General features: G+C 45.0%; 1 protein-coding gene and 1 long non-coding RNA gene across 5 annotated transcripts; both read left to right on the plus strand.

Annotated features, from left to right (window-relative positions):
- Window positions 1-7,662: 7,662 nt before the first annotated feature.
- Window positions 7,663-42,441, plus strand: ets1 (v-ets avian erythroblastosis virus E26 oncogene homolog 1). 4 transcript variants are annotated; one of them, XM_060076200.1, is made up of 10 exons: window positions 7,663-7,800; window positions 9,200-9,292; window positions 11,498-11,648; window positions 32,079-32,198; window positions 33,057-33,257; window positions 33,612-33,689; window positions 33,881-34,126; window positions 35,773-36,033; window positions 39,474-39,592; window positions 40,035-42,441. In XM_060076200.1, exons 1-10 carry the CDS (start codon window positions 7,678-7,680, stop codon window positions 40,248-40,250), a joined length of 1,608 nt encoding a protein of 535 aa, XP_059932183.1. In that variant the 5' UTR covers window positions 7,663-7,677; the 3' UTR covers window positions 40,251-42,441. The 4 variants fall into 4 exon arrangements, with proteins under 4 accessions (XP_059932183.1, XP_059932185.1, XP_059932184.1 ...); XM_060076202.1 differs by having other exon boundaries at window positions 33,920-34,126; XM_060076201.1 differs by having other exon boundaries at window positions 11,501-11,648.
- On the plus strand, window positions 29,808-31,927 carry LOC132475195 (uncharacterized). The gene is made up of 2 exons (XR_009529829.1): window positions 29,808-30,553; window positions 30,613-31,927. It is a non-coding gene; the product is annotated as an uncharacterized LOC132475195 (long non-coding RNA).
- Window positions 42,442-65,000: the final 22,559 nt, after the last annotated feature.

A 65,000-nucleotide genomic window follows, 5' to 3' on the forward strand; every position in this document is an offset into this window, starting at 1 on the left:
CAATGTGAGGTTTCGGGAGGCGTTGTTGAGGAAGAAAGTGTTGCTCACTGAGCTTCATGTCCTGGTGATTCTGTCAGCGGCTTCTTATTGTGATCATTAAAGGAAATCTCACTTACGGTGATCAGCAATCCAATTCAAACAAAGCCTGACTATACGCAGGGAAATAACCATCCGGATGAAGCAAGGCACTTATTGCTGTAATCTATGGAGTATTTCATCCATCCAATCAATGAGAGTACCTCATGCACTATAGTTGCAGTACAGATATCCGCTGATAGAGGGCACGGTTGAGCTTTGAAATTGAATTGTCAACCCATGTATGAGCCAACAAATACAGTAGGGCAGTGCCAATAATAGCTTCATAGTGTGAAGTTCTCGCTGCTTCTATTGTTTCAATGGAAAATATGGACATGAATCCATGTTGAAATGCAATATTACGATTTTTTGTACGACAAACGTATAATGACGTGTCACGTGTCAGTACAGTGCAGTGGGTAAACAACCTGGCTGTGGATGTTTCAACATTCTAAGAGTCTGTTAACATCATGACACATTCTAACTCTTGAATTGCAGCAGTCAGATTTAGTAGTTAATATTGAAAATACAAAACTTTGTATTTTCAAGGGACAGAAGTGAACAAAGGGGTTGACAAAGAATGCATTTACGTAAAATGTTATTCTATGTGGTCTGTATCATAAGCAAAACATAATGTTGCATGTGTACACAATTGTGTCATACAGTTGATGGCCGGTGTGTTCACAGACTGTCCAGAGGAGAGCAAGGTGGCGAGGAGGATGTTGGTCTGCACCAGGAGAAATGTTACCAACAACCAGTTAACTAATAATTGAGGAGCGGACATAAGAAGAGGAAAGCAACTTTAGGCAAGTGATGGATGCAAGGAAAACACAGTATAGTCATAGAGGTAACTTGAAATAACAATACAAAAATTCAATACTCATGTTTTGGTGTGCGAGTGTGCATTTTTGTGTGAGTGTGTTGTAAGGAGGGGGTGGGGTCTGATGTGTTTCACAAAGGGTAAGTAAAGGGGTAAAAGAGATCGCATCTGTGTGGATTTTAAACTGAAACAATGGCCAAGGAAATGAAACTGTGTGTGTGTGTTTGTGTGTGTGTGTGTCTGTGTGTGTGTGTGTGTGTGTGTGTGTGTGTGTGTGTGTGTGTATGTGTGTGTGTGGTGTGTGTGTGTGTGTGTGTGTGTGTGTGTGTGTGTGTGTGTGTGTGTCTGTGAGTTGAGGTATGCCGGGATGAAAAGTCAGGGGTAAAGATCTGATCGGCAGATCAACTCTGTTTCCTAAAGAAAGTCATCTGACATTATGGAGCTAATCTCCTTACAACATCAAATAAGTGCTAAAAATATCCTACAGCCTCTGGACAATGAGAGGGTGGGAGAGATGGGGGGGGGGGGGTTAATGTTTGAGGGAGGTGGGGGGGTGGCCGGATTGAAGAGGGAAGAGCCGTGGGCGAGAAGAAAAGCCTGTTGGACGTCTTGTTGACCAGGATCTTTCTAGTTGTGTGCTTTCAGAAACATAACAGCTACAGTAAAGTAGCAATAGAAGTAGTAGTAGTTTGAGGCTGTATGAGGATCAAAGTCCAATCCCAGTAACCATACCAACATATATCAGCGCAAACAGGACTACTGCAACAGGGGTCCTATAATGTTACATACAGTTGGATCATACCTTGAGCCGCTCACCAGTCTAACGTGGTTTTAAAGTACTGACGGACTTCACAGCTGTTTCTCTGATACATTACGGGGAGAGAGAGAGAAAGAGGAGAGCAAGAGAGAGAGAGAGAGAGAGAGAGAGAGATCGAGAAGAGAGCAAGAGAGAGAGAGAGAGAGAGAGAGAGAGAGAGAGAGAGAGAGAGCAAGAGAGAGAGAGAGAGAGAGAGAGAGAGAGAGAGAGAGAGAGAAAGAGAGACACACACAGAGTGAAAGAGAGGGAGAGAGAGGGCGAGAGAGAGAGAGAGAGAGAGAGAGAGGAGAGAGAGAGAGAGAGAGAGAGAGAGAGAGAGAGAGAGAGAGAGAGACAGAAAGAGAGAGAGGGAAAAAAATCACAAGAAAGCATGAAGGAACAGGACATTTTTACGCAATTCAAGATCGATATTTTATTCCTTGTGTTCTACAACTATTACCGCTACAACTGGCCAACGGCACTAATAAAAAAATACGAATAATACAAACATTACGCTTCCGCCACGGTGTGATGCTACAGCTCTCCGGGGTTCGGGGGGGCTGGGAGGGGGGTGGCGTCGAGCAGACGCAACACAGGCCATGTGCTCAGCCGCCCCGTCGTCCACACTGACAAGGGGCCCCCTCTTCCCTCTCATCGCCAGATACAAGCCTCCACCTCCGCCTCAGCTCTCCTCCGCTCACATCACAGGCAGAAGCACACACACTAGCAGCAGCAGACACTACAGACACCAGCGGCAGCCGTGCTGTTATCGGCGTGAACACGATGGAGGCCGAGGCGAGCCCGAGAGGCGTGAAGGCTGCGTGGGCATCGTCAAACGGGACAGGGAAAGAGGTCCCCACCTGGGATACGAGGGTTTTGGTGTACGAATCCTCTTGGCTACATGTGCGTCTTCACTTGGCATTGATTACTTCACACGCTTCGTTTTAGGGCACTACTCCAAGCTACTTAGATGCTAGTCCAAAACGATTTAGCACCGCGCCGTCCGTCATTCTGTCCGCCTCTGCGGGTGTCCTCCTCTGACTTCAAACGGATGAGTTTGGATCTTTCGTTCTTTCTTCATTTCTTTCTTTCTTACTTTAACTTACTTCCCTCTGCTTTACATTGATGAATTAAGGTCTGGTTTGTGACTATGCATGTTTGTGTGTCTTTGTGTGTGTGTGTGTGTGTGTGTGTGTGTGTGTGTGTGTGTGTGTGTGTGTGTGTGTGTGTGTGTGTGTGTGTTTGTGTGGGGGGGTTAGCATGTCTGTGTGTGTGTATGTGTATGTGTGTATATGTTTGTGTGTAAGAATCTGTGTGTGTGTGTGTGTGTGTGTTTTCTGTGTGTGTGTGTGTGTGTGTGTGTTTGTATTTATTTTGGTGTTGGGCCAGTGCTGTATCAACCAGGTCATGTTGGACTTCCTCCTTCTGCCCACTGATATCGTTCGCCTCCCTATACTCCCATCAGTGAGAGAAGTAGGGTATTTTGCACAAACCTTTAGCTTGATGGAAGAAACTATGCCATAATTACATGTAATCCCCATGTAAGTATGGTGTTGGAATTGAATGATAAGGTTAATGGCCATTCTTAAGTTGCAACTCTTAAACCTCCCTTTTGTACTGCTTTCTTTAAAGTGTCTTTGAAGTTTATCTTTACAATGAAGGTCTTTACAATGAAGGTCGCTGTCAGCTTCCTTTAATAAAAAAAAACTTTATTAAGGAGACAAACAGGTACTCAAGCACACCCACACATTCCCACACATACACACACACACACCACACACACACACACGCACAAACACACTCACAAACACACACACACACACACACACACACACACACACACACACACACACACACACAACCACACACACACACACACACACACACACACACACACACACACACACACACACACACACACACACACACACACACACACACACACACATCACACACAATCAACAATGAGACACAGGGGGGGATTCAGATTGAAAGACCTACGCAGTAACCGAATGGCTGCCTGTGATTGGGATGAGTGTTCATCTGTGAGATCCACACTTGAACAGAAAGGGACTGTCCTGTACCATCCCCGGTGAAAACAGGCTTGAGAAACACAAACCATCTGGAGGCTCAAGAGTGCACTCCCAACCCATCGAGAATGTTTGTCTGGCTTAACTTGGCCTTTTTTATGACTGTTTTGACAACTTGGTCGAAGGGATTGGCTTTTTAATTAAAGATAATACCAAAAGTTGATTGCCCACAGGTCGCCCCACCCATCCCTCCACCAAACGCAACTGTGCCACAGTTAACAGTTGTCTCTTGCCACCAGGTGAGCGTCTGCGGAGCTTCTAAATGGCCTCAGTCATGGCTCAATCAATACAAAAAGACCTCTCCGTGACTTTCCCTTGGCCCCGCGGTTACTACCCCGATTCATGGGCCGTCTTTAGAACCGTGCCAATAGCCTCGCAGGCACCGCTCAGCACCCAAGCCCACCGTGGTGACGGCGTGTTGATACTGTCATAAAATATTACATCCTCGCTTTATTCTGTTGGAGACGTCTTGCAGGCTTTAATCTAAAAATACAAATGGGCAGGGAATGAAACGGGATTTTTGTGACAGAACGATTGGAGCCGTACCTCTCCTCTCTGCTGCGCGCCACAGAACTCGGAAACATTGAGGGCCCAAAATAGATGTTCGTCTCATAAAGGGCTCCTTTCTTTGTAGTCGGCACACAGCAATAACATCTGCAGGGCAGTTTCTTTTGGGGGAACAGATTCGGGCAGACTATCAAAGAGAGAGGCGAACTCCTGTGAGAAAGGGTGGGCGGTGGATTTCCATATTCTTTCACTCTTTCCTTTCTTTTTTCCTCCCCTGTCTTCTTTGCTCTCTCTTGCTCTTCCAAAAAATCTGCAGCAATCAGGACAACGCTAATAAAAGTCCATTAATAATCACCTGTCAGAGCTATCTTTGGAGAGTCCAAAATGAGAAACCGGCCTGTTCCCGGGGTATTGAGATGTTCTAATGAAGCGGAGAGGGGGTGGGGATTGGATGGTTATCCAAAGGACTCCACAGACCATATAAGCTTTAGTCCAATGTCTATGGTCTATAGTCCATAGTCCAAAGTCCAGAGACCAGAGGTCACTGACCCTAGTACATTGGTCATAGTCCATAGGTCATAGTACAGAGGTCCCTGTCAATATTAAATTGCTCATAGTATATAATCCATTGGTCAGAGTCCATTGGGCATATTTCATAGGTCGTAGTTCATAGGTCATTAGCCCATGGTTGATAGGCAATGGTCTATAGCCCATATTCATACTTTATAGTCAATGGATTATAGTCCATAGGTTGAGACTGCACAATACCTTTTGAAACAGCCCATTTAAATCTATTGGAAATTACTGTATCTATGAAGTACACTAGACTCTAACACATTCTCATTTTTACAAGGCATTTTACAATTAATCAAGTTTGAAATCCCAGGGAAAGCATTTATTTGGTTTAATGTAAGATTGACACCAACAAGTAACAAATACATGAAAATAAGATCATTCAGAGAAAGATTAGTCACATTCCAATTGCCTTTAAGATGGATTACCTGCACAATGTAATGCAGTTTACTGCACACAGACCTTCAAATACATTAAGCATCGTCATAATTATTATTAAATGGTCCAACAAGCTTCTTTGCGAATAAATATAAAATATAAGCGACAATGGAGCTTATGGAAAATGCAGTTTATTTGTCATGAATTGTCATTGAACTTTAAAAAATATGAAGCTGACTAACCTAGGATGACTTAGCCTAATAGATATAAATAAATAATTAAATCAAATGGATTTGGTACTGTCCCCACTTTGACAATATCTATCTTATTTATGATCCCTTGTGTATAACATTCTCAAACAAAATACATATTAAACATTCAAAGTCCAGATTTGGATTCCCCAGCTTCTGGTGCTACAGACTACAGAGCTACTGTGGAGGAGTACACAGAGAAGTTGATGACGGAAACCATGAAACTCCAGCAGGGGCCTTGACATATGGATGGGCTCGCCTGTTGCTGATGGCACGATCTTCCCCGGCAGCTTAATGCGAAACATGAGCGCAACCAAGCCGTAGAAAGAGCCCCTGAGCAGAAAAAGGTGGTACTATGGCAGGGGAGGGGGGGTAAGAGGCGCGGGACAATGTGATGATAGTGGCTTCATGCGGAGCGGCGGTGGATCTGCCTTTGAACTGGCGGGCCGGCTAATTGAAACAGCATTGTTGGGGCACCGGCCCGTGATCTGGATCGCATTCATCCGCACTTTATTCAATTTTGACCGGCAGGGGCACGTCCAGGGCCTTTTATGGTCGGCACGGCCATAAGTCATACCCTCCCCTTTGCCCTTTGACGTGTTGCCTGGCTGTGTCCCTCGGGGCCCCATAGGTAGCACCAGAGAACCCCTCTGTGAGGCTTCAGACGGTGTGTTGAGAAGACGCAGGCGGCCTGACCCTGTCTGTCTGAGCTTCTCAAGGTACTTCTTCACGCCTTCAACTTGGACTTGTATGTCTCCCCCCCCCCCCCCCCCCCCCCCCCCCATCCCACACCCACACACACCCCTCTCAGGCACTTGACACACCTGCATACACCCACACACACACCCCCACACACGCACACCACACACACACCCCCACCCACCACACACCACACACACACACACACACACACACACACACACACAAACACACACACACACACACACACACACACACACACACACACACACACACACACACACACACACACACACACACACACACACACACACACACACACACACACACACACGTGGGCTGGCACGCACAAGATTTACGCTAAGATCCACGGCTGACAGAGAGTTTGAACCGTGCACTTTCTAATTCTAAACAAACGCAGCGGCAAGGTCACAGAATTATCATGGAGCCACAAGGTGTTTCAGACGGCTCGCAAGTGTTGAGATTTCCACTACAGCACGAGAGAGGAGGGCCCAGAGAGAAAGAAAAGAAAAGTGAGGAGGGAGAATACTCAAAGAGAGAGAGGGAGAGAGAGAGAGAAAACCGAGAGGATAGAGACGAAGATCAAACAAATAAGAAGAATAAAGCGTTACGAAAATAGAACGACAAATATATGAGGAATAGGAGATTGAGATGGAGGGGATTGCTGTTGCGTAAAACTTTTTTTATCGTGTTGCGAATGAAAATCAATGAATAAGTAAATGACCAAATAGTTCGCATATCTGAACTGCATATCACTCCCTCCAATGGCACACGTCTATCTGCTAGGTGTAAATCTGTTGACTCACTGGTGAAACCTCTTTCTCATTTCACACATGAGTCACAGACCTTCGCCCAGACCCAAATCAGTTAACCCCCTGACATGGGGGAGGCGAGGCTACAGGTGCATGGGGTATCTGGGGGGAAACTGATTTGAAATAAACATCTCTACAGGCTGTAGCCACAAAACACTGGGTCTGGGTTGAAATAAAGTTTGCTTTGCTACAGTGGTCTAACTGTTTGGTAGAACAGTTAGTGGAGCTTGCAACAATAGAAGGTTATTGTACATGTTCAGCATGGGGAATTTCATAAAAGTCCCCAGACACAAACCAGAAACACATGTAGCCATGCAGTGCACAAACACTACTTTTATTTCTAAATGCAATCAAAGGAAGTTCATTCATTTTTGGGGTTGTACATATGGGAATCCCTAAAGGAGCAGGATCATAAGACGTATTATTGAAGCACATTAACTGATAGTATGTTCCGAAGGTGCAGGCTACCAAAAATAATAGACCAATGATTAACCTAACTCACTCGTTGTAAAGCCTATTCATTATTTCACACCTGCAGGGAGAAAAGGGGATTTAACCTACAGAGGTCCATAGACAATCCGTAGGCACGGATTTAAAAACCACCTCGAAATTCAAATGGATCGCCGTAATAACGAGGGAGGGACTAAAAGTGTGCATGCGATTCCTTCCTCTTTGGACTCGCTGCAAGCCAGGTACACAGCATCATTACCGACCACCGTTCAGCTGTCACACGCATCAAGAGAGCGCGTTCAGTTTGCAGGAAAACTTCTCAGAGTTGGTAAGTTCAAAGTTTTTTGTGTCCACTTAGGAATCGTACGTTAATACTGTATGACAAGAAGATCAGGTGTTGTCGTAACTTATGGTCCTGCGGCGTCTCTCATCAAACATTTGGGGCTTTGAAGTTTTGACTGAGGTTTCACTGGCTTCCCGACAGGAATTCTCTCAAGGCTTGACGCACATTCCGCTACCTGTTTAAAATGTGTTTTATGTTGTAGGCTATAGCAATGTCAAATCAAAAAAAGTATGTATTTAACGTAACTTTTTCTCATTTGGTGTATATTATTGAACATGTTAGCAATAAACAAATAAAAATGTAATGTGAAATATGTTGTAACAGGCAACATGTTAACGTTTTTATTTCGATTTTTGAGTGTCATTCATATTTTGATATTAATCAATGACAGGATTGACTATGGTAAGCCAATCGACTCACCATACTATAGTGAGACGTCAATTTATTTTTTAAGTCATTCAATCTTTTCTTTGGTTGCCATTGATGCACATCACATTTTTGCAGTTCAAAGAATAGGAATCCTTAATGTGTTAAGATGATGAACATCTGCAGGCATTGAACGCCACTATATCTTCTATCCTCTGAATTACCAGCTGCTGCGCACCACGGCTGCGCTAAATTGCTTAGCATATGAATATGAATAAGAGACAAATAATATGCAACTTGTCACTGCCCACACATGCCACTGCTTCGTTCTCTCAATAATCTCCCAGATCCGTTCTCCCGTCTCTTGAAGCTGTTGCGAGTAAACAATGCTAAGAGATACGCAAAGTGAGTGGGAGGGGAGGAAGAGGAGGAGGAGGAAGGAAGGCAGATGAGAGCTAAGAAGAAACAATATGGCATGAGGAAGAGGGAGGGAGAATGGGCGGGAAAGGAGAACAGGGGAAGCCTGCCCGGTCTATATGGCTGGTTTAGTTTAGTTAAAAATACAGATCTCGACAGCACTATTTAAAGAACGCCAAAATGTAATAAAAGCAGGACTGTGCAACCCACGCACACAAGTACGCACACAACACACACACACACACACACACACACACACACACACACACACACACACACACACACACACACACACACACACACACACACACACACACACACACACACACGCTTACACACACACTCATGTATACACACAAAACCACACACACACACGCACACAGCTGTTACACACATGTCCACACACACACACACACACACACACACACACACACACACACACACACACACACACACACACACACACACACACACACACACACACACACACACACACACACCGCACACACCCACCTATCGGGGCACAGCAAGTGTAAACAGTGTGTGATAGATTGGGTGCCCGTCGCTGCCATGTCTGTTTATGTGTTGATCCCTTTGACAGGCCCTGCTCCTCAAGTCCCCCCGCGATGAGTTACTACATGGATTCAGTTTCTGCCTACCCGCATCTTCACCCTGTGACCGTCTGGGTGCAATGGTAAGACCTCTCTCATAAATTACCACAATGTTACAGGCTGTCCTAGCTACCTAACAGGAGGAGGGTGTTGTGTGTGTGTGTGTGTGTGTGTGTGTGTGTGTGTCTGTGTGTGTCTGTGTGTGCGTGTGTGTGTCTTGTCTTTGTCTGGGTGTGAGTGAGTGTGTGCATGTGTGGAAGGAGGGGAGAGGGGTGGGCGGGTGATTCCTCGTCTCTGGATTTCATCCTCTCTCACAGGAACACATTATCAGAACATTTGGCTTGTTAATTTCACACTGTGGAAACTTTTGTACCACTTTTTTCTTGTGTTCTTTTTCACAATTTCGGTCCAAAGTTGGGAAATGGAGCTGTGCAAAAAAAAAAAAGGGACATTCATATCTTAGTGAAATAATGCTAGAGTCTTTCACAACCACACTGTGTGAAAGACTTGTTAAAGTTCCCTTTAAAATAATACATTGGTTATTTCATGACCTCACACAAACCAGCCGAGTCCATTTAGAGTAACGGCGAACAGCATGTCTAACACCCGGCTAGCTGTTGTTTTCTCTCTATGTTCCCTCACCCAAGTCCTCTAACTCGGTCCAAATTGAGAGAGCCCTATGAATATACAGCCGGGGATGGGGTAGTAGCCTGGAACATTGGAATCCTGTCAGGTGAGCGCTTGTGAGATGAAGACGGAGAAGAGACGCCCGCAGAAATGCCTCCATTTGTATGCAGAGCGCAGTGCATTAGGGAGAGAGACTGAGGTTACATGCAAATGGCAACCCCGTGGTTTTCATGGGGAAACACGGAGCAGGCCAGCAGCCCTGCCCCTAATTGGCTCAGGTGGTGGGCATTGCCTTTGAAATTGAGATTAGTGTATACCAGGGCAGACCTGGTCAAAAGGTGAGCCTGGGCCAATCCACTAGCTTCTTCAAATGTACATGCATTAGTGAAGAGGAGGAGGGGTGTGGGTTTGAGGGGGGGGGGGGGGGGGGGGGGGGGGGGGGGGGGCGCAGAGATCTGAGTTCTATTTCTCCTTCTCCTTTTTCATGTTTAGGATTGTTGAATCTTTGTGCAACGTCGACTGAGGCTGTAAAATAAATACATGGATCCCCGGAGTAAAGTGTTAACAATTTCAATATTTAAAAAGGAACTAGACAATCTGCAGAATACGATCCTTTAACAATGACAATGCAAGGATGTCCTCTCTCTGGGGGTTGTTTAAATACCATATATGACTACGAATTCCAAGGTGTTTTGATTAACAACATAGGCGTATTACAGTAAACCTTCTACTCAGTTCGGTTTATCTACTGTCTTTCACTTCACGGATTACACCTGTTGCTTTGCACTTAAGGACCCACTCCTGTACACGTTTTTAGAGTATTCTCCATTTTAACATAAATCCATCAACGGCATACGACATGTCTGCCTAGCTATCAACACAGTCTGCGATAACCCATAAATACTCCATGTGCTTCCCTCCATAACTATCTCACGTCTCCCCCTTGCCGACTGGACTGATAGCGGATGGCGACGGCCAAGGCAAACCCCCGAAAACCCCATAAATAGGGCTGCCCCCCCCCCCCCCCCCCCCCTCCCAGCCCCCACAAACCGCTGGTCATGTCAGCAATCCATAAAGTTGTCTGGCTACTGATAAAAGTGGCAAGGCATTAACACAGGCCCTCGTATCAGTTTAGCAGTCCGTCTGTTAAGAGAGTCCGTTAATCAGTCAGCCCAGCCGCTAGCCAGTCAGTCTGTCTGTCTCTTTTGCTTTCTTTTTCACTCTGGGGTATTTAATGGTCAAGCACTCCTTTCTGTATGCTCCCAATGCAAGAGCATTGTTAACTAGTTATATATACCATGTAAACCGATGGTTATGTGAAATTAAGTACAATTCACTTTTCTCTCATTCAACATCCTCGAGAGGTTAAACATGAATGTCTGGCTTTCTGCATGCCCGGTATGGATGAAGTCTATAAATAGCATTTCATGTCTCCCTGGATCATTCACCCAACCGACTTTACTCCAACTCTTTTTTGCTCCCACTTTCATAAATTAAAAACATACACCTTAGAGTAACAGAACGAGTCAAATTAAGCTCTGGTGTCATTCCGTGAAAGAAAAAGGGACACTGTCTTTGCATGCACATAAGTGAGTCATGATAATAACACAGGATGTCAATTATTATATTGATACATTTCTCCCTTACTGTATGTCTCCCAGCAGAGGCAGAGTGGAGGTGTGGCCGCGGGCCTGCAGACCCACTTCCCAGGGGCGGTTCACCCCCAGAAGCCTGGGTGCCCCTCCCAGCCGACCTACCCACAAGATGTCTCCTGCCAGGAGGTGCCCAACGGACACGAGCTCTGCCTCACAGGTACGCCACAGACAGGTGAAGGTGAAGTCTCCTGACTCAGATAATCTTGTGGCTATGGTGTGTCACCCAAACATTAAAGCAGCATTCTCATAATTACCAGATGAGTCACCGCGAAAAAGCCCACTGAGCCTTCTCTGGGATGGGAAACACCTTTTGGGGCACCATGTGGAAAGCATTGTGTTTTTATTTTTTCTTTAGCGGACAAAACATATTTTCCATTCAATGACTGTGAGTAAACAAATGGAATCCCACCCACGTACATCCAGTGTTTCGCTCTGGCCAAAAAAAGGAAAAGAAAATAATGCCTAACACAAATGGGAACAGGCACACATTTTCACCCCTCATTACAGTCTTTACAGCCCACACTGTGCCTTCGTGGCCTGGGTGTTAAGGGTCTGCTGCTCCGGGGATGGCCCGGTAAGGTTGACCCTCAGGGCAATGCCTTTACCAGATGCCTCGCTATCCCTCTCGCTCTCCTTTGCCCCGTGCTCATCCTCCCTACCTCCTCCCCCGTGCTTTGGGGACACACAACCAAATACCCTGCATTCTTCCTGTTTTAGGTTCCCTGTTTTTCTTATTTTTCGGCCTTCTATAATGTATTTCCCTTGGTTTATTTTAAGCGGGAACATTCCTCCCAGTGCGTTTGCCTGTGTTTGACTACTGCCTCCCCCCGTCCTCAAGAGTGATGGATGCTCGCAGGCTGGGACGCACGCCACAGGGGGGGGCTGGGTGGGGGGGAGGTGGCTGCTTTAGAGGGGAGGAGGGGAAGGGTCCAGCTTTCTTCCGTCACCTCCCCAGGCTGGATGTAGGGGGGCAAGGCCGGGCTCCAAGGGGCGGTCGTCTCTTTCCCAGGCCTGCGGTCGGGTCTCCGGGGAGATGAGGGAGTGCGTGAGGGCGCAGAGCTGTGGGTGATCGTGTGTTTGTGTGTGTTTGTGCGTGTCTCTGTGTATATTGAGTATCCATGTGTGTGTGTGTGTGTGAGAGAGAGAGAGAGAGAGCCTGGATTTGATGGGATTTGCTGATGTTTGTTGCCAGAGGCACACTCCTAGGGAGCCTCCACTTCATTGGTCCCAGTGCTAAACCATTGACATAAACACTGACGGGTGGAAAAAAATGGCCGAGGGTTGAACTCCAACCACACACACACACACACAAGCACACACACACACACACGCACGCATGCATGTACGCACACACACGCACGCACACATGCAAACACACACACACACACACACACACACACACACACACACACACACACACACACACACACACACACACACACACACACACACACACACACCACACACACACACACACACACACACACACACACACACCGTCCAAAGAGGCATATTAGGCAAACCAAAAGTCATAGGGCAACCTGTAAACATCAGGTTTGGCAGCATTGTCATATGGTTGCTAGGTTGATGGGTGATGCCACCAAGACTGGTGTGAATCCAGTTAGCAGAGCTGTGAGTATTCTCTAGCACCGCCCAGCCTAACTCTAACACCTCATTAGAGCTTCCTTGACACATTCTCATTTATGGGGACTCATCATGTAGCAATGTGGTCCATGTAGAATCAAATTTTCATGTGCGAAAGTTATATCTGTACTTGAGACACGCAGGGTATGGAAATGTAGTATACTTGCTTTTCATACTGGCAATGTCACCGCCACAACGCAACACTAGATTGGAGCTGCAACACTGTTGTAACAATAAGCATATTCAGAAACTCGTACAAGTAGTCTGGTTATAGAGTAGCCACAAGTCGTCATTTTAACTTTACACTTGCTGGGGGTTGAGAGAAAATGTGGGTGGTGATGATCCACCCTTTCAAACAGTAATGTATTCTAAAAGTGATCATTCAGGTCTGTTTGCCTGCTACTACTAAAGATGTTTCTGGGAACTAAGTATTGAGGTGATCCCCTTTCAAAGTTTCGGCAAACCCCCACCCCTCGAAAAAAAGGCTATACAAGTTTTTCTTACTCTTGTTAACTGAGGTGCACGTGAAATGAATGTATGTGTGTGTGTGTCTGAGACGGAGAGCAGAGCAGATGGGAGGCGAGGATGTTGTATGTAGAAGGACCATGCTTGGCCCACTGTCACACACACCGCTTCCTGACAACATCCATTGCCACGCTGATGTTTACACAAACCTCGCCCCCCCCTCCGCCTCATCCCCACGCCCCACACCACAGCCTGCCATGGCCTATGTCAACCCTGTGTGTGTGTGGTGTGTGTGTGTGTGTGTGTGTGTGTGTGTGTGTGTGTGTGTGTGTGTGTGTGTGTGTGTGTGTGTGTGCGCGCATGGTTAATAAATATAAAAAGAAAACAAACATCTCCACACACCATCATATATATGTATATATACACACAGACCACCATTCCCCATTCAGAGTCCCACCATCTTGCATTGATGCACACTCCACATGTTCATTCACTAAATCCAAATGGTGGGCTTCGCCATGTATTGTATTACAGCATCCTCCCATTCATTACAAAGGTGGGTGCACGTGGACACACACACACACACACACACACACACACACACACACACACATAGTCTCTCTCTCCCCTGCTTGCTCGCTCTGTCAGGCACCCGTGGGTTCACTGTACACTTAAACATGCACTCCCGTTTAGCACAGGCCAACACAGCTGTGATCTGGCACCCAGGGACCGTTGGCCTGCGCTTTATTTGATTTGACAGCTGGACAGTTGCAGAAAGAGAGAGAGAGAGGAGAGAGAGAGAGAGAGAGAGAGAGAGAGAGAGGAGAGAGAGAGAAGAGAGAGAGAGAGAGAGAGAGAGAGAGAGAGAGAGAGAGAGAGAGAGAGAGAGAGAGAGAGAGAGAGAGAGAGAGAGAGAGAGAGAGAGAGAGCGAAGGAAGGAGGAATGGTCTCAGGCCTGGGGACGCTGGCTGGTGGGAGGGAGAGAAAAGTGGGAGGGAGTTGATGATATGGAGCTGGTTTAGGAGGAGGAGGAGGGGGGGGTGTTTGCCTGTGATAAAGGGCACGTCCTCTCGGGCGCAGGCAATTTTTTTCCCTCTATTTCTAAAGTAAACAGGGCCGCTGCGGGGGGTCTGGGGGTTATGGGAAAGGAGGAAACAGTGATGCTAATCAGGACGCTCCACACTTCCCCCTCCAACAATAAAACAAAACAAGTAGGGAGAGACGGAAAAGCTACAGACAATTCTGGAGGCAGGGGCTACGCCACGGTGCCCCCCCCCCCCCACCCCACCACTCGTTAATGCCCCCAAACTGGGACCACTCGTTCGGACGTCCCAGCAGTGTATGGAGTTCAGCCTATTCGTCAATTGTCAGGAGTAGAACAAACAGTAATAATATCTTGAGTGTTTTCATGACCTTATGATGTTCTTTTGGTTTAAATGTTGTAATCATTCTTTCGTCATGGTGGGAGTGGTTTTGAGTCACTTCTGAATGTCACCCCACGATTGGCACAGCCATGGGATCCGAGTCTGATTAACCAACTAAATATGACCATCACATTTCAACAAGTATGACATTACCTAAAAACACTGGCATTTATTATTAATAATACACCATGGGGTATTAACCATATATTCCTCTGTGATTCCCTAGGCAAGGGAGTGTTTTTTTTTGTTGTTTTTTTTACTTGAAAAAAAGAATGCAATCATCTTGTCTATAGGGGGCATCATCGCCACGATGATGCCCCACTATTGTAATTCAAGGAAGTGATAAGACGGAAGCTCCACTTGTACTTGATGACAAATTGCGCAGCACTTTGGTTACAGGACATGCTGTCCCTAATCGCACGCTGTCCGTAAGCGTTGATGAGGCAAGCCATGCCAGTTCATTGGGGAAGGTGGAGCTTTAACCGTTCCACGCTACCTGCTATTGTTTTAATGTTTACACTCGTTGAGTAATATCTCCTCACTTTTGACAGTGAGTCAGCCAGTTTACTCTAAATAATTAACAATGCATCCAAGTCATGTAATATAACCACAAGACAATGTTTTTAGTTGGCATGGAGAAAAATAAATGTATGCATTAATGGATATAATCTATAGATACTGTTGAACAGAGCACTGCCATTAAAATAATGGGAACTGTTTTCCCCTCCCCAAGGTTTGTTTTACTGGATTTTACTACAGTAAACTGTAACTCATACCTCAAACATGTATTCTGAGGAACAAATGAAAACATAAGGCTGGCTATTTTATGACGGCAAGGTTTTTTTTCTTTCCTTTTAAGCTTTTTGGGTAGTGCCTCTTCATCTGTGAGCTCTTTAGCCTCTGAGAGAGGGAGAGGGAGAGAGGGAGGGGGGAGGGAGAGAGGAAGGGATGGAGGGAGAGAGGGAGGGAGGGAGGGAGGCAGGGCAAGGAGACAGGAGGGAGGTCTGGGAGGTAGAGTAACTCAGAGGGGGTGGGGATAATTTAATTATCTGCACAATGGAGTGATGGGGGGGCACGTGGTGCCACTAATGGAAGAAGAGATGTCCTTTTTGCGAAGCTAATTGTTCAGAAAAGAGCTGTGCCTTTGTTCAGGGAGGCCTTACTGCTAACCCAGGGCACTTAACCGTATGCACACACTCAGACACACTGTCGGCCGCGCGCACATACGGTAAAGCGCGCACGCACATACATTGAGGGAAAAACGGGCGTGAACGTGCACACAGAAACCCAGAAATTCATATACCCACAGACACAGACACACACACACACACACACACACACACACACACACACACACACACACACACACACAAACATAGACAGACAGACAGATAGACACACACACACACACACACACACACAGACACAGACACAGACACAGACACAGACACAGACACAGACACACACACTCACACACACACTGCAAGAGTCCCAGCTAAGCCTGTGATCTCAGCAGGAGTGTATATGTAGCCTGTGGCATGGTTTGACACAGCAGCCTCTACAGAGCTATGACTGAGCTGTTAGACAGAGGCCACAAGGACCCCACTGTTTTACTGTCTCAATGTCTACTATGTGGTTGTGTGTTTCTGTGAGAAAGTTCTGTAGGTGTATTGGATCGATTAACACGTTTGTTTTGCTGTTGATAAGTCTAAATTGCAATCCTTTTGTACACTTTTTTCTTTAAACAGTCTAGCTGTCTAGCGGGGCTATTATAAAACACGCTTAAACCCATTCTTTTTTTCTATTCAAACTGTCAAAAAACCCTTTTGTCACAGATTGTTTTGAGGGAAGCACTGTTAACACCAACAGATAACACCATCGAACAGCTGTAGGGATGTCTTTATGGAAAATAAATTGTCAGTTGACATAGCAGGTGTAATGCTTACATCTGTGGATTATGGCTAAGCAGACATAACAGATGTGCCAGAAAGAGAGAAAAAAACTGACAAACAAGAGATAGATAGAGAAAGTGAGAGAGAGAGAGAAATGGAGAGCAAAATAAACCCTTTAGATATGGGTGCTCAATGGTAGGGCTAATGTGTGAAGCCAGCTAACTGTCAAAACCATGGCAACAGCATATGCCAGGTGAGGCAAAGACATGAGGAACTGAATCTCACATGTTGCCTGAAAGGGGTCATTGCTGCTGGAACAGACTTGTACAACATAGGGGCTTTTCTGTTATAAGAAACACTCGAAAATCCATTGTCCAAAAAAGGAAAAGCCAGTTTGATCTGGAACAATCGTTTTTATTGTGTTTTCTGCCATACAAAACTTTGAGAATAGACATTAGTACCACGATTGAACTCAAGATATATATTGTTTGAATGATCTGCCGTCATGAAAGGCCAAAGCAAAGAATGCATTCATGCATGCACAACTAGTACTGAGATGTCTGGCAAATGGTAGAGGATATTATCTTCCTATGGAATTCTGACCCAAAGCCTTTTCTCAAAGAGCTGTTTACATCATTATGATATGTTATCAAGGCATCTGCAAGCTCCTAACTGAGAGATGAAACAAAAATATGGGCCTACATGCGGAAGCCGCATACAGTTATATGGGTTTTACGCCCAGAAATCACGGTGAGTGTGAAACCCCAAGTATTTAAAGTGCCGTCCCCGTGGACTGCCAGTGCTGGACATTAGTCAGCAACACCATTTAACGCCTAATGACCACCCCCAGGGCAACAAAGAGCCTGGGCTGTCCTCTCTGGAACAGCTATACAGCAGTACTTCATTAACACACAACAAAGAGGGCCAGTGAGAGGCTGACTGACAGACTTACGGACAGACTTACGGACAGAGATAGACTCAGGGACGGCACAAACAACAGCCCTTCACTTCTCCTACTTCCATTAGTCTGTCCGTCTGTGTCTGTCTGTGCGTCTGTGTGTCTGTCTGTCTGACAAACACACAGTACAGTGAAGCCCCCCCATCCACCACAGCACCCACCCGCACTCTCCTCGCAGAATCTTCCTCCGATGCCCCCAATCTAGACAGTGAAACCCGAGCACGGCTGCTAATGGAGCCGCTGCAGGGCTGCTGGTCTGAAGATCCATACGTGATCAATATCCCATGCTCCCAGGCCTCAATCCAGACGTCCCGCTTGGAAGTACATGCGCACATGCACAAGTATCTTACAGACTTAACAGAGACATGAACCGTATTGACTTTCCCTAACCAGGTTACTTTGAATGGAGGTGGAGCCATGGGAAAAAAACAAAAACATCAACAATGTGGTTTTTCATTTATGGTTATTCCCTTTTAGACATTAGAATATGCAGTGATAGTGTAAAATAAAATCTAGGCTTTATCATGTGTGCTGATTATTCCTGCGACACTACATTAGAGCAAGACCCAAAGTCTAAACAAGGCAAGACAGAAGGAGCATATATGAACAGCCTGTTAGACCATAGGCATATTGAATTACGATTGATTTGGGTAGGGTGACAGAAATCATTATTGGTTTTGTGAATACATTGTATATGCCAATGTACCTGCAAGGTAGTTCTGTGGGGCAGAAGACATTAAGTATTTTATTGATCAGTATAAGCCAGGCTGAACAGGAAATACTTGGGAGGTGTTTATTGGGCAGACTTGCAAGTTACGAGCACGCGTAGACATGCTGAATTGGACACAGACGACCCCCCTTTAGCTGCGAAGGATTATTTCGCTTAACCAAAGAACAAGCACACCAAATCAAAGCAATGCATTCGAGATCGTTGGATGTTGTATGCGGTTTTATTTCGTTCAGTGCGAGAGGATGGTCCCATTTGAATACGAATATTTCAAACATTGTTGTACCATCATTTATATAAAATAAAATAAATATAAAATAGCCTAATTCTAGGGAAGAATGAGATGATCGTCTCTGATGACGTTTAGGCACAAGCTCAGTGGTTCTTCTCTCAGGGGCAAGGGGAGGTAATTGAATTGTGAATCACTCGCGGGTCCGTAACGCCGCCCCTGTGAGGTCGTACTACAGCGAAAGGAACAGCCTCCTCCCAGAGCTCAGAAACGCCCAAACCAACATAAGGAAGAAATGAGTGCATGAGAGAGAAAGAAAGGGGACAGGGAGAGCGTGTGTTTGTAACCGGGAGACAGATCCATTGAAGTTCAGTTGTTCGCGATAGTGTTGCATTCCGGGGGGTAAAGAACCAGCGAGTGAGAAGAGAGAACAGAGCAGTTTCAGTTATTGGGCGATAAAGGACAACGTTTCTCTCAGATTGTTTTGGAGACATCCACATAACAATACAGGGACGCGGCGTTATTACCCTGATCTGATGGTCATGACGGCAGCTGTCGATATGAAACCGACATTAACTATCATAAAGGCTGAAAAAATGGACGGTAAGTCGCCTCATCCAACCAGAGTAATAGGGCTAGATACTTCTGTTTCTTTTTCATTGTATTGCTTCTAACCGGCCGCTCCTCTAACTTTATAGTTGACTGTTACCGCTTGATTGTATGACTTCATGTTGGTTGGGACGTTCAGATGCGAACAGCCTACTTAACGTCCTTATTAAATTGCTATCATAAGACGCGCACGCATGACTTGAGTAAATGTTAATATCCTAGACTGACTTTGCCCGAATGCATTACTGATATCGATTATTATAATTGCAATTATGGGTCGGCTTAGCTCAGGAGGTAGTTCAGTTGTGTTGAAACCGAAAGGTTGGTAGTTCGATCCCCAGTTCCTCCTAGCTGAGTATTGATGTGTCCCAGAGCAAGAAACTTAACCCTAACTGCTCCTGACGAGCTGGCTGTCGCCTTGCATGGTTGACTCTGCCATGTGTGTGAATGAGTGTATTAACCGATGTAAGGGCAGGGTTTGGGAGTGCAACATGAATGCATCGTGAACATTTGGATAAATGAAATAACTTTACTAAGTTTACTTCAGCAGTTGCCATGATTCTTAACATGAACAAATAATGTGCTATGCAAGTGTTTTTTATAGCCTAATATAAAGTAAGACATGACAAACATTAACTGATGTCATTGCATGTTATGCAAAATTAATATTTTCTTTTGGGTACACACACACACACACACACACACACACACACACACACACACACACACACACACACACACACACACACACACACACACACACACACACACACACACACACACACACTTCCTCTCCTTGTGCGGTGGTGTCGGCAGGGTTTTAAGTGGGCGGGTAGGCAGGTCAAGGTGATGAGTCTGCATTGCTGATGCTTGCCTCTGCTGCCTGGGACCCTTTGAGGGCTACAGGGATAGTCCAATGGCATGGAGATGAATATCCATTCATTTTTTGTCTATTATAAGTTAACATATATTCATATCCCTCCTTTTATCTCTCTCATTACTCTAAATACCACTGGGCCCACACACTTGCATCTCTGATTGTGTTTGGGCAGCTGGTGGCAAAACATGAATATGTCAATGCTTTTAATAGGCCTACACTTAACAGACTCGTATAACCCTTTGTCCTTTGACAATCCCTGGTTGTGAAAGAACAAGCGAGTACAACTATAAAAGTTCCATTTAAAAAAGTGCTGATTAGTGTAGAATGGATTACCATCTTGCAAAACGTCTTTGGCTCATGTTTTGTGTTCTTGGGTCACGCAGCGATTGGCAAGAAAAATTTCACATGATTAAAACAAACATGCTTTTCTTATTGCTCCTATAGAGATATAGGGGCTGATGAACGGAGTCAATTTTGGACTACACAATATCCTAGTCATGCAAAGCATAACATTGAAGCGGGTTGGCTACTCTTTGCTGTACTATCTACTGAAGCTGTTAAGGGGCTCTGGTCCCAGAATGCATTTGATAACGTCTTGATTGTGAAAGCAGCCCTACTCCCTCTAGACGGGGCTACTTGGCTTTACAGCAAACATGCAGCTTGAGAATGGTGGGATACCGGTGCCAGGAGGCTCCAGTAGTCAGTTTTCAGTCATTCAAAATGTATTGTTTGCTTTTCTTTGCGTGGGGGTGACAGGCTAGTGTAGTTAGTGTCGACTTACCAAAGTCTTTATTCTCTCTCCAACTGAGGTTATTCCTGTTAAAACACTTGCACACCATCCAGTTCAGAGGTGACACCAAAACATGGCTCCTAACATTCCAGGCGTGAATTGAGTTATTTTTTAGTTGCATTTTACAGTTACACACACACACACACGCACGCACGCACACGCACAGACACACTCATTCTCCCTTCCACACATTATCAATCTCCCATGCTACATGTCATGGAAGACTATAGTACATTAGGTGAGATGCTGCAGTAAAAACACCCTCTTCACTGAAGCCAGTGATTAGGAAGATGTCCCCATGAGTTGCTTAAGCAGCCTATCAATGACGGTTCTCTTTACTTCAGTGGCTTATTGGGATAGTTGGAATGAAAAAACTCATCTAACTGTCTATCAATCTAGTGCTGCAGTAGCTCCTTCTGTTTTTCTTTTTACAATGCTTTAAAGTACAAATGCTTTCCTCTGCCCAAGGTTTTCCTGTTTTTCGATTAATTTCACTCTTGTTAGGGCCAAAGGTCAGAGTTGAGTGACTGACAGGAATGCTAGTGAGCATACTTTGCTGGGGTGGACTAAGACAAGCAAGGAGTCAGCGAGAGGGTGAAGATGAGGGGGAGGTTGACTTTCATCTGATTAAAATACACTTTTGCTTTCATAACTGGCATACCTGAGGCCTTAGCCAAGAACCCTTGCATGGCACCCACCCGCACACTGCACCCTCTCCTCATGACGCTCCAAGCACTCAGTTGCAGTGGTGGTCCTAAGTTGGCAGGTTATGCAAGGTGTAGCTTCTCAAAGTTTCTATCAGGTCCAGGGTTGTTGCATACGCTTAAGCTTTTGGCTCTGGTTTGATGTGTCAGCACCCCCCCCCCACCCAATCCCGTAACACCATGTAATGTATGCCAGTGTTTGAGTGTACATGGCTGCCCCAGCAGCTGTGCAAACAACGTCCAAGCTAGCCTGCCTCTTGTGATGTGTGGCTGATGGGCTGGTCACCCAAACAGTTCTATTTGGGTTTTTCATATGATGTGTGACCTCGGTTGAATCGAGAACGTTGCAGTTCTCTAAAACTTGACTCTTGTTCAGCCGAGGCTGTGAAATGCCCAGATCCATCTATCATGTATATGGTGTCTTCTCTTGACTTGTGTGAATGTTTGGTAGTAACCCAGAGGGCAATGCCCATTTTCTCAATGGATTCCACAGTGACACACATCTTCACTTCGGGCCGGCGGTTCTTCTGGGTGTAACGGCGCCAAAGTATCATTTGAGGTCTGTGCGTGTCCACAATGACCTTGCCTTGTCTTCTCCTGGGCTACTTGATGATGTCACGCTGTCACTTCAAATGGGTTATCTGATCCTTACCAGCCAGCTGAAATTTCATTCACTTTACCGCCTTCATTCATTCCTTCATTCATTCATTCATTCGCACTATTACCATGGGATGGATGAGCGGAAAGGCACTTTGTTCCCTGGGTCCTCTTCTGGATGCCTCTCCGGTGACTACACGCCTTCATTCTGCCTCGCAGAGCGGCGTCATAAAACGAGGCGTGTAAGCACCAGATACAATGGTGTGCCTAATGGTAAACATATGGAGCAGGAGAGCTGTGAGGTGTGGCCCATGTGATGCTCTTTTCAGCTCCAACTTTTCTCCAAGAGAAAAAGTACTTGAATGGAAAACAACTCTTCATGAATTGAAAAGGAAATGTAGTATTTTGTGTGGGATTGATTATTATATATTTTGTATGTTAAATAGGAGCAATCTGAAGAGGACTATTTTAATTTATTTAATGTTTTGCTCTTAGAAGTTTCTTATTGATAAGGAACAGCAAACAATCGGAGTTAAAGGGGAAACAAAAAGTAATCCACGGTTCGCCAAACATCCATCTCTACTTTATCTCTTAAGTAGACACGTCCTAAAACATTTACCCCACTCACTATTTCCAGACTAATATTTCATTCTAGCCCTTTTTTATCCACTCTTTCCCTCCTTTATATCCTTTCTTTTGTATTTTTAGCCCAGTCTGTTCTCCTCCCGTCAACCTTGATCCTTGATGCGGTCTCTTCCTGATGCGTGTAGTTTTTGATCAACATAACTCACTCCCTGCTTGTAATCAATGAGTCACGAGAGCAGGCGTCTGCTACCTCTACCACGCGCCACTGGCTGTCTTGGGCTTTCTCTCCCAATGACTGCCCAGGCCGCTGAACTCATTTATTCTTCCTCCCACTCAGAACCTCCCGCCCTAATTCTCCCCATGTTTTGTCCGTCGTTGAGTCCGAACACGCGCCACGCTGCTTTGAAACGTCTCTATAGCCCCCGATGCAGATTAGCCCCTGCCTGCATGGTGTGCAGCACAATTACTATTTTAGTCAGTTTGTTTTGTTGGTTGCTAATGTTTTACGGTTCCACATGTGGTGACAGAGCTCTCTAATCTTGGGAAGAAATAAATGGATGGAAACATCTAAGACATCACTTACGTTTCCATAACTTTTAGGATGATTAACAATGGCTGTTCCACCTTGTTCTGGTGGGATCATCCATGGTCCTTCTGCGACGGGAGCCATGCAAGGCCTCTTCCTTTTTCTGCAGCTGCTGCTGCTGCAGTCTTTACGATCAACATGTATCATATCTTAATGCTACTTTCATGATGAGTTGATACAAAACCACTTCCATAGCCTGTGTACATATCTCAAATCCTGTCACATCTAAATTGAGATACCTGGTGGATTGTCTTCCCAGGGCGAAGAACAAGGGAAGAATGGTCTTCTGAGCTCGAGGAGGGAGGCTCTAGCATGTTGATACAGCACAGTGGCACCCTCATGACGTGCTGGTCCTGTAATATAAAGTGAAATGGGAGTCTTATGCTTTCTAGCCTCCCTAAGGGAGGATGAGGGTAGGAGCAAATTCTCCTAAGTTTAGGGCTACTCAAATTGAAGCTACGGGTGTTGGTTGAGAAACTGTGTTCCTTAACTTTTCCTGGACTCTGTTTAAGAGACATGAATCGTCTGCTGCAGGCCAAGAGGCTGAGCGGCTATGGAGAGTCGACTCTGACACCATTCCTGAACCACCATATTGTTGGCGGAACACAGTCTTTTGCCTGCTCCCCATAATTGCCCATTAGAGAGACTTTACTTGCTGTCCCAGACTTGTGTTTGTTTTTATGGGATCCTGAAGGCAAGGATGACAAAATGTTGAGTAAATGAGCAGGAATTTTACGAGAGCCTGATTTCTCTTGTGTCATGAACAGTCACATGCTAACCAGCTCTTTTCTATCCCCCTAAAGACCAGACAGCCTTTGATGGAGTGAGTCACAACTATTGTGTGTGTGTGTGTGTGTGTGTGTGTGTGTGTGTGTGTGTGTGTGTGTGTGTGTGTGTGTGTGTGTGTGTGTGTGTGTGTGTGTGTGTGTGTGTGTGTGTGTGTGTGTGTGTGTGTGTGTGTGTGTGTGTGTGTGTGTGTGTGTGTGTGAATTGGCACTCTGTGAAATCTCCACCATCTCCTGTTGCTTAACAACTAAGTTGTATTTTTCCACAGTTATCAATATAGAGTCACATCTTCTGATCTGAACAAAGCGGTGGACTAATTCCACAGCATGAAAAAAACATGCACCCATCTACATCAAGATAAAGAAGCAGGGCCTGAAAGCATGGTTACCAGATGTTTGATGTTTTTTCATGCCTCATTCTGCCATGAGGCCATCTAGCTTCACAAACGGAGTGCACCCTAGCGCTTAAAATAGATGGCCAATTAATCATCTCAAGCTTCAAATATTTCACAACTTGGACCACAACTGCTTTTGGGTCCCGTTTGAGGGACAATTCGAGGCCACGGAGAAGCACGATGGTGGCTGTAAAACGGGGCTGGAGTTTTTGGCACGTAACCTTTCTGGGCTTAATGGAATTCATCAATTGTGTATCTGGGGCCCAGGGCTTGCGCTGCAACAAATGTTGAGTGTTCAGATGTGTTGTATACATATATAATTAGATTTAGAGATTTCCAGTCACTTACAGTAAGCTACCATGAAAGGAACGGTCACATGATGTACTTTCTGTAAATGTGTGTGGGAAAACTCTAACATAAAATATGTCTCCGGAATGTTGCAGTTTGGACAGAGAGGAGGCAGTCCCCATATTTTGTGGGGAAAAATGCAATAGTAAGTGTAAACTGTTTGTCAGGATTGTCGTGTGTTTGGTCTAATTGCTAAACAACTCCACCAGCGCGTACCCCATCTGTTTACAGCAGGAGAGGAGCGTGTGAGGGCAGCTTGCACACACACTGTGAAGGTCAAACGCCACCTGCACCCTGTGACAGGTCAACCTTAAACCTTTTTGTATAAAAGGGACATTTAAAGTGGTACCTCTACAATTATACAAATCACTATATATGCCGAATGAGATAACAAAATGGTGATGGAGCCTATGGCCCACTGATGAAAGTACTTGCAATTTATGAATGTTACGAAATGGGTGTCGGTGGTGACACTTTTTGTATTTCTGGGAAACATTACCACTTATCGCCAAAGGTGTCGCCAAAAACAATAAAACAGATATTTCTAAGATTACTAAATTAAAGACTTAAAATTACAGATAAAGCCTTTTAAAAGTTTAAAGACTCTGGGTTCACTATGTTGCACACAACTTTAATTTTACTTTTTTTTGGAAATGCATACCCAAATGTGGGTTGCAAAATGTTAATGTTGCATAAAGGTCATTGCATAATGGATGATTGAGCAACCATTACGGTTGCACATTTGCTTCAAGACGTCTTTCTAGTATTTCCAAGGAAATATTTGTAACCTTTTTTAACCGTTGAAAATCCTCTGTCAAAAGAGTGGAGTTATATTTCAAAAAAAGGTTCAACTATTTCAATAGAAGGGCATTTCCAAGAAATGGGGATCAGATAAATACTTTGTGACATTGGTGTAGGTGTAGGAGCTCATATCGAAGCCAGGGATGGGGCCTAATGCGAACAGACTTTGGCATAAACAATATAGAGGAGTTAATGCACTTTCCCATCATAACCTAATGTGATTTCAGAGATGGATAGAGGGAGGGAAAGAAAGCAACAAAAAAAATGGCTCTGCGGCATTAGTCTCACTTACTGTCTACTTCAGTAGCCTCTGTGTCTGTAGTGGTGATCCTGGAGAAGATTTTATTTTCTTGGCCAAAGCTGGTCTGTCAGCAGTAGTAGCCTACCCCTACACAACCTCTTACATGACCACAGGCTTTATGCTCGGAGGGGTCGGCCAAGCAGCCGTGGTGAAGGCCTAAGAATAGAGACTCCGTCCCAGCACTGCTGGATGACTGGATATCCAGCCCATTGTGTGCCTTCAGGTCGTCTCTCTTAGTCGGCCACTGGGCTGACTCCGGTTTGACCATTCTGGTTTGAGAAACCACCACCACCACCACCACCACCAACAGCTCCACTCCTGCTATTCCTGGCTCCAGGCTTCCAACATGGAAATCTAAATTTTGCCAGGGGCTGTCCGAACAAATGCCCCTCTCAAAACCAGACTAGCTCTCTTTCCTCCACTGTGTCCTTCTTTTTGCTACCCCCCCCCCCCCCCCGCAACCAGTTTATCACCGTGTTGCGCTGAATGGTCTCCCTTCATGTTGGGAGAGTTTATGACCCCGCGTTCGCAGACTGGGTGGGGGAGGGGGTGGGGAGGTGGGGCTGTTGGATGGGAATCTCCATCAAAGGTTCTCTCAGACACTACAGTCACCTCTGCTTGTTTTGGGGTGGACTGGTCATGTTCAAAAGAGCCAATTATAACCCACTAGTGGTTAGCGTACCCCCCCCCCCCCCCCCCGATTACACCTTGGTATGTGTGCGGTACCTTTTTAAAAGGACCCCAAAATCCTTAACTCACCTTACTTCCCCACAGGAAGGGGCAACTTCACCTCAGGAAACGGACTCTTCCATTGATAAATACAAGCCCTCAGTCCTATGTGGAATGTGTGTGGAGAGGGGGACAGGTTGTAAAATGAGTTGGTATTTGGCTATAAATAGGCCAGCTCTTTATGAAAAAGTAAGTTTCACTTTTAGATATTCAGCATTGAATAGTGCCATTGATGTGTCCTTAATTTCCCCCCCCCAAGTAGCCCTAGTTTTTCTTCAAACTCACACGGTCTATACACTCTGTTGACTATTTTTAGTTTGACAGGACGATAGAAAGCATATTGTCCATTATTGGTAGGGGCTATGTTGCCACTGCTAGTTGGATCATTGCATCATTCATGCTGATTGAAGGAGGTGGCGCCCTTTTTGACTTCATGAATGAACAGGGTCTCTGGCAGAGTCGGGCGGATGGCACCAGTCCCACTGTGATGTCACGCCATGGGGATGATGAGGAGAAGGAAGAGAGAGGAAGAGAGAGAGAGAGAGAGAGAGAGAACAGCTCGATGAAAACTTCCCATTCATCGCTCTATATCTCTCCCCCTCCCTCCCTTCCTCCCTCTCAAATGTCTTGCTCCTTGCTTTCCGCTGCTCAGCCTCTCCAGCACTCTCATCCTGTGATGGGATCGTATTACATGCCGATGAGTCATCCATCCCCCCTCTGTATTCGTTCACCCCTCACCCAACCCACTACTTTACCTTGTTGTGCTCCACCCAACGCATGCTGTCCCATCACCCCCCACGTTGCTACGGACCTCTGCCCCAACCGCAAAAAATCCCAATTTCACGCCCTCGCTCTGGCTCGCAGGCAAAGCAGACTAGCTGGCCTTGTTCATGTGTGTGTCTGTGTCTTTGTGTCAGTGTCAGTCTTAATGGCTTGTTCATGGACGCCCTGGCTGGAGCTAGCTATGCTATTCACCCCAGGACTGGTGGAGGTGTAATGGGCAGGGCACAAAGGCCTGGTGATATTTCAGAAAGTTGACATCCCAATTGGATTCAATAAGATTCATGAGGAAACCTCATTAAACTGATACCCACAAACAATAAAAACCTTCAAGAAACACATATTTTAGTGTGGACAGAGGGAGCCAAACAAAACATAAAAAGCGGTAGATAGCTATAGAATACAGGCAATGCAATTACATGCTTTGTATTGATGTAGCTATGGTATCGTCATCAGAAAGCATGCTTTTGTTGCCCAGCGGCACTAGGCTTATGTCAGTGGATATCTCCAGAGACTTGATAGCTCTCAACTCCTCTTGTCCATTACTCATACAGTGACATCAGGGGAGTAGCCAATCAATAGCTTTTACTGGACTGCTAGGCTACACATCACTCACACTTTCATGAATGTTTCTTGATGGACTTGATATTCCCACACACGCCACCTCATCATCATCTATTGGTTTATTTTCCATCCAATAGTACATTCCTTGCTGAAGACATGCCTTCCAAGTTCTCTTTAATATTTGAGTTAAACAGGGCTGGAGGTCCCTCTACTCTACTCACCAACGATGCCTTTTTAAAACCAACACCGATATGATCAATCAACTGCTCCCCCATCATGGTCTTCTATTCCACTTGTTACTGATAGGATTCAGGACGGATTCAGACCATCAGAGGAATACGATCCTGTTGGTTTGTAACATGCACATTATGCCAGTATGGTAATATTCCCTACAAGTTTACAATAAAGGACTGCTATAAGCATCATCTTCATTATCTCATGTGATGCTTGATTGAGCCTTGATGAGGTGCAAGTTTGCAATTAATGTTATTGAAATGAAACTTCAGACGTTCATACGTTCACAAGGTCACGGCATGCAGCTATAAACGCAACGATGAGGACGTTATTTTTACCCTCTCCTGCTTCTTTCATGAGCTAAATGCCTCGGCGTCTTTCTGAAGACGGACTGATTTGGTTTCCATGTCGTCTTGGATGGCCCATGCGGATGCTAATTGCTGCAACCCCAAACGACCGTCTTAGAGCTAATAGGGTTTCACAGCCTAGAATTCCCCATCAGGACTTTAGCTGTGCCTGGATCACCAGATTCACCGCTGGGCTCCCTCCCTGAATGCTCTATACTAATGGATGCACACTGTACATCAGCATTTGCAGATAAGCTTTGTTTTTTTTCAATCATTGATGAAAACGTGCCGATATAGTTCGCTTCCTTCCGACATTACTTTGTGTTGTGCTGTCAATGATCATCCTTTTTTAACTCAAATCCCAAATGAAAGGAATGACTCGGTATGCCTCCGAGGCCGCGGCATTGCTCTTAGTGTTCCAGCTTCACGCGGGGCCGTATGGCGTTAAGTGACTTTGATTGTGGATTTAGTGCTGATGCTGGTTGACGTCTGAGTGGAGGCTTGAACGCTGTGACATGTCTGCTGGAAACAGACGGGAAGGAGAAGTATCGGGGGCAGTCATCTACCCCTCCCATAAACACACACACACACACACACACACACTCCCACTCTCACCACCTGATACATGTGAAGCGATCCGCCACATTTTGGCCTTCACATCAAAGCTCAGACTGTCTGAGCCCCGTCCCCATCTCGGTTTGCAACACTCAGGGTTTATTTTGGTTCTCCTTCTCTCATTCTTCTTGAGCAATGCAACATCAGTTTAAAGAGAGCCGTTGGTGAGAACAATCAGAGGGCCTCGCTGAGCATTACCGTTCAGGCCAACCTTACACGTGGGCGTGTTCTTTTGGTGGCTGTCACGTGCACAAAGGATGGTTATTTTAGGTTGAGTTTCTGATGAGTTGACTGTTACACACACACACACACACACACACACACACACACACACACACACACACTGCACACACACACACACACACTGCACACACACACCGGCCACAGACTTCCTTCGGGTCTTCCAACCCATCTTTATATCTAAACATAGCGAATAAGCATACTACTGAACGCCCGCTGTTCTGATATACGATGCCAGGTGAAGCAAAAGGACCTGAGTAGGCAGGAACGGCACGTCAGACTTGTTGTCGGTCGTGTCGTCAAACCGCAGAGCGGCAAAAGGCATGTTGTCGGATCCCTGTTGAGGCTGTCTGCCGGCGAGAGAGGGGTGAGCAAAAGAAGGAACGGCCAGGGAGATATTGGTCACGTGGTCGACCCGAAAAAACACAAGAGTAGGGACAGCTGCTGTGCATTCTTAGAAGAGGTCGGGCCGTCGGGGAAGGGTGAAACACGGCGTGGTGTGTAGCTCCCACGCTGCCACTGGTCGACCTCACCTCCGTCTGCCCCCTGATGCCAGGACCTCTGTGGGGCGTGGGGGGGGGGGGGGGGGGGGGGGACGACGACACACACAAGGGCTGCTGCTGCTAGAGCAGTGGTGAGCCCTGGGCTTCCTTATCACGAGCTTGTCGGCAAGTCTCTGATGCCTTTTCTTTTTTGGGATGTCCCTATTTAATTGATTTTGTATTGATTTAATTAGGTTACTTTTTGCATGCAGTGCATTAGAGTGCAGGGCCTGACACTGAATTTGTATCGGTCTAAGCAGGGTATCAGTCTTTAAGGTTAACAGTCTAAGGGTTTCAGTCTTTAAGGGTATCAATCTGAGGGTTTCAGTCTTTAAGGGTATCAATCTGAGGGTTTCAGTCTTTAAGGGTATCAGTCTAAGGGTTTCAGTCTTTAAGGGTATCAGTCTAAGGGTTTCAGTCTTGGCTGCCTTCTGAGGGCCAAGTGGGCCCTGTCATAGTATCACGCTAAAAACATTGTGACGTGAGCGGATCAACGCGATCGCTTTTCATGCAATTGAATGAAGCAAGCAATCTATATATTCCTCATTTGACCAAGCAGTGGTCAGCTATTAATTTGTCAATCTATTAATTGATTCAGCTATTCTTGTGACATTGGCTAATGAGACGGGGTCTTCCCCTACTGCCCAACTTACTCTGACTACACCCCCCCCCCCGCCCCCCAGTGTCTGGTCCGTCTAATTTCATCAGCAGCAAGCCAGCAGTCCCTGTTTAAAGTCATCAAAGGAGTGAGTGTGTGTGTGTGTGTGTGTGTGTGTGTGTGTGTGTGTGTGTGTGTGTGTGTGTGTGTGTGTGTGTGTGTGTGTGTGTGTGTGTGTGTGTGTGTGTGTGTGTGTGTGTGTGTGTGTGTGTGTGTGTGTCCCACTGAGAACAGAGAGGGCAGTGTGTCTGCCCCCCCCGAGGCCCATCGGGGCACCCACCCACCCAACCACTCGTCCATCTTTCCCAGTCCACCCAATCCACAACAGCCCCCCGCTGACATCATCACCTCATCCCGTGACCCCTGGCTCCCCTAGTGTTTGACCCCTGGTGGTGACAGTGGAGCCACTGTGTGCCCTGGCCCAACATAGCAGGGGGCGCTGGCAGAGGTCATAGTGTGGCATCTCCTGCCCCCCACCCCCCTTTTTTTTTCCCACCCAGGGTGTGTGTGGTTGATGTCAAAAACTAGGTCCTATAATTTGAGCTGTTTTTCGTTTGGTTTCCCAGTATAATAGAGATGAAGGTTTAACTCGGCGCGTCATGCAAAAAGTCATTTTATTGAATTTCACCTCAGTGACTGTGACTGTGTTTGTGCCTTGTGCATGTGAATGGAATGGATCCCTCAATCTGCCCGGCTGCTCTTCTAATCAATTACATCGGATGCTGACACATTGTCTGTCTAGACGGCATGTAATCAAAAATCCCAGTTGTTGATCATGAGCAACTTTTCGTTGAGTGTGTGTGTGTGTGTGTGTGTGTGTGTGTGTGTGTGTGTGTGTGTGTGTGTGTGTGTGTGTGTGTGTGTGTGTGTGTGTGTGTGTGTGTGTGTGTGTGTGTGTGTGTGTGTGTGTGTACGTGTTTGGGTGTGTAACTGTTTTTATTACATCTTTGTATACACAGCCACATGCACTCGAAACCTCTTTTATCACTCAATTTTATGTATTCCAATTATTTATTTTTTTTGCCATTTTCCATTACCAAGTACCCGTGATGGATCATTCGAATAATATTAGCATCAAGAAAATGACCAGTTCTATTTGTCTCTCTCTCTCTCTCTCTGTCTTTGTGTGTTTTTGTCTCTCTGGTTTGGGTTGGGCAGATCTGGAGTGCGGAGATGTCCCTCTGCTAACCCCAGGAAGCAAAGAGATGATGTCTCAGGCTCTTAAGGCCACGTTTAGCGGCTTCACCAAGGAACAGCAGCGACTTGGCATTCCCAAAGGTAAGCTCGGTGGACACCTGTTCATCTCTTTCGCTCATCCCTTCATTTAGTTCTCAATAGACGAAAATAAAACTGACGTGAATTAATAGACTTCTGTCGACTGTCGGTTAACGTATAACGCAAGCATGACTTGGGAGGATCCATTTGAAGGCAGCAGACACCCACTCATTGCAGAATGTAGCCTTACATTACAGACGTTTAAACCGAGGCCGACAGACTGGGAGATACCGAGAACGCAGACAGACGGTGGAAGTAATGAGATGTGTCCCTAAAGTGAGGCTGACCGCAGGTCCTCCCTAAGCTGTTTAGAAATAGCATTCACTGTAGCTGTAAAACTATAAGTCATGCCTTTCGCTGTGTTTACATTTACAATGGTCTTTATGTTACCTTTGAAAGAAGTTGCATGAGTCTAAGTCATATGGTCGCTGCACAACCGAAGACTTTGGGATATGTCACATCAATTGTCGTAAATTGTCCACAGCATGTTATCGAGCTTTAGAGATGGTGACCAAAGCATGTGAGCTTAAAAACTGAGTGAACATATAGGCTACAATCTGACATTTGGTGGGTAACGGCACAGTGAGTGAACACACTCCAACGACAAAGCAAGCCCACAGGTTTTGTGTCGCTTTGTGTCATTTCAGTATTGGGTGATTCATAAAGTGTTGAAGGTAAATTGACTAGGCCTACAGACTGCTTGGTATGACTAGCATTGGGTTCCTAACTTCAATTCTTATTCTTCATCATGACGAATATTTCACCAAGGCCTCAAGTTTTAAGATGTGTGTATCCATATATATTTCTTTATTACATTTTCTTTTTAATGGACCAGACATTCCTTCTCTGCTCCATGTTTAGACCCCAGACAGTGGACAGACAGCCATGTTGCAGAGTGGCTGACGTGGACGGTGAACGAGTTCAGCCTGAAGAACGTGGACTACCACAAGTTCCGTATGAACGGGGCCATCCTGTGCGCTCTGGGCAAGGAGCGCTTCCTGGACCTGGCCCCCGACTTTGTGGGCGACATCCTCTGGGAACATTTAGAGATGCTCCAGAAAGGTGAGCGGAGGGTTCCGTAGCACCAGGATTACTTTTTCTGGGGGCCGTTTCAGGTTCTATGGTTTGTGGACCTGTTTTTAGCATGGCTAGACGCATTGGATGATAGATACCAAGTTGCTCTACATGGTGTTATATTAGTTATTTTTGATTTGACAATCTCCTGCGGGTTTAAGGGAAGATCTCTCCAGCCGTATAGTCAACTGATGAAGAGCGCATTGTGAACAGTAACAGGAGCCATAGAGGAAAATACAATTTAGCTGTGCTCATACATATTTGATCATGTGGATGCAGTTACATATTATATCAAAATCAATGAGGTGGTCGCTTACGTGCATTCTTATTTATTTTTCACAGAGGAAACAAAGCATTTCCCTGTCATCGGTCTGTCCTCCAACTTCCAGGAATCCAGATATACCTCAGACTACTTTGTCAGTAAGTACTTTGATTTCATTAAAGCACTTGTCTTAAGAAAATCAACTCAATGCCCAAACTGCAAATGTGAATTCAAAGTTCAAGCAGAAGAAGCTAATGTAAGCCAACGGCGCCAACCTAATAGTAAGGCTATGGATCGACAGCACACTACACCATGACACTCAATACATACTCTCCCTCCCTTCGTATAGGCTATGGTATTGAGCACGCTCAGTGTGTCCCTCCATCAGAATACTCGGAGCCGGGTTTCATCACAGAGTCCTACCAGACGCTCCACCCAATCAGCTCGGAGGACTTGATCTCCCTCAAATACGAGAGCGAGTATCCCAACGTCATCCTGCGCGACGCCACCCTCAACTCCCTGCAGACCGAATACTTCTCCGTGAAGCAGGAAGTGGTCTCTCCCGACAACATGTGTGTGGGGCGCATCAGCCGAGGTAAGGGCTCTCTTCTAATACACACATAGGTCCGTTCATGTGCTGTTGAAACAATGCTGTGGATGCTGCATGTAACTCGTTTAGTAAGCGTGTCATTCACGCTAATGGTGCAGTGTGTAGGAATTAGGGGCACCTTGTGGTGAGGTTGCAGATTGAAAGGGGCCGAGGGGGAATACCCCCCCCCCCCCCCCCAGTTTTCTTTTGCCTCACAACGAGGTAGGGGAAGTTTTGCGGGCCTGTACTGGCCTATAAGGTGCCAGTATGTAGTTACAAAATGATGTCAACCTCTCAGCGGCATCTAGTAGCCAAGTTTCAAGTGATGAGGTTCGTCATAGATTGATAAATTGTATTTAGTTGTTTAGTCTATGAAACTATAGTCAATGGCTTAAAGTAAGATAGGGATTGATATGGCTATTGTAGAAACATGGCTGTGCAAATTTGCTACCACCGTGAAACTTCCTATGTAGATATAAAATCGTATACACTAATAAAACATACGCATAAAACTGCCAAGTCCCCTACGTTAAATGTCACTCAGTTATACACGATGCGATTATTGTTTGGTGTTACGAGTTAGCCAAAATACTCTCAATGCTTGCCTGTGTGCATCTCTGCTTCAGTCTGTAGGCTGGTTTATGTGCATTCACATGCACATCCCCTGTGCAAACCAAGGCTGCTGATTTTATCAAAATATTGGATTAGCTATCACTTTTGGTGTGATAAGAAAAAAAATAAAACATGGTGTCCTTGTGGTTCCCACCGCATGCACTCTAGCTTGCATTAGCAGAACGAAAAAAGAACACCATTGTTTACGTCAGATAGAGAAAAGCCACAGTGTGTTCACTTCTTGGGTTGTGCTCTCTTGGTGGTGTAACCTCAGCAAGACGTTGTGAGCGTGTTCTCATGAGATGCTGGCCGTCTGCTCTGCCAAGCTGCAGAGCATTGTTTGCTTTCCCACTAAGGGCTTTAAAGAGGAATTAGGAGCAAGGTTTACATTAATAACCATAAGGCTGGGATTGTTCTGCCCCTCCAATCCCTCAGCTGAGCAAATGAACGGAGAGTATCATGTTGTCGTAGCATACACGACTCCTAACGACGCACTCTTAACGCACGCCTTAGGACAAGTATTCACGATGACCAATGGCTGTGAACTGTTCATCCCGACTAATTTTATGATTTGGGACTTGTTGTGTTTCTCAGAACGTGGGAAAGTATTTGTAGTTCTGCTTGATGCCCACATCTGGCATCCATTTAGGTAATTGAAGATCACTCTATTATCTGCAATTCATTAATGACACTCAATTGAAAGACTGGCCTTATCGTTCCCAAGGCCCTGAAATAGCTGGGCCCTTTGAGAGATTGTCCTGCATTTAGATGCAAGAGTCAAACGGCAGCTGTGGCAAAAAATGAAGTGTCGTATGGTGAGAGATTTATCGAGAGCAAGCTCTTCACGGTTGTGCAACAAAGGCACATTCATTACCATGAATCTCACGTCGGCAATTCCATATCGTGCCTCAAATTTAGGCTTGACGTTTGAAATATGAAAAAGTCTCAAATCCTCCCAAATATCTATAAGGAAAGTACAGCAGCACAACCTTTCTCCTCTTCTGACCGCCGCCCCCCCCCCCCCTGCCGCACACCCACAGGCAAGCTGGGCGGCCAGGACTCCTTCGAGAGCATCGACAGCCTGGAGAGCTGTGACCGGCTCACCCACTCCTGGAGCAGCCAGTCGTCCTTCAGCAGCCTGCAGCGGGTTCCCTCCTACGACAGCTTTGAGTCAGAGGACTACCCCAGCGCCCTGCACGGCCACAAGCCCAAGGGCACCTTCAAGGACTACGTGAGGGAGCGCTCGGAGCTCAACAAGGACAAGCCCGTCATCCCCGCCGCTGCGCTCGCCGGATACACAGGTGAGGGTCTGGCAGGTGGCGGTCGCCATGGCGACTCTTCCGGGGGTTGACTTGGATGGGGGGGGGGGGGGGGGGGGGGCAGGAATTCGAATACAATAAGAATACATTTTGTTGTAGTGGGGTGGAGGGGAGGGTTAAGCCTTGTGGTCCCTCTTGAAGATCATTTCAAACACACATGATTTCAAAACACAAATTATCAGGTGCGTGTCCCCACATTGACAATGTGCGCTATGCACAATGTCAATGTCAATGTGTCAGTGTTGTGGCGTCGACTCGACTGATGGTGTGTTTATTGAAGCTTACCTTTAGTCTGTTGGCCTTTAAGCTTTAACAGCTTCCACCGCATTCTCTGAACTCGACCGCCTTTATTACAAGTCAACACAACACCTTTTATTTTACTCTAGGTCGACCTGCATATAGAGCAAAACCCAACAAAGTTATGTTCGCTCTTTTTTTTTTTCACTCACCACCCCCTCCCCCTCCCCCCTCCCCCTCTGTGTTATCTTCAGCCCACACCCCGACCTATTTAAAAAAAAAAAAAAAACAGGGTTGTCTTGGCAACATCAGCATGCAGCAGCCGTTGCTTTTAACCGTGTGCACGAACCCGGAGTGCATATCTGTTCATCTCTTGAAGGCCTCTTTCTGCACTTCTGAAAGAGCCAAAATCTGGCACCCGCCCCCGTCCCCCACCCATTCTCACCGTTTTCTAGGAGATGATGATTATATAAGAAAAATAAATCTGCATGGAGGAGATGATGAAGACTTATACTATTTTCTCGTGTTCTACAATGTGCAATGAGGAAACAACCCTGTATGGATCCATTTTTGTAACTCGCCTTTCAACATCTTAAGTAAATGTACAGGGTTTCAGTATTTCTTAAGTCCCTCGACTCACCTGCACATTCACCGACTCATAAAGTCAGTGGATGAGTAGGCTAGACCGGCTCAAGAAAGCAGGCCGCTACCCTTCTGTAACATCTAAAACCACCACCACCACCACCACCACAAGAAATAATAGCTTTTAACGTGGGCCTTTAAAGATGGCTCAGCTTCCTGTAACCTGTTCTGGGGGCTGTCAGGCAGCCACTTGCAGCGGGGACAGGAGCGTGATAACACATGCAGAGCGAGAGAGAGAGTCAGAGAGAGAGAGAGAGAGAGAGAGAGAATCAGAGCGACACGAATAGATAAGTGGAGCTGCTGTTGACACCTCTTGAGGTTTTGGCTAGTCATCCAAACGTATCTTCATCGCTGCTCCGGCCCAGAGATGAAACCGATTGGTTTTTGTTAGGCTTTATGTGTGTGTGTGTGTGCACATTACAGTTTATTCTTGCAGCGCTGCAGACATTTGACGGCGCTACAGCGAGCGAGCCATTCCCCTCACATTTGGTGTGGCTTGATGCTGTTGGGCCACACTATAGACTATCAATGGACAATGGGGGCTCTTGGAATATTTTTGGAAACTTTTTTTATTTGGGGGGGTCGGGGGCGGAGGGGCGCGTACATTCTGCACTGAGTGGCGTGTAGTCGGCCTGGGTTTGTTGGGGTGGGTTACTACCCCGGCCTGGGGTAGTAAATGGCCACTGTATCGCCCTTATGTGGGCCCACTGTTTGGAGCTGCAGGCTTTCTGGAATGCTCATCAGTCCCTCTGAAAGAATCCCAGTGTGGAGGCGGCACCCCATTCAGCCACGTTGGAATGGCTTCCCCACACCATTTCCCCTTATAATGTTAATGTACCCTTTAGTAGAAACTGGGTTTTTATTTTTTAACGGAATGCGTAGCTTCGGTTAAAGAAAGAAGCGGTTGAAGAAGCGTGTGTCTTTCGGGTGGCTGCTTGTTCTCGCTGTGCGTTTTGCCACATGTGTTCTGCGTGCTGCAGCAGGTGTGGGTTCTACGCACATGTTAAAAAAAGAAAAGTTTGGTTTGTGTATGTACTGAAACCCCCAAGATCAAAGGGAACCACAGAAATCTAGTGCAGGCAAAAGCGCCTTTTTTTTTTTCTTCTTCTGACTTAACCTCATTTTTTCCATGACGTATTATTGGTATTTTATCTAAGGTGAAAAGTAATATCAGTTAAAGTAAATTTCACTATGTTTCCATTAACTACACTTCCAGTATAATCTCAAATGATAGTTTGTGGTTTATTTTAATACACCAAAGGAATTCAGTTGCCTGATACCACTAGTTAGTTGTTCACTGCATGGAGGAAAAAAGAGTATTTTCCATTGAGTGAAAAATAAAGTGTACTTAAATTAAATGCTTTCATTATGCACACACACACACACACACACACACACACACACACACACACACACACACACACACACACACACACACACACACACACACACACACACACACACACACACAGTCTGATACACACACACACACACAGTCTGATACACACACACACACACAGTCTGATACACACACACACACACACAGTCTGATACACGCACACACACACACACACACACACAGTCTGACACACACAGTCTGATACACACACAAACACGCACAGTCAGATAAACACACAAAGTCTGACACACACGCACGTGCACACGCACGCACGCACGCGCGCATACACAAACATGCACACACAGTCTGATACAAACACGCACACACGGTCTGATACAAACACGCACACACGGTCTGATACAAACACGCACACACAGTCTGATACAAACACGCACACACAGTCTGATAAACACACACAGAGTCTGACACACAGTCCAATACAAACACAAACACACACACAGTCTGACACACACACAGTCTGACACACACACACAGCCTAACATGACGTCCTTCAAGGTCCGTTATAATATCGCCATGCAGCGCTGCCCATTTTTATTTTGAACCCAAATGATTTCACCCGCGAGGAACGCATAGAGAAACTGAAATATTCTGTAGGCTGTTCACACGCTATGCATGACAACTGGCAAACAAAGGCCCCTTATGACTTAGATGGGACCCGATTTGTGAGGATGTCCACTCTCGGAGCTGCGCTGTCTGGAAGTGTGAGACTCACTGCACTCTGTGAGTCTCCTCGGATATAGAGGGAATCATGTCAGAATTAAGATGCAAAGCTGTTGGAACACAGGAACCCCTTGTTGTCTAAACTTAGACAAGCTTAAGAGCCATATGTCACATGTATATGTGTGTGTACATATATATATATATAGATATAGATATAGATATAGATATAGATATATTTATAGATCTAGATATATGCAGAATATATATGTTCCAGTTAGAAATCCTCACCCCTTCCCTGCTATCACGCAAAGCTGCTCCAACCAGCTTGTTGCTACTGTAGTGGAACCCCGTCCCCTTTAACAACCACATGTCTGTATCAACCAACACCATCCCTGACTCCATGCCAAAGGCTTCCTACCCCCCCCATCCTAACCCCCTACCGTCTCCCCCCTGGGCTCCACAGGCAGCGGTCCCATCCAGCTGTGGCAGTTTCTCCTGGAGCTCCTGACGGACAAGTCCTGCCAGTCCTTCATCAGTTGGACGGGCGACGGCTGGGAGTTCAAGCTCTCCGACCCTGATGAGGTGAGAGGTCACACCCCCCACGGGCCATTGCCACATGCCACACGGGAGGTCCTAAGCAGTAGGCCAGATGAGCCTGCATGTCTATCTGTCTGTTTGCCCTGTCGGTTGCATTTTATGTGTTTGTTTTACTCCTAATGTTTTGGCATCCGGTAACTGCTGGGTTTTGTTCAGTTTTGTAATGTCACCAAGGGGTTTCTAACTTTTTTTTAGTCACATCATAGATGGGGTGGGATGGGATGAATAAAACCATTGTCAATCCTCCTAATTTTTAAATGTCCCATTCGTTGTTGTTCCTGAAGTTTTTGTCCAGTTATCCAACTCTGGTGCATCCCCATTGCAACATGATCATTTGACACCCAGCCAATGTCCCTCATTCATTAATTTATCGCCCGCAACTTCAGAAATACAGAACTATTCAAATCGTTTTTTTTGCCACCTCCAGGTTGCCCGGAGGTGGGGCAAGAGGAAAAACAAGCCCAAGATGAACTACGAGAAGCTGAGCCGTGGCCTGCGCTACTACTACGACAAGAACATCATCCACAAGACGTCGGGCAAGCGCTACGTGTACCGCTTCGTGTGTGACTTAAAGAGCCTGCTGGGGTACAGCCCTGAAGAGCTGCACGCCATGTTGGACGTTAAGCCGGACACTGACGAGTGAAAGCAGGCGCCGGCCAAGGTGACGAGGGAAGGAAGGAAGGACGAAAAAGAAGGAAAAGTAACGTTGAGGAACATATAGGAACTGTGGACTCGAAAATGAGATTTTAAGTGTCTGGTGGAGTGGGTCATTTTGATTTAATTTTTTTAGAGGGGAGGATCTCAAAAAAAAATTACGACTAACTGTGGGCTTTCTCATAATAGAGCTCTCGTTCTACAGTGTTTTCCACGCAAGCACATGGCGAAAGTACAAATATTCATAATCTGGTGTGTGTGTGTGTGTGTGTGTGTGTGTGTGTGTGTGTGTGTGTGTGTGTGTGTGTGTGTGTGTGTGTGTGTGTGTGTGTGTGTGTGTGTGTGTGTGTGTGTGTGTGTGTGTGTGTGTGCCGGTGAGTAGGTGGTATATGCAGATGTGAACTTTGCTGTGCAAGGCCAATGCAACGCTACCTGCTAAAGTAGAGGTTTCTCTTTTACTCTCGTGTCATAGTAGCACAAGAAAACTAACGGCCAAGATAGTGCAACGGAGCTACCATTGGTTGACCGTAGTATTCCCGCTATGGAAATCTGCTATGGAAAAACAAAAGGAAGAACATGTCACATTCCCACAACGCTTCTAGTCATGCAATGACTGCAAGGGTAGAGCTCTCAGCTAGGACCAAAAAGTGTTTTTGTTTTCTATTTTCCATTGTTTGAGAAGCATTTACTTGTGCCAGTATTATATTGTCGTCAAAAACCCTTCCTATTGTGCATTTTATCGAGCATACATTGGTTCAGCTGTATTTTATATATTTTTATGTTGTAGGGGTTATTTTCTTTTACAATGAAGATGTTGCAGTGTTAACCCTTTTGAGTAAAGTCCCTTTTTGTTAAAATTGTTGACAAGCAACTAAAATGAGCCGTCTTGGTTTAAAAGACTAAACTACACTGGCCTGCTAACTGTCGGCTATGGGGGCTTGTTTTTCACTCATACCAGGAGTGTTTCACACAGACGGCTGAAAAATGATCTGATGCTTTGAAACTGACACCTCGGCAAACACATACAGACGCCTCATTACAGGTTCATGAATACAGTGACCGAAACCGTGGCAGTTTCACAAACATCAGGTTAGCATTAGCATTAGCTGACAATCTTAAATTGTGTGCATCTTCAGTATTCTGGCCACTAGGTGCCTAACACGCATATTAATGAGCACAATTTATCACTTCTTTCACTTCAATACTGTCCACATCATGTTCCGTGTAGCTTTGGAACCAATGTGTTCGAACATTGTTTCTAATGCTGTCAAACCACGCCATTTTCTTTTTATAAAGGGTAGTTTAGGGACTGGATTTATTTCTTAAGTAGTTAGTAGTATTATTTGTATGTGGGCTTGAGGAACTGCTGTAAAGGTCTTAATGTTGAATTTCGGGCAAATGGAGAAAGTAAAAAAACTGATTGTATTTAGAATGAAACATGTATAGGGAAGTTAGAATCATCATGAGGAAGGTATCGATGTATGCTGCCAAATGTTTGCCTCATGTGAGTTGTAAATATCACTGGTAGCAATCATCTGCAGAACAAACATAAGTATGGATCTGTATTAATACAGAGGAAGGTGTAGATATAGATGGAGATGGCAAGCGATGGAAAGAAGGCAACCGATTGCGAGATGCAAATGGAGTATGAGAGATTAATTCACTGGTTAGATATCTGAGCAAAATGGCAACATTTTTCTCAAATGTTTCTATTGGGAACAGTGGCACAACACTGGCCTTATGGGAAAAGCCAAAGTCAAGAAATATCTTCTTAGGATACAAATGTTATTGTTTACAGTGGCTGACTGTTACCCATATGGATGAGAAGAGAGTTGGCGTCTGTTTGTCCAGATTGTATTTCAATGCTTTGAGACCCAACTTTTACAAACAAGCAAGAGACAAAGCAGAAATAATAACCAAAACTCACGTGAGGTCTTCAGCAATGGCTGACCGGGCGCCGTATACAAAATAACACGGGAGACCCCAAATGTTTCACTTTCCTTTTTTATATCACACAGTCTCTACTTATCATTATATTTTATTGACATAATACAAAGCACATAGCTTTAGAATGAACATAAAACACCTTTCCTGGTGTATGTATTCCAATTGATTGTAAAAAAAAAAAAACTAACAAAAAAAAGGAGCTATTTACACATTTATGATATTTATTTGCCAACCAGCTTGAGCATCCCCATTAGTCAGCATTGACATCCGAATGCTGACCTTCACTGGGTATCCTCAGCAGAGCAAGACCTAGTCTTTAACTGGGTCGGTCAAACTCTGCTGGTCGATACCATTTGTGTGCGAAGTCTTATGAAACAAACACTGTTGGCTTGAATATTTTGTCATTTTCAGGTTATTTTAAATGTCAAAAGAATGTTTTATGCTAGAGCAAACAAAATGTATACATATTGTCTGTCGTCAAAAGCCCTGGAAGCCAGTTGTTCTTCTTTCATTTTTGTTTTCCCAATAAGAAAGGAATGTGTGTGTACTATTGCTTTAAGGTGAATCCTTATGTAGCTTAAACAGTTAGAATTTAAATTGAAGAATTTTTCAGGAAAAATAATGACTTAATGAGTGTTATAGATAATAGTTTATTGCACAGTTCTTTACAGTTAACCGACTTCGGCAAATATATATGAATATATATATATATATATATATACCAATACATTGTGTCATATGCATATCTAGGAATGGATTCAGTACACAAAGGACATTTGTTTTGGATGTTTGTTTTTGTATGTTTTAACAGTATTTCTGTATTTTTGTTAATGAGCTCATTTTTTTAATGTATTAAGTTCAGAAACATTTGAATATTTTTCAATAATTTATATTTTATAAAATACAAGAGATGCAGACAGCTGGTGCTTTCATGGGAATTTGGAAAAAAAGGTAGTACAAGACAAAAATGTAGCGTTTCTTTTCTGTTCTTTTTATTTTTTATATGTCTAGAAAATAGACCTGTCTGCTAGAGAAAAGGCTATGATGCTGGCCCATCAATGATTTCTGCTGGAAAGTTTTATAAACTGTAGCTTCTATTTCTAAAATGTACTTCATGTACTTCAAAATGTTACGTTATAAAAAATATATACGTGAACAAAGCTTTCCTAATCCTTCTATATGCATGTGCTTGTTTTGTATCATATTACTTTTACTTCACATCCACTGGAAATACCAGACATATTATGGATTTTTGTGACAATTACTAAAAAGATAGTTTTGAAAGGCACCTACTTTGAATTTAAACACTGATAGTGTTTTCTGGCAGCAGAACGTAACTGAGATTTACAGCTTTGTTCAAATTAAACACCCATAGGCATACCTTCTATCAATATTGAAAATACATCTACAAGACACCTAAGCAGTTATTTCAGGACTTAGGTGATTTGTGATCTGCTGCTTATGTATCAAATTAAGAAAGTTACAAATCATACTATAATAATCATATTTGAAAAAATATCAGCCCTCCCTGCTCAGTCGAAAATGGCCAAGTTCCGCCTTTGAATCACATTTTGGGTCGAGATGTAACGAGCATGTCCCAGGCTCAGTGATAGGGTGACGTCAAGACAGAAACTGCACACTAGGGTTCATTCATGTGCTCCGAGCCCCAGGCTCATATAAATTCCACTGTAGATAGAAAACATATGAACCGTGGAACGCTGCCCTGTACAGCCCAGCTGTTTGGCCCCGATAGAGCAGCACTGTGGACAAGCGGGGAGCCCTCTAGGACCAATATAGAATTTCCCAAGGAAAAATATTCAAATTAGTCTTGAAAGTATTGTGGCTCAATAAAGTGCCATTAATGAAGATTGCGAGGAATATATTAGCGTAGAATGTCACATTTGATTTGCGTTTAATCCAATCACAGAACGTCGTGTACAATGCATAACGTGGGTTTGTACACGCAGGAACACCACTGTGCCTCACTTGTTATGAGTTTGTGGATAGATTTTTTATGTGTCTACTAACTTGTCGCTGTGAACCTATATACAAAAACCATTAACCCATGTACATCCCTTTGCTGGTTTGTGCACATCAAACATAAACACACACGCATAAACACAGACACAAACAGACACACACACACACACACACACACACACACACACACACACACACACACACACACACACACACACACACACACACACACACACACACACACACACACACACGCATATCTGCGCAAGTCCACCCAGTACTGCACCGAAGTGTAGCTCTGCAGGAGTCACTAGTGTTCTTGAAGGAGGTTAGACTACGGTTGTCCAGGTGTTTCGTCTCTCCCTTCACCTCTCTCCTGATGAATTCTTGGACCCAGACCAGACAAGATTTCTATGCAACAGTCTCTAAACACTCTACTACTGGACATACTGTAATCAAACGACATCTGAATCCAAGACATCGTGATACCATTCATACCTTTATGTCACCCTCCCCCGCACTGACGCACTACTCGCTGGCATACATTTCTTAAAAAAAAAAAAAGTAGATAGAGGCAGCGAAGTAAAGTTTCCACAGTAAAACAGGGTGCAGATCAGAGTGTGGGCAGGGGTGAACGTTACAGAACAGATGCATAGAAAGGGAAAACCGGAAAAAATGAAACTGTCGCTGTCATCTGGGAATCTCAGAGATCTGCGTTTTGTGATAACACTGAAACCCCTCTCTTGTCTGCAGTTTACAGCTCTCTTGACACTGAAGAGGGACTGGGCTCGTTTTTCAGGCTTCTAACCCAAATATTTATGCAAAGGGTCTTACCAAGCTACATCTGTCTCCTCGGGCTAATGTTAACATGGCCAGGGGAAAGACGGCCAGGGAGTTTTTAAAGATGGCTTTGTGTGACAATTAAGGTGAGGTGCGCCCAGCCGGGCAGTAGATGTTAAAAAGAGCTTTCTCATGTTGAGCACGGAAAGAAGCGCCTCGGTTGGTCTACACGGCCATGGGAATCCATCTGTAACCAACACACATTTCATCAGGACTTACTGCTTTCCATCCACATCACGGATGGTTATTTTGGGTGAAACAAGTGAAGGTGCAAGCATAGCTCTCTACGTTTAACGACTCATCTAACGGCTACCTTTATGGCTGGGGACACCAAGATGGTGGTGATTGTGGCGTGAGTAAACGCAGACTATCCAAGCATAGCTTCGGTTTCCCCTCATGCGGTTTCACTTTCTTCTTTTCTAATGTCAGTAAGCGCCACCAGCATCTGTAATTGTTGCTTGATTATTAAGCACATTCTGGCTGCTAAAACCGGACACATTTCTTTGAAAATCCTTTTTTATTAAACATCAGTGATGAACAAAATCATGGTGATGGACAAGAATGTTTTGTCGGAATCTACGAACACACACACAAACACACACACAGTAGTTAATTTCATTCTCAAAGTAATTTACTAAATGAATGAAGATAGATTTACCCAGATTTTGTTTTTCTTTTTGTGCTTTCTCTCTGGCTCAAATCAGCTCCTTCTTCAAGGGGCAGAGGATTCTTGTGACGCACACACATCCTACTCAGTGGTTCCATTACGCAGAAAAGGACATCAAATATGACCAGCAGAGCCCCCTGGGTCTGATGGCCTCACATGCTACGGAGGGTCCATCGGGGACCTGGGGATCTGTGCGGCCTGTATGGTTCTCCATGGTTTAGAGAGGACCCGACTACAGTATATCCACTCATTGACTATAGTGGGCGTCCAGGGACTCTATTAACATTAGCTACATACACACAGTTTACATACATCTGACCCTTCCCACGGATCTGACAGAGAGAGAGAGAGAGAGAGAGAGAGAGAGAGAGAGAGAGAGAGAGAGAGAGAGAGAGGATATATATATAAAAGATACTGCTTTTGTATGTGGCACATAGTATTATGTAACTATAATATAATGTATGCATTCATACAGCTACTCTTAACAACACACATTTTAACACAAATGGCACAATGTTTTAGAAAAAAGTTGCAAAAGTATGACACTATTCTTCCCTCCCCCCTTCAGCCCAAACACATACTCACGCACTCACGCACACACGCACACAGACACACACACACACACACACACACACACACACACACACACACACACACACACACACACACACACACACATACACACACACACTCACACTCACTCACTCTTACAGCACTTTCTTGACACTCAATACCGTAGCTTTTTAGTCTAGTTTCTGTGGCCTGCTCACGGTCACGGTATTGTTGTGTCTAAGACGCGGCGACCCAGAAGCTTCGGCAGGTGCGCTGACTGTTATTACCTGGGCTTATGAAGGGCACGCCCGGGCCATCCCCCTGCTTTCACTGGCAATTTGCATTTTTATTGCCATTGTCCCATCCCCGGTAAATACACCATTGACTTCCAGAGCGACCTCTGCACCTGCAAACCTCACCCTGCCAGCCCCGTCTGAAATGAGAGAGAGAGAGCGAGAGAGAGAGACGCCCGCCCCGGTCGCCCAGCGTCTGCGTGTGCGGGGGGGCAGGGAGCTCGAGGTTCGACAGTCCGACCTGGCATTCTGCTGACGGAAATGGGCTGTCCTCTCATGTTAATGTGGACTTTCCATTAGGAAAGATGATTGATTTGTGCCGCCCTGTATAGGCAATGCGTCTCTGGCACAATGCGAGGCCCAGCCCATGCTACGGCGTGGATTGGATGGCTTTGTATGCATGGGGGGTGAGGTCACCACGCCAAGAAAACCCGGACTGAATCAGCGGTGTCAATGGAAAGAGGGGTTAGCGGAGGTGAGGAGAAGGGGTCTCTGGCGGTTTGGGTCGGGATGGTGAAGAAGAGGAAGAAGGAAGAAGGAGACTGTGAAACGGGGGGTGTCATGGAGGTGGGGGTTGAAGTAACGAAGACGGTGTGAAGATTAGAGGTTCAGGCGGAGCCACTTAGAAATGAGTGACACGGGAGAGGAGTGTGGGAGGATGGGGAATGGGTCCAGTGAAAGCAAAGATTTTATTCTTCTCCATGAATGGTTATCCATTCAAAGACAAGTCCGTTTAATGGTGTAGGTACAGTGCTTCAGTGGCAGAGCCTCAGAAGCAGCTATGTGACTCTCTGTTTGCACAGAAGGAATATATGGAGAGCGGGGGCTGTGTGTGTGTTTGTGTGTGTGTGTGTGTGTGTGTGTGTGTGTGTGTGTGTGTGTGTGTGTGTGTGTGTGTGTGTGTGTGTGTGTGTGTGTGTGTGTGTGTGTGTGTGTGTGTGTGTGAGTGTGTGTGCGTGTGGGTGTGTGTGTGTGTGTGTGTGTGTTGGAGGGGGGGGGGGGGTTAAGGGGTGGGGGGTCTGAGGAGAGAACAGCTGGATTAAAACAGGCTTTGGTCACCGTCCAGTTGAACAAGCAAATGTTTTTACTTCTCTTCTACTCTGAGCCGACTGGGATTCAGCAACTTTCCCAGGACATCTGCTCCTAACACCCACGTTTCAATAGTGAGCCAATAGCAACGCTTCAATCGCCTCTCAGCCCGGTGGATACTGCTCAGTGATTGGCTGACTTAGCCAGGGCCCAGAAAGGGAAGGCTCACAGCCTGAGAATTTTCCGAAACATTTTCTTCTCCGTCTTGGCTCTCCCCAACATCTGCTTCCAATCAACATTAGTGAACAGACCCCTTGTCCTTTTCTCCGCTGTCTGGGGTACATGCGCACACATACACACACACACACCCACACCCACCCCCCCCCCCACACACACAAACACAGGCATATGTGCATATACATACAGGTGCATATGCATACATAGGCAGACATAAACATACCAACACAAACACACATTCCAATACACACACACAAACACACACACACACAAACCCTTCAGCTCTACATTTAGCGTTTGTAATTTGTATTTGCGATTTTTTTAATCGTTTATTTGATTATTATGATTATTTTAAGACCAAGATGGCTTGATATTTCAGAATAAAAAACAGCAATTCATGGAATAAAAACAAATGTTCCTTTTTTTTTCACATGATTGCCTGAAAGCAATTTTCCCTGGTTGACCACACAACTTCACCCTCTTGTGTGGCCTCCTCCACCACCACCACCGTGACACTGCTCGCTTGGGCTTTCAAGTGCAAGTCAACAAACAGGCCCAAGCCCCGCTTATAACAACAGGTACTTTCCAAAGATATCAGAAATAAGAAGTGATTCACCGTGGCCAGCGACTGTTATGCTAGCTTCACCCCGATCCAAACATGCTATTTTTCTTACTTAAGACTGACTGTGCGGTTGGACTGTGCCAGCTGACCGCTTTGCGGTTCGGGGGAGGCTAGGGGTGGTGGTGGGGGAGGCTCAGGCGAGAGTGCAACTTCAGACCGAAAAATGGAATTGGTCAAGTGAAATGGAGGGAATTGGGATGCACTCATATGTTTGACGTTGTTCCCCACACCTTAACTGTACAGGCTTTCCCACAGCCCATCCCCATCATATTTAAATGCTGAAAGAAAACCCCGCCCAGCACACCAGTCGAGGCGGCAGAGTCTGAGGCTGTGACGCCCACGTGCTAGCCAAGCACCAGTCACCCGCAGTGATAAAACTGGTGATACCCTTCGGCTGATAGTGAGCTTCCTTCCTCCGTCGACCTTTGACCTTTAACACAGTGGGCTTCCCGGTCCTGCTTCTTGCTGAGCAAGGCCTGATTTACAGCCCAGTAGTGCTGACTGGTAAGCCTGGGTCAAAAGAGGCCAGTAAATCTACCACCCAAGGACAGATAAACTCTGCATTGATTGTTCTCTGAATATTCATGAACTCGCGCTAGTTTGGTGTTTCTACGTATTGCGATTGAAACGGTTTGCGTGCTAAGTTTTGACGTTGTTTAATTCCAATGCAGAATAGGATTTTTCTTATGGGTTCTAGAGAGGTCATCAAACTTCACTGCTTCATAGACACTTTGGTTCAAAAGCAAAGCTCAGGTTAGACTCTGTATTTTGGTTTTCTTGAGACACCGCTATGAAGCCGAGTCACCACTCCATAGCAGCCTCACAAGAGTGGACGGATGGTTGGTTGAATGGATTGAACGATGGACCAAAGAAGAGAGCTGTTGCTCTTATCCCTTCAGACGGCCTCTGTGATTGCAGTCAGCTGCATGCTGGTACCTTCCTTATTCCAGAGGTTAAAGCTGTGTGGGAAAAGAGGATTTGTGTGAATCTCCGAGAGTGTTTATGTACAACGTGAATGTGTATACAGCCCATTCTGCTCCAACAACACGGTAAATATCCACAGTCAGCCTTGAGGCATAAACCATTACTGCAAGAAAAAAAAAAAAAAGTACAAAAAAACATCAGGCTGCTGCTGGGTGGCTTTGCCAGTGAGAGGGGGCAGTTCCCAAGGGGCCCCGGGGCAGAAAGACCCCTGTGACTGGAGCAGTCCTAGTCCAGTGAAGTCATATAAACAGACAATTATGAGCAGTGGTGTAAGATAGATGTGTACACAGACAACATATGGGATTCTTAAAATACAATTGATCGTATCTGGGATTCATAAAGTACATTTTATTTTATATGATTAACAGGATTCATAAATAACAATTTATCGTATCTGGGATTCATTAAGTACATTTTATTATCCTATTATTCAGTTGTTTAATCAAGTGTTGTTTATTGTATTTACTTTCTCTTCCAGATGTTACGAGTCATGTAAATCACTGGATATTGAGAAAGTATCAAAGGAACAAGGTGCTCATTGGCTGGCTTAATAATTGAGTTTGACTGACCGTTCTGTATCCGTGTCAACCTGTTGGTGGGAGCAGTACAGACCTCAGCTATTGTGTGTGTTTGTCTGAGGACAGCAGCCTCAGCAGGAATAACAGCACTGAAATTCTGAACAGCCATTACAATTGCGTGTTGGAATTGGTCGACCCGTGCCCTATATGTTGGTGCATCTGACTGTACAAATCTGGCTCCCTATAGAGTGCACTGCTCACTGTTCAATTCCGCTGACAAGAAATATGTACATGCAAAGTTTTGCCAGCTTTTTTTTCTGACTCCTACTTAAGCAAAATTTGGAGGATAACCACTGCTGCCTCCTCTCCTTGTGCAATGCAGTCTTAGAGCTATCACAACTGTTTTGAAAAGGAGATCATTCATATCTCATCCAACAATTGAGAATCAACAAATAATACAGTATTCATCATAACCTTTAGATAATGTTTTTTTTTTTTACAGTAGCAGCGAGGAGCCTTTTGCCTGCCAGGTCCTTGCTCTTATTTGGTGTCTTTGCACTCAGTGGCAGACGCATGGTGGTAAATCACACTGAAACCGTTCTCAATCATCTTTTGTGACTGGGTGATTGGAATTAATGGGATGCACATTTTCTTTAGACAGAGTCATCTATTCTTTCAGGACATTGGTTTAACACTACTAACTATAGTTTCAACATTTCATAAAAAAATGTTTTAAGGTTATTTCCTGTGATTGGCGGACAGTCATACATTTACTGCTACCATTACTAATGCTAGTACTGCTAATCTGAATGAATTCCCCACGCATGTAATTAGATAATACCACACACACACACACACACACGCACGCACGCACGCACGCACGCACGCACGCACGCACGCACGCACGCACGCACGCACGCACGCACGCACGCACGCACGCACGCACGCACACACACACACACACACACACGCACACGCACACGCACACGCACACACACACACACACACACACACACACACACACACACACACACACACACCTTCCATCTGACCCACACATGAGTACCCATGACTTGCGCCTTAATAGCGTGTCCGACAAAATTTGAACAGAAAGAGGACCTTAAAATAAACGCGGCCAAGTTGCTCTCAGCTGGGTGAAAGCTGCACTCTATTTCACTCTGAAGTCATCAAACACACACTGTGAATTTATGCCATTTGGACACTGACTCGATGAGTCACTGAAACCAACCTATTATGACAACTAGGAGAACAAAACACTTTGTAACTCCTAACTGTGTTTCCTCATCACGTAGGCTGAATAGCAACTGGGTGCTTTCATCGTTGTGTGAAACTAAAAGTAGTACCATCAAGACCGATTCAAGACCGACGCGATACAGCCATAAGACAAATAATGATAACAGATGCTTTCAAATGCTATTGCCTGTATATAATATAAAAATATTTAGATAGCAGTTGCATTGAATTGACTGTCAGATGGAAAAGCTCCCTTCATGCCGTCGTAATTCATAATAGTAAGAAATTATTTGAGGATGCGTCTGTATATGTATCTATTTTTAGTTTTGATGTGTATTATTATGCATTTCAAGTTTTCTCAAGGACCCCCTTGAAAGGCACTGCTCATCTCCAGGGGTTATCTTTCGATAAAGTTCTAACAACAAAATATCTCTGTAGGTCCTTGTTGTGTTTTCACTCTGAGTAACTGCAGAGTGGATAGCTGTGCTGGTGATGAGGAGACACAAAACAATGTACCTCTAGGAGCTGGAGTAAGTCACATTTACAACTCCTGGAATCCCGTGCATCTCTCTCTGACTCTGAACCGTTGGCCACCCGAACTGAAAGCCCCTCTCACCTCTCTCCCGTCCATATTCAGAGGAATGTGGCGGGTCAGCCCCGGTTGATCGGATACAGACAATCAACGCTCTTTTGAGAGGACATGATCTTTATGAGGGCCTGAGTCAACAACCTATCCCCACCTTTGGGTGGCAGTAGCTCAGGAGGGGAGGCAGGGTTGTTTAGCAACCGGAAGGTCGCTGGTTTGATCCCCAGCTGGTGTCGAGGTGTCCTTGAGTGAGACACCATTGCTTTCAACCAGTTGGCTTTTTCCTTCCATGGTGGACACAGCCCCTCGGTGCACGAAGTGGTGAATGTAAGGCAATGATTGTACAAATCGTCATGGTGCCACAGGTCTAAAAAGCGGTTTATAAATGCACTCAATTTATTTAATCTATGTTATCTTGTCTGTCCCTTTCACACGGGGACAACCTTCCCCATAGCCTGGATCTGTCCCTTCAGACTGATGGGTGGAGCAGGGTTAAGCGTGGGGCCCGTCAGTGTGCAGCCTTAGTTTGGCGTTGTGGTGCTTTCCCCGTATTGCAGTGTTTTGACACTAAATAGGTAGCCTACATTTTAGTTTATTACTGGTTTCAAATACAGGTCTGAGCTTGCATAGATTGTACATCTTTGGGATTAAAAATCTTAAAATATAATAATACAAACAAATATGCATGCTAAAATCTTAAAATAGAAGAGAAAAATAAACAAGCAATTGTCATTGCTCAAGCGTTTTCAGCTTCTCTCGTGCTCATTAGCTCTTAACTAAATTAAACCATGTCATTGCACCCCTATTCGGACAGGTGGGGATTGCTTGATTATTGTGTTGCACTGTGGAATCCTCGTGATTTTGTGTGCTTTCAACGCAATGATCCAGACAAACATGGCAACCAACTAGTGGGCTTCAACAAGGAACACTGCAGTGGGTTACCTCATTTTCATTGCTTGTAACTGGTTGAAGTTGTTTTGATTTGTTTGGACTGTTGGATTCAGGTGAGCCGTGTTGCTCTGTTGGATTTTTTTATTGCACTGCAAACATTACTCTCTCTTTATCTCCTTACATATACCACATGCCTCTGTATCCATGTTGTTTCCACCACAACTTTTTGTATTGACTGAGGCAGACCGGGTGACTTGACTCTGATGTTGATTTGATGTTTACTATTGTGCAATGTGGTTGAATTTAGTGCTATGAAGTCGGCAACCTCACTGCTACATGCTTCACAATTCAACACAATTCTAAACACTGGACCTTTTTTTTTTTTTTAAAGATGCTGTCGATAATATTTGAGAGCTTTAAAGCAACCAGAAAAGGAAATCAAAACCAAACATGCAAAGAACGTTGCAAAGAACTCCTGCTGGCTGCGCCATACATCTCATGGCCTCAAACACTGCGAATACCACCATGATCAGACAAACAATAACATTTAAAGGTTCTGGGGGATTTGCAAAAACCAAAGATTACTCCATACACTAAACAATATATTGTTAACCTGAGCAGCATTATTATTTTTTTTTTAATAAACTGAACGCTTGTTTTAGAGCTGTGAGCTTTTCTAATGGGGAGTTTCTTCATGGGTTCCTCAAGCCTTCAGACCGGAGCTTGGGGGCTTGGTTTGAGTATCTGGATTAGATTTCGGTGCATGGTCAGGATGAATACACCCACCAGAAATCCGGGCGGTGTTTATATGTTGATAATTGAACGATAATAAAGGATTTGGTTGCCTAGGTGTCAAACTCGTGGTTCCGCTCTTTGGAGAAACCGGGACCACTGGTTGCATCTCACAGCCAGTGTTCCCACCAATGCTGGGAACACTGCATTCTGAGTGACGGGGGGCTTCATAAAGGGAACTGGACAGTGGATTAATCATCCTTGCGTAGGAGATGAGCTCATCTCACGTCTCAGTGTTCCCCATACAATGATTCCCACACTTGCATGTGGCTATCGTTGCAGAATAGTTGGATGCAGTGTAAATCTGTTTTTATTTTCATGTGTCTCAATATGAACATGAGTGTACATAAGAGAGCATCTATTGACCATGTGTTTCTTCTTAAGCATATGTGTGTAGTTAGAATATATGTGGGATACGTTAGCTGTGTGAAAACAGCCTGGGAGATCTTCCTTGTATGTCAGCTTTGGGACAGAAGTTGTACACAGAGTAGAGTGTGACTACTGAAACTCTCTGCATTCCCATAGCAGGATGTTCCGGTCAACATGTGCAACGGGTCTGAAAAGCCTTCACTCCCTTAAGACTAGATGTAGGTCAATTTGTCTCTCTTTTTCTTCGCTCAATTCTATAATCATTGGGGCGGGCGGGTATCGATGACAACAAAAAAATACTGACAAGAAAAAATGGACAATAAGCGAAATCCAGACGGACAGCTAGATTGGAGGGAGAAAAATCCACACAATGACAAATCATTGTCAATCAGTAGCCATTTAGCAGTAAAATCCGAGGGGTTACAAAGAGGTGAGACGAAGCCCCTGGTGACTGCAACTTGGTAAACCCTTAGCATTGACTTGGGAGATTCAGCTGATGTGTGGGTGGATAGCAGCAGGTAGGAGGTTAGGCATGTTGCTCAAGGATGCCTACAGGGAGACTGTTGACCCCTTGGGTTTTGAACCGAGAACCTTTCGGCCTTGGAGTCCAACACGCTGGCTGTTAAGATATCCGAAGCCATTGTATTCATTTACACACACACACACACACACACACACACACACACACACACACACACACACACACACACACACACACGCACACGCGCACACGCACACACACACACACACACACACACACACACGCACACACGCACACTCGCACACACACGCACGCACACATATACACACACACACACACACACACACACACACACACACACACACACACACACACACACACACACACACACACACACACACACTGACTCTGTTTATTGGGGCCTCCAGCCATCGCAGGGCTGAGTGTGTGGGGGCTGACGAGGCGAAGACACAGGGCGGAGGTTCTGGGACGGCTGCCTGTACGCACGCCCCCGTCAGAACCCCTCCCCCCCCCTCTCAGACACCACCCTCCCATGCTTTTCCCACATCCAGCCGGGATGAGGCAAGAGAGGTGGGCTCTCGCTCTGCTTCCATGCTCCGTTCTCCTGGGCTGTGGCTGGGAAAGCCACGGCCCCTCTGTTCTCACCAAGCCCCCGTCCACCCGTCCACCCGTCCACCCGTCCCCCCTCCTCGCGTGCACACTCTCGTAGTCACTAACTCAGCAATGAGGAAGCAAGAATGGTTGAGATACTGTGCAAGAGCAGAAAAGGAAAGGCAGAAGTGAGGGGTTATTGGAGAGTGAGCCCGAGGTCTGATAAGTGTGTAGTGTGTAGTGTGTGTGGTGTGAAGCGATTGGGTGTCAGAGTTGATAAGGCGTTGATACAAAGCAGAGCTGAGTGGCAACAGAGTAACCCGACGTCAGTGTGGACTGGAGCTATATACTTGCGTTCAAACGCGTGTGGTTGTGTATTCCTGTGTCGAGGATTAGTGTTAATGTGAGCGTTGGTGTGTGAATTGCAGTGTGTGTTGCTGTAGCCACGTGTTTTTATTTTTTTATTTTGTGATTGCTCCACTAACGCATTGTGTTTACAACTTGCTATAAACGTATATACTTGAATGTACTACTTGTATGCACAGAATTGATGTAGACAAATGCATACTTATTTAAATTATACATCCCTAGAAGAATGAATAGGATGAGCAATGCAAAGTGCTGAATTGAAAGTCAATGAACAAACAATACAAAGTGTGTGTGTGTGTGTGTGTGTGTGTGTGTGTGTGTGTGTGTGTGTGTGTGTGTGTGTGTGTGTGTGTGTGTGTGTGTGTGTGTGTGTGTGTCTGTTGATTTATAAGGAGTATATTAGTATAGGAAAAAAAACGTCATATTCTGCTCACTCCAACATCGTTAATCCCTTAGAACTGGTGAGTGCGAGTGGGTGTCAGTGGCAGCAGAGATAAGGCTAGGAGCCAGTGGAGATGAATGGAGGGGAAAGGGTCTGCTTCTGGGTTCGTTGACCAGGCAGCCGTTAGAGACGTACTGCAAGTTGTAAACACAATGCGTTAGTGGAGCAATCACAAAATAAAAAAATAAAAACACGTGGCTACAGCAACACACACTGCAATTCACACACGAACGCTCACGTTAACACTAATCCTCGACACAGGAATACACAACCACACGCGTTTGAACGCATCCGCCCCGTACACACGTTGACATAACTTCACTCACACACACACACACACGCACAGACACCATCACGTGGACACACACAGACCATCACATGTACACACACCAGTTACACAACTAACTAACTAAACTAAACTTAAATTGCCAATTGATGTTAAGATCTCACTCTATCTCCATCTTTTTGTAATTGTACAGACACTGTAGATATATCTACATCTATACATAGCACATCTCCATCTCTCATCCTCTAGCCCCCCCCCACCCCTCGCTCTTGTTCAAAGTGGAGCAGAGTCAGGAAATCACCTTTATCTTTACCTTCACCTAGTACTTTCATGCTGCTCTTGCAAGCCTGTACGTTCTGTGTTGTACTGAAGCAGCAGTAGTGTAGAAAGCCACGTATAGAGCCACACCACAACGCTCTTTGCAAAACACCGACCAAAACATAACTTTTGTTTTATTGACCTAGCTGAACATGGTGTACTGGCATAGTGAGACATGTAGAACCATTTGTTAATGCGTCATTCTTTTTACAATTGTAAAAACATGTCTCAAAGGTGCATTGGAGGTTCAAGTTTTTTTTATTTCACTGGCCACTTTAAATACAAAAGGGGAAACAACACACTTTTGTTTCAATATTTTTTTTGATCATTTTTGTAACAAATACTCGAAGATGATTTATACTCGCTCAAATGACCTATGACTAAAGAAGAACACGCAATTTCTTTCTGCCATGCATGACTATGCATGGAGTATTTTCAGAAACAGTTCCTCTCCAGAGCTATGGACGTTCAAAGAGCTGCATATTCATTAGCTGTGAGTTCACTAGCACGGTACACTGCTCGTGTAAACACCACGCCAACTCAACTTTTTTCTTCCTTCCCCCTTTTCAAAATGAAATTGCTTTAGAAGAAACCATGGCCCTAAAAACGTCTGTGATGGCAGACCATTATTCAGCTTTGTTTAGTGCCAGTGAGTGGACTACAGAATGTTTTTCATTGCTTGTTGAGTTTCACTAGAAAGACTGTCTGTCTCCCTGTTTCTGTCTCTATTTCACTCTCCCTGCTATCTGTCTGTCTTTCTTCTATCTCAGTCTCACTCTGTCTCTGTGTCTACTTCTCTCTGTCTCTGTCTCTGTCTCTTTCTCTCTCTCTGTTTCTATTCTGTCTGTCTCTGTCTCTGTCTCTGTCTCTCTCTCTCTCTCTCTCTCTCTCTCTCTCTTTCTGTTTCTATTCTGTCTCCGTCTCCGTCTCCGTCTCCGTCTCTCTCTCTCTCTCTCTCTCTCTCTCTCTCTCTCTCTCTCTCTCTCTCTCTCTCTCTCTCTCTCTCTCTCTTTCTCTCAGGCTCTGCCTGTCAGTGTGTGTGTGTGTGTGTGTGTGTGTGTGTGTGTGTGTGTGTGTGTGTGTGTGTGTGTGTGTGTGTGTGTGTGTGTGTGTGTGTGTGTGCATGCACCCACTGGTTAGATTGTGCACAATTCATGTGGGAGTGAAAGGTGTCTTTGCGTGCAGAAAAAGCCAACTGAGCGAGACAACAGATGGGGGAAACGTAAGAAAAAAAAAACTCAGTTGGGTGTTTGAATGCACTGATATAACGTATTTCTCACATTGTTGCACATTTCAGTCTACATTGATTTAAACGAGGACATGAAAAGAACAGCATGGAAAGGCATTCATTACACAGATTGCACATTGCAAATGTGTTAGGAATTATAATCACTGGGCTGATGGCGTTTTAAATTTCAGAGAAAAATTAGGCAGGATGACTGGGAAGTATCTTTTTTGAAATGGTGTATGTAGATACTTTAGTCTGTCATCTGAAGGTGCTTGCATGCATTTGTGCCATAAGATCTTTTTGAAAGCAACACGTTTAAGCTGTATCTGAAAGTTCAGAAGTTGTTTCGGCATTTCCTGATTTTTACACATGTTTCAAATCTGTTTTTGTACTCCTCCGCCTGAAATTAAGATAATTTCTAATGTCTGGCATCAATTTAATTTTTACTCAGAGTATCAACTATATCTATGGGTAGTATAACATAAGATTAGAGAAGCCTGTAACTGGACAGACACATGCACACTCTCACTCACATTCACACACACACACACACACACACACACACACACACACACACACACACACACACACACACACACACACACACACACACACACACACACACACACACACACACACACACATACACACACACACACACACACACGCACAGACAGGCTTGGGATGCACACAAGTGCACACACTCACATGTACACTCAGACACACACCTCTATACACACACAGGGACGGAGCGCAGCAGAGATGAACCCCGTGCACGAGGCCTGTGCGGTTAAAATCAGGTACATAAATTTGCTCTGTTCTCGGGGCCCCAGGAGGACATTAATGCAGAGCATCTGTTGGATGTCCAAGAGGAGAGCCATTGATTTTTAACCACAGCCATGCTTCCCTTTTTTATATTTACCTGCGGAGGAATAAAGAAATGATTTATCCAATCGGCCCCCTCGTTTCCACCCATCACCACCTGCACCCCCCCCCCCCCAATCCCACCAGTCCCACCCCCCCCCCCACCACCGGTAGCGTGACACACGCAGCAGGCGATCATTGAGTAAGGTGGGTTAGAACGGGGGGGTGGGGGGGGGGGTGGAGAAGGTGGATGAGTAGAAAGGGGTGGAGAGAGGGATGATGTCGGCACGAGGTAAATTGGAAACATGTCTAATACGTGTGTCTTATTACCGTGAGCGTGAGAACCCCCCCCCCCCCCCCACCCCCCACCCCCCACGGCCAAAGGTAGACCCCCGCATTTCAAGAAGAGGGAGCCATGGTGCACAAGGTCAGGAGCCTGTGGGACATACCATGGTGGTGATGGCGCTGCACATGTGTGCGTGGGTGCGTGGGTGCGTGTGTGCGTGGGTTAGGGTGCTCCATAAAATCCCACACGGGAACACACAAAACTCTTTCACACATATGTATGCACACGCAGACCAACAAAGTGTGGTTTTGAAGAGGACCTGTCCAGTCTTAGCTACGGCTCAGCCTCACCCTACTGCCTCTGTTTATATCTGTTCCCAGGCGGCAGGGGAACCAGATGGGACACCTGATCGCTCCCTGACTCTGTGAGATCCGTCTCTGCCTCTATCTATCTCTCCCCCTGTCTCTCTCCTAATGTCAAATTTCCAGCCGTCCAAACACACCATTTCTCCACCAGCTCGCTGTCCCTGGCAGTTATCAAAGTGTCGGACGCACACATCTATCTCTGTGAGTCCAGACGTCACAGGTTTAAATCCTTACTTGCTGGGTTCCAAAAAAAACACACAGTGAGTAGAAACTTGGGCTGAGCATGGATGAACTTTAGAATAAGCTACATTTATAATTTCTTATACAGCATAGCGTGTATTTATTTATGTATGTAGTATTGTTTGTTCATTATTATTTAACACAAGTAAAGTTTGAGTAAAAGAGGTTTAATAATGTATAAATTATACCTTAGTTAACATGAGAACCCACAATAAACGTGAACGCCATTGACAAAAAGTTTCCCAGACACATACACGCTCAAATACGTCCCCCAATGTTAAATAACTCATTTGAAAGTGTAAGCCGTGCAGGTCGGAGTGGAAGTGCTCCATAGCCGTGCTCCCCCTCGTCTCCCAGTGTGTATTCAGAGAGCCGTGCTCCCCTTTGGCAGGCCAGAGAGGCTGGGGTCCGCAGGGTTAGCCCAACAGGAAACCTGAAGGATACACTCTATTAGGCCGTCGTTTCCTGATACTTTGAGGCATTTACAATTTACGAGCCTGGAGGTACGGCACACCACCGCGGCTCTGACGGATTTCCTCTTTCTTCCCCCCCCCCCCCCCTCCCCACACACAAAAAAAGAAAAAACAGCAGGCAAAACTCTGGTGTTTTATGAAAGAGAAATGAATGAGCAGGAGCGGAAGGCCAGATAAGCGAATAAAAGAACCATCTGCAGTACACTCCCATCAAGGTTTTTTTTCACCGTTCAGGCTGGAAAGAATCTTAGTTCTTGGCAGTTTGGACTATAAATATCTTCTGATCCTTATAATTCAAATGAAGGAGGATATTAGTCGGATCCTATGGCCTGAGATCCCCAGCCCTCCAGTGCCAGGGTTGTAGTTTCGGAGAACTGCTGAGAATACAGACGTTTACTAGGAATAACTCCAAATCCATCACATGGACGATCCAACATGGCTGATATCCCCCAATGTGCAAGGATGATAAAGGGGTTTCCTGTAGTTTGATGACATGATGAATATGCTAGGCCTTTCACTAAGTCTACTCAGAATATATTTTAACCATCTCAAAATACATTATTATTTTGTATCAATAATTATCACTTATTAACTTACAAATTATACATTTGATTGAATTAATATATTTATCCTTCAATTTGAATGGGTGAAAACACAAAGCAAAACATGAAAATGATATGTTGCCTTTCAGCGAAACATAATGAGATCCAGTCTAACTACATTACACCAATTAAAATTTCAATCCAACATCTTGTTTTGCGGTCAGGAATAACTCCTGTGTTGTGTATGCGGGCAGAGAAAAGCAGCGCTTGCACATTCAACAAAACCATCAAATGAACAGAGTCAGTGACCTCTCTCTCTCTCTCTCTCTCTCTCTCTCTCTCTCTCTCTCTCTCTCTCACACGCTCTATCTTGCAACCAGGCGTGACAGACACCTTAGCTCAGCACTCTACCAGATGTTGCCTTCTGCAAAACTCAAAACGTGGCACGGTTGTTGTTTTTCTCTAGTTATTTATCTATTTAAATGTCGCTGTGACGATTTATTTATTTATTTGGATGGAAAACAAACATTGTTTCGTTTTGGCTGATAAGTAAAAATAAACAAAGTCGACTTAAGCCTTTATTGTGTGTGTAATGGTTAAACATATGCTATTCAATAGCAATAGCTATTTCACTTTAGAGCAGGATTAACAAGCATGAAACTCCCCCCAGCTCCCACCGTAATAGCAGTTCCTTTACTGTATGGCTCCCTTCCAACTGGCCATTACAGCCCCAGACACACCAGAAGGTTTCAATTCAATGAAAGCAGAAAGCATAAAAATAAAAGAGGAACAATCAGGGAATAAACGAGGGAGGCGATAAGCAAGATGAAGAGAGGAAACAAGGAGGGAGGAGGAAGGTGAAATAAAAACAGGTGATGTGGGGTGCTGGCCGGCTGGGGAGATTTGGGAGGAGGACATGATGGGAGATAGGCAAGCAGGCTCCAGGGCTGTCAGACATGATAGAATGACTCTGCATCTCTCGCTATCTCCAGACTAATCCCGCTCGGTTTCCTATAGATCTTGTGGAAATGAGCCTTAAGTTCAAAGCCTGTGCTGTACTGCGGGGGCACCTGACGGTGAACCAAGTGCAGTGGCAACGCGATGGGTGCGAGGTCAAGCCCAGGGAAAAGACAGTGCAACCTGCTTGTGGATGTAAGACTGTGCAGGTTATGTTGCAGTACCTCAGAAGTTGGACAACATTTATGAGAAAATAGAACTTAAGGAAGATAGTGTTTCCACTCATTGTTACATGTGATTTTACCATTATAATACATTGCATCCTTTCTCAGAAAAAGAATTTAAGTAAAGGTACCAAAACATATGTTATCGGTCAAACCCACAATGCATTGCACCCCTGCTCGTGAAGCAACAGGTAAGACATATTTTTTTATGTAGCATTAAACTGATGTATATATTACATTAGTAATAACTTTTTGAGGTATTTTAATGTACCAATATTTTGTTTGTAGAAAATAAGTTATCATGACGTGTGATCCAGCCAAACAGAATGGACGGTACCGTAACTTTACCCCATAAGCCCCGTGTCAAGCTGTCTAGACAGTTATTCATCAAACAGATCCCACAGCATGACTCTTGGCTGCTATCAGTCACACAGGTGATGCGAAAGATATCATTTGTGTTGTAGTCTGGGACGAGGCAACTTGAACTGGGCTGTCATCCAAATTATGTCTATACAATAAAACAAAAGGACCTGATGAGCAGATTGTAAGCAGTGTACAGTGTCACGTAGGCAAAACAGAGGTTATTACATTATCAGAGCAAAGACAATGATTGCATAATGTTGCATAATAACAAAGCCCTAGGCCCTCTATTAGAAGAATTCAAAGTAAAAAAAACAACAACATTTCTCTCCCACTGACAGATGATGTCATCTGGATTTTTTGGCCTTGTCGCCAAGTTGCTCTCAGAGCGAGGCCTTAGGTAAACACATTTGATGGGACCCAAAGGTCTAGCACCCGCGCTGGGGTTGTAGGACAGGCAAGCGTGCAGGCTCTTGGCCTCCTGACGAGTGAATCAATCGAAGGCCAAGCAGGAAACATCTGGAGGGGAACCTGGCTGGAGCAGATGTGGGAGTGAGATAAGGTTTGACTTCAGCCTCCCATTTCAGCCTGATGAGGCCTTTTTGTGTGTCGTTATTCTTTGCCTTAACCTCCAGGTGGGTGACAACCTTGGTGCGAACAGCACCCTGGCTGGGAGAACCAAACCCGAGCTTTTATTCTTTTTGTTGTTTGGTTTTCTCACACCACGCGAGCATCTGTTCAAGGCTGTGCATGTTGTCAGTAACATTGTTTCTATTGTTCCCCCGGACTCATTGATCCATTGTCAGCTCGACGTCTCGTGGGCCCAAACTTTGACAATGTGTTTGTCCGTCCAGGTCACCATTTGCATCATTTCCTGCTGAGGTGCCGGCTGGACAGAGAGAATAAAGTGAAAACTCATCAATTGTGAGCCATTCACAAATACGGCAATTTTTTTGAGTCATAGCTTTGGTTAAAAGACGCAGGGTGGGAATTTTTGATTCTTTAACGGGATGGACTGGGACAATAGTTTAGGAAAAACAGTCTCACACACAAACCATTTTCTGTTTACATGGAATGATAGTAAGATCAGACACGTTTATTCTTTGCCTAACCATGTGAACAACACATCACACAAACTATAGGAGACTAGAATAGGCTGTAGATGACAATCGAATGAAAGAAGAAACACAGAAAGATATGGAGAGATAACACAAACAGATAAGCCAGGGCCCACATGGGAGGCAGTTCCTGTTCAACTATTTAAAGGTCTCTCCTGAGATGTGAGATCTAAGGTGCAGAGAGAACGCTATCCTGAATCGACACACACACAATCATACCTAATTATCCCTCATCAACGTAGAAAAGTTAAGTTTTAGGGTTGTATTAAAGCATGCAACTACACTGACGAATTTTGGAATTATGAGCAGTATTATTATGGAGGAAACAAACTCCCTCGCTTCGTACACCGTAACTGGGTTTAGAGCAGTATTAATCAGAATTTTCTGTCCTTTAATATCTTTCTGGATATGTCAGTAAATAAAAGCAAAAAATATATAAAAAAAATGGAACATGTTTTTTGGTACATAAAATAGATGTATACCCTTCTCTTTACACACTCTCTATACTGAGTTGATTTGCAATACGTGACTGTTGACTCTAGACTGTGTTTGTGTGTGTATATACATTTGTATACATACACTCTAAAGTCAACAGTAAAACAAGACATTCAATTACTACTATTAATTATTACACGCCGTCATTGAATCACCCTCGTTAGAGCCCCTGGACAATTAGCGTCTACGTGGACAGCCCCCTACTTCAGGACGGCCCAGTCCAGACCAGGCCGCACAAACAGGAAGTAAAAAAGATTTAAAAAAAATAAAAGACAAGGACAATGAATGAAGAGAGGAAGCAGGGGATGAGGAGAGAGAGGGAGTCAGAGAGAGGAGTGGGCCGCCAAAACAAGAGGCGGAAGCCCACCCGCCCGCATTCATTATAAATAGGATCCCACTCCTGCTGTGTGGAGCGCGTGGGGGTCACGGCTGGACGGGGCAGGAGACAATAGGGGAGCAAGGACATGGGGGGTGGGGGGGTGGTGGTGTGTGGCCGACCAAGGTGTGATGCGTCTGTGCCGGAGAGATAATACAGCAGCGGGGGCGGGGGGGGCGGCAACCAGCCTAAGGGGAGAGCACAGTGAGATCTGTAGGAAAGTCTGTTTTATTTGCCGTTGGTATTTACATTTCGGATTCATTGTGAGAGTGACTCATCCGGTAACTGAAAATGTAATGATGCGTTTTAAAGAAGTACCGTACTACCAGACATGGTAATTAGTGTGCTTTGAAGACCGTTGAGGGAGTTCACATTCAGAAGAGGGATGTAGAAGGGGTAGACGGAAGGGAACGCCTTCAAGATGTCCACCTAAAGGAAGACTTGTACACTTACTTTTTTACATTTTGTTGTGAAATATAAAATATCTAGCGGGTTTGAGGATTCACCGACTAGGTGTGGTTACTTGGTCCTGAGTGGACCGCTGTCCAGAGACAGCATTGTGCTCCTACCAGACACTTCCTATAGGAAATCCCACCACAGGACAACATTAATAACATGTAACAGGGCGTGGCGTGGACTTACATTGATGTAGACAATGTCAGCTTTTTACAAAATGTAAGAAAATATAAAATATGCTAAATATATAGGACATGTCAATATATAATAATGGTTCTCAAGAAAACATATTAAAAACTAGTCCAATAAAAGATAAGGCATTTGGGAGCAGACACGTGAAGTTTCCTCGAATCAGCATGCCGATTTGCGATTTCCGAAATAATTGTCGGAATCGTTTGTTTTCGTCAATGGACGAAAGGAATTGTGAGACGGCATAATCTCCTTTCCTTTCGTAAAGGATGGTCCGATATAAACTGTGCTAAAGGACGTAAGAAAGGAAGCATTGATGCTCCATTTCTAAGCATTAAGAGAATTCAAGCAGCTCTTATAAGGGCTGCCACTTCAATACCATGCAGTCAATAAGGAACCCTTCTATGAATAAAGACTATTCAACGCAGATATCCGAGTCGGCTATCACGGGATCATTTTGACAGCAACTCTTAGATTATAACATCACAGGGTGTCTC

Source organism: Gadus macrocephalus, chromosome 16 (assembly GCF_031168955.1).
Source record: "Gadus macrocephalus chromosome 16, ASM3116895v1".
Classification (NCBI taxonomy): domain Eukaryota; kingdom Metazoa; phylum Chordata; class Actinopteri; order Gadiformes; family Gadidae; genus Gadus; species Gadus macrocephalus.

Bases quoted from the DNA above. Each gene is read 5' to 3' on its own strand.
- ets1 (XM_060076200.1), top strand. From the start codon at position 7,678: ATGCGATTCCTTCCTCTTTGGACTCGCTGCAAGCCAGGTACACAGCAT. The intron at 7,801-9,199 runs GTAAGTTCAAAG...TCCCTTTGACAG, and splicing joins AGGAAAACTTCTCAGAGTTG to GCCCTGCTCCTCAAGTCCCC. The intron at 33,690-33,880 runs GTAAGTACTTTG...CCCTTCGTATAG, and splicing joins TACCTCAGACTACTTTGTCA to GCTATGGTATTGAGCACGCT.